The sequence below is a fragment of the Carya illinoinensis genome, chromosome 16, assembly GCF_018687715.1.
Source record: "Carya illinoinensis cultivar Pawnee chromosome 16, C.illinoinensisPawnee_v1, whole genome shotgun sequence".
Lineage (NCBI taxonomy): Eukaryota > Viridiplantae > Streptophyta > Magnoliopsida > Fagales > Juglandaceae > Carya > Carya illinoinensis.
Genome location: NC_056767.1, coordinates 3,729,209 through 3,790,156, shown reverse-complemented (window position 1 = coordinate 3,790,156; position 60,948 = coordinate 3,729,209). Strand labels below are relative to the sequence as shown.

The 60,948-nt window shown below is 35.9% G+C and overlaps 3 protein-coding genes across 3 annotated transcripts; all 3 read left to right on the top strand.

The window, feature by feature from the left end:
• The first annotated feature begins 2,134 nt into the window (after positions 1-2,134).
• On the top strand, positions 2,135-6,785 carry LOC122298597 (cyclin-A1-4-like). Its single transcript, XM_043108416.1, has 11 exons — positions 2,135-2,430; positions 3,294-3,723; positions 3,940-4,076; positions 4,215-4,307; positions 4,543-4,676; positions 4,797-4,872; positions 4,977-5,053; positions 5,134-5,167; positions 5,499-5,648; positions 5,763-5,897; positions 6,463-6,785. The coding sequence occupies exons 1-11, from the start codon at positions 2,239-2,241 to the stop codon at positions 6,532-6,534; spliced, it is 1,530 nt and encodes a 509-aa protein (XP_042964350.1). The 5' UTR covers positions 2,135-2,238; the 3' UTR covers positions 6,535-6,785.
• Positions 6,786-25,522: 18,737 nt separating this feature from the next.
• On the top strand, positions 25,523-29,806 carry LOC122299817 (amino acid permease 3-like). Its single transcript, XM_043110276.1, has 6 exons — positions 25,523-25,646; positions 26,781-27,020; positions 27,574-27,682; positions 27,799-28,040; positions 28,662-28,801; positions 28,904-29,806. The coding sequence occupies exons 1-6, from the start codon at positions 25,532-25,534 to the stop codon at positions 29,513-29,515; spliced, it is 1,458 nt and encodes a 485-aa protein (XP_042966210.1). The 5' UTR covers positions 25,523-25,531; the 3' UTR covers positions 29,516-29,806.
• A 20,937-nt stretch (positions 29,807-50,743) lies between these two features.
• Positions 50,744-51,178, top strand: LOC122298709 (amino acid permease 5-like). Its single transcript, XM_043108577.1, has one exon. The coding sequence runs from the start codon at positions 50,744-50,746 to the stop codon at positions 51,176-51,178; it is 435 nt and encodes a 144-aa protein (XP_042964511.1).
• Positions 51,179-60,948: the final 9,770 nt, after the last annotated feature.

Here is a 60,948-nt window from a genome sequence, read left to right as displayed (position 1 = left end):
ATAACCTCTTTCTCAGTCCAAATCTAGCAAAATAAACACAAATTTTGAAAATCAAAAATATATAAAAATAATGTTTATCTCTAAATATAAATGAATCTAAAACTAGTTTGGACCCTAATAGTTTATTTGGGATCGAATCAAAGTATTACAAATAGTTTGAAGAATTTAAGAATAATAAATCTACATCACAAAGAAGAAATAGGAAATAAAAGAAACAAATCCAACTTCCAACTTAGTCCCTCTTAGTCCAAGTGTTCAATAAAACTTGAAAAAAAAAAAAAAAGGATGAAAATGAGAATATGATGTTTGAAAAGAAAATAACTTAAAAAATAGTTTCTATTTTGTAGCCTTTCGGCTTACATGAATTTTTGGATTTTGGAAATTTAGGACTTCAACAAGATAAAACCTATCACATTGTATTTCAGTCTATTTAAAAATACGAAAATGATTAAGTTACATTTTTTTTTAAACTTTTTTATAATTTTATAAAATTAAAAGTTCATTTTTAATGACATGTCATATTTGAAATTGCTGATTATGAAATGAGCTGTAAAAGTATAGTATGTATTTCATGCAAATCTTTTGTAAAAAATAAATTCTATTGTGAAAAGGTTATTTTTGTACACTTCTTTTCAATGATGAGATAACTTTTTTAGAAAATACCTGTAAAATCTTGTATAATTGAAACTTGTAAAAAATATTACTCTCATCACCCTTAAATTTTACACTATAAATATATACAAATTGATACTTTACAATGTCTAGTAAGATTCGACTGATTGTATCAAATTACTTATTTTTTAATTATTATTAATGAGACAGAAATTTACTTTTTTTTTTAACTTTTTTTAATAATTTAAAATATATTTTAATCCATTTTATACATTAAAATAAATATTTCAATTTATTTATATTTTAATACATCACAATGACATTCATAAAAAATTAATATCCACGAACCAACTCAAGTAGTCTAAAGATTTTTCTTTTTTTTTCTCTAACCCTTTCTCTCTCTACACGAAACTCCCTGTGATACCCATTGTTAGAGTCTTGCTCTATTTGCCGGGGGAGGGGGGCCTAGAGCTCCAACTCCACAAACCTCTCTCCTCCACCAGCCACTTAGGGCACTTTTCTTTCCTTTTTTTTGGATTTTCTGTTAGTTTATTTCCGTTAGTTTCCAAATTGGGCGATCTATTGACTTTCAGTGCTCTTCGTTCGTCATGCACCCCGCCATTACCCATCCCGGGTGCTAATCTTCAAATCGACAGCAAGAATTTATCATTTCAAGTGGCGCGTTGGTCTCATACACAGCTTATGCCATGCGCAAGTTTCACGTGTCGCTGCGCTTGGGGATGTTTTCTACCGCCACACGCGACACTGTTGGGATTAATGGCATTGCTTTTTCATGGTCCAACTTTCCCGTCCTCTCCAGTTGCGGCGCGTGTGCTTCACTTGCCGTCACTAACAGTGGAGGTCCCTAACTGGCAATTTGTCTCAGTTTCTTGCTTCCTTATGTTACCGCTTTCCCTAATCAAAGATCGAGTGAAAAGTAGTAGTGGTAGTTCCTTCCGGTTAGTCTAGATTAACACGTTGCAGCACACCCCTTAGTTTTTAACTGCAGTTTTATAATCTAATTATCAGATTATTTCAAAATTGTCGCCAAAAAGTTTTATTTTATGGGATTTGGGTGAGAGCCAATTGTTTGGTTCCAATCACCTTTTTTTTTCTTTTTATTTTATATTATAATGTGTATTGGTTTTGGGAAGACTGTAGGAAATTTTTACTCCACCAAACTTGTATCTTATATCCAATAGTTTATCTATAAAATTTCCTATTAGCTGAGAAAAAAGAAAAAAAAAACTCAAATGGTCTAAAATCACCTAATGATTAATATGATTAGTTGGCACGAAGTTGGGCCCACGGGACGTATCTTCATGAGGATTTGGAGCGGAGCGGAGTTCCCAACTCCGCTTCAGAAATCAAGCCACAGATATTTCCGCACCCAACACAGACGGTCCAGATCCATCCTACTTAAACAAAGACGGTCAGGATCTCTCATCTTTCAAACCCACACGTTTTCGCGCTCGATTGTTCCTCGTGACTCATCAGTAAAAATACGAACCCAAAAAGAAAAAGAAAAAGAAAACAAAGAAACACAGTGACACACTCTGTATTCTGTAATCGCTGAAGTCAGGATTCGCACTGAAATCTCCACTACAGAGTAGGGTTTCGACCCAAATGTCAACCCGCAACCACGATCCCCCACGATCTTCGTCTTCGTCTTCGGCCAAGATGCCCCCCGTTTCGGACAATCCAACCGGGAAGTTAACCGCGGCGGCCAAGAAGCGACCCGCTCTCGCTGACGTCACCAACCAAAGAAATGGCTCTAAAAGTAATTCACGCACCTTGCTCCCTCAGTCCAGGCCTCTGGTGCGCTCAAAATTCTCTTAATTCGATTCTTTCTCTTTCCCTGTTCCTCTTATCTTGAAAGGGATGATTGGATGATTGATTAGTTTACAATATGTATCATATTATGGACTTTTATAATTTCTCATCTTTTCTTGGTAAATTTTGGACGCTGCTCCGTTGGGCTTCTTTGCTGCTGTGTAAGTTAAATGTTCTCGTTGATTTTTTATTTTCCCTAGCGCTAAAATAGAATGGTGTTGCCTTGATCCAATTTCAGACCAAAGAGCTGTTCTTCAAACCCGCGTTGGTTTAATTACTTTCATACACGACAACCTGGAAGATGTTCGAAAAATAAATAAAGAGATTAAGAACATGCTTAATGTATTGTCATCAATATTCATTAAATTAAAAGAAGAATATACATGGTTAGGGTAGCAAACAAAACACGCTATTGTAAACAATTAAGCACATATAATAAAAAAATAAACAGGGGCAATGGAGCCAATTAATTGATCTGATCCCATATTTCCTCGATTAGATTGAGGAAATGACCACCAGAGGCGGTTTATGAAACCAAACCATGAAGGTTTTGTAGAATTCATCTAAAAGCCATGGTGGGTAATGGTGCCCTGTAGTTGACTGCCTCAAGATATATTTTGGTGGTTATGTTTTTCTGAAATTATGATGTACAAAACTGATAGTCCTTCGGATTTTTTTTTGGAAAAACATGTTTGTTGTTGAGCAATTCCATTGCACCACTGTTATGATAAGCATATGATCTTTCGTATCACAATTACATGGGGCAGAAGTTTCAGCTTGTACTGCCACATGGTGGTGTAATTGTTTTAAAATTTCAGAGAAAGATTAACTGAGTTTAATATTTAAAGGTGCCATGTATTGCCAAAATTGCCAAGACCAAGAAGGAAGTTTCAGCTTGCACAGACAATACAGGCTTCCTTGAGAAAACTTTGCCTACATCCTTGGGCTTGAAATCAAGTGTCTATGTTCTATCCGAGGATAAATGTTTCCCCAGAAATGATCAATTGGTGCCTAGTGTTGCTGCCCATTCTGCTTCCCGCGGTGTGGAAGCTGGTCTTTGTGCTCTGAGTAGCACAATTCGTGCTCCCAGAGGCATGGATATTTCTCCAAGTACCTCAGCTAGTGGCTGCATCTCTTTGGATGAGAGCATGTCTACGTGTGAGTCTCTGAGGAGTCCAGAATTTGAATGTATTGACAATGAGGATGCTTCAGCAGTTAGATTGATCGAGAGGAAGACAAGCAACAGTCTCTTCATTTCAGACAATGAAGAAAAAGCAGGTTTGTATTCTACTATTTTTTTTTATTCACTGTGAAAACTTCATATATGTTTTGGCTCTTCCTCATTTAATTTGTAAATAGGGGTTTGATACGTGTCTTAAGTATCATGCCCAATTCGGGCTGACGTCTTGTTCTACTTTTATTAGCTGCAAAGTGTGTGCCTGGAATATTTACATCATGCCCTTTCTAATTTATTTTCTCTGATATTGATTCCAGGGAATGTCTGTGAGATAGGTATGCATGTGGAGATGGAAGCATTTGATCAAGTTGTAGATATTGATAACAATGTCATGGACCCTCAATGCTGTGCAACCATTGCTTGTGATATTTATAAGCACTTGCGTGTATCCGAGGTTTGCGTAATTCTCCCCCATATGTTGTATCCACTGTGTTTCTCTTATTTTTTCAAATTTCCGATTATTATTTGATGGAGTTCACATTTCTTTCCGAACTTCTGCACATTGTAATTGATTCATTTCTTCTGTTTTTAGGCAAATAAAAGCCCTTCCACGAACTTCATGGAAAGGATCCAAAAAGACATCAATGCCAGCATGCGTGCTGTACTCATTGACTGGCTTGTGGAGGTAATTTATGGTGGGTGATGATATTGCAAGGTGATTTATATAATCCAAGAAGTTCCTCCTCTTTCCATCCCACTTTTCTGGATCACGCTTATTCATTCACAAGCACCAAATATCTTGATAAGTGGGGTTGTAACTGGCATTATAAAGTTGCTTGTTGTCAATATCATCAAGCATTTCTTTTAGTGTGCAGTTATTTTGGCTTTTTGGTTATCTTACGTTCTAGTGTTAACTGTAGGTTGCTGAAGAGTACCGTCTCCTACCTGATACACTTTTTTTGACTGCTAACTACATTGATCGTTATCTTTCTGGCAATGTGGTGAATCGGCAAAGGTTGCAATTGCTTGGTGTTGCATGCATGATGATTGCTGCGTAAGATTCTATAGTGGATTTGCTTACAAGTTTGACCACATGTTTATATTTGTGCATCTGCCTTAGTTATCTATGATAAAGAATAACGATTAATAACATGTGGTGCAATTGTCTTGCCAGCAAGTATGAGGAGATCTGTGCACCCACTGTGGGTGAGTTCTGTTACATAACTGATAATACATACTTCAAGGAGGAGGTTTGGGTCCCATTTCTGTTGTCTGAAATTCTACAATTGTCTGCTTCTTTGAATTTGCTTTTTATCACATTGCCCAAAGACATGGACTGAAGGAATTTCTGCAGGTTTTGCAAATGGAATCTGCTGTGTTGAATTCATTAAAGTTTGAAATGACTGCCCCAACAGCTAAATGTTTTTTGAGGTGATAGCTACTTTTGTATTATTGAGTGGAATTTCATTCATGTTGCTTTGGGTTGACTTTTGTCATTCACAATTGTTCAGGCGATTTGTTTGTGTTGCTCAAGCCACCAGCAAGGTATCTCTTTCTTGGATTTCCAAGTGTATCAATTTTATGTCATAGCGTCAAGACTTGTTGGGTCTAAGAATATTTTTGGGTCATATCAGTGGATTTTGGCTGTTAATTAATGTAACATATTAACGATCTGTCATTTAAAGTTTTTTTTTAAGTACGTGCGAGATAGATGCTAATAGAAAAAAATGTGTAAAATAGATGCTTGTCAATGCTGTCATTTTTTATTTTTTATCAAGTCTTGTTAAAATTTGAGTGATAAAATTTGTTTTGTTTCACTGTGGTGTTGATCAAAATCTTGTTATGGTGTGGTGTTGGTGCCTGCTACTTTTTCTAGGTTCCATCAATGCAGCTGGAGTGCTTGGCCAACTACCTCACGGAGTTATCCCTTCTCGAATACAGCATGCTTCGTTATTCTCCATCATTAGTAGCTGCTTCTGCTACTTTCTTGGCCAAATTTATACTTCTCCCCTTAAAGAAACCCTGGGTATGTGTGGGTAATTATCATACAGATTTTACTTGTGGCCAAGATGTTTATTATTCCATCTCTTCTGATAAAGGAATGTAACGTATTTTAGTTTTGAATATATCACATTTACAGAATTCTGCATTGAAGCTTTACACACTTTACCAAGCTTCTGATTTGGTTGACTGTGTCAAGGCGCTGCATAGCCTGTGCTGTAATTGCAGTAATCGTAATCTACCCGCAATCAGGGAGAAGTACAGCCAACATAAGGTGTGTAAAACCTCTCTTCCTCTCTGGATGAGAGTAAAAGATGCATCAGCTCCACAGATTTTAAGTCACTTCTCCACTGCTCTTTTTGAGGACTTTATACATTCTATCCTCAGTTTAGATTTAATAGGGACTTACAGTCCATGCATTAAAGCACTGATTTTTGGTCTGAAAAATGTTTTAACACCGATTTGATAAGATTACCAAACAACTCTCTTTTCATCTTGTATGCTTCAAAACTGAAAGACCTCTTTATATGGCTTTCTGGGCTTCGTTAATTACTCAGTTATGTCAGATGGTTGCCTTAAAACTGAAGATAGAAAGTGTTGCATTGAATAATAATATTATTAGCACAGTTTCAGTGAGCAAAATATTGCAGAGAGGTTTGTTTTTACTTGTAGTGATGACTGTAGATTATGCTGTATGGAGGTGTTGAGGCTTACAAACTGAAAATATACTGTGATTTTACATAAAACTTCGTTTTTGTGGGGTTTTTTTTTTTTTTTAATTTTTATAAATTTCTGTTCATATGAACTGATTTGAACTGACATGTTTCTTTCGGCATCAGTACAAGTTCGTGGCAAAGAAGTACTGTCCTCCTTCAATACCTCACGAGTATTTCCAGGAACTAAGCAACTAGACATGACATCAGTGCTCCAAATTGGACGAACGTATCTTCTGTGAGTTGCCGTTTTTTGTTTTTTAACCTCAGATCCTATGTATAGAATTTTGTATCCAGTAGTAGTGGTTTGTCTATGGTTGGATATTCAGGCGATCCTCTCATCGTACTGTTTTTCTAAACATAAACTCGTATCTTGTATTGTGTACTTGAATTGAGTTTTCAATGTATAGTAATATAAGGTTCAAAGTGTGTATACATGAAGTGGTTTTCATCAGATATTGACAAGTAATGATTTTGTTTTTTAATAGGTAATGAAAGCTTTAATAAAGGATAAATGAATAAATATGTTGGGAGGGATGACTAGAAAAGTCGATCGGTTTTACTTTCATGAACCATAAATCCTTATGATCATTCTTAGTGAGAGTACTTGTCATGCACACGGAGAGGTGAAATTGGTTTGTGTTCAAAGTGACCACGTACTGCTTTTGGAAAACTATTAGATGCGTCTATGTTTGCAAGTATCATTTGAATCTTCGTAATAATCGCCTTAGACTCCGTTTGGTTTCATAAACCAGATCTTTCATTTTATCACATTTTAACATTCATACATCATTCAAAATTTTAAATACAAACATTTTCAATTTTAAATTTTTAAATATGAAAAAAAGTCTAAATATTTTTTTTATGAATTGAAATTCTAACTTTAATTCATCGTAAAATGTGTTATAATCTAATTGAGTAATGATATTATATATATATATATATATATATATATATAACACCCAAGTCCAACAACAAGCTTAGGCCAAGCTTGCATATTATAAATTTTTTTTTTTGGGAAGCTCAAATTAGATTAATCGGGTAATTTTTGAAAAGTTTTGGACCCATAAATTATTATGATAAATTATAAGAATTTTATTGGACATAATATTTGGATAAAGGCCCATTTAATACTCATTGACTAAGTGAGTCCTAAATAATTAGCAATTGACCAAGGAAATGTTTGTATTTGCAATGATTGTTATCAATTTCAAATAGATTAGGGTAACAACTCTACAGCCTCATTCTCGATAAAATTCTTAAACCCATGACTGATATAAGTGTGTGTATATATATATATCTTCTATATATAAAAAGTGCCTATGAAACGGAATTTGTTGTTTTAACGGAAGTTCTCAAACGGAAGTGATGGTTTTTAACGAGAATTGTTAACGCAGTTAAATTTAATTCACATTGAAATTTTCATTCAGTTATGGACGTCCGTCCGTATTCTGTGAAAGAAGAAGCTGTCGATTAATTATGCACGGTACTGAGAGAGAGAGAGAGAGAGAGAGAGAGAGAGAGAGAGAGAGAGAGAGAGAGAGAGAGAGAGAGAGAGAGAGAGAGAGAGAGATGATGATGAGAGGGAGAGAGTGTGAGAACGAGAGTGGAAGAGAGAGGCTTACCGTGCTCTGTTTTTGTTGTATAGAAACAGAGCTTGCCGTGTGGGTTGTGGAAGAATATGTCACCAGGGTTGACGAGCTGTACCCTATCAACCAAATTCCTTCGTTGTTTTGTAACCCGATAAAAGTCAAGAATATGCTCTGTTTATTGTATAAAAAACAGAGTAATGCAAGATGACCATGCTCTGTTTTTTTTTTTTTTTTCTTTCTCCGGAGCAGTTGCTAACAGATGGTGAAGGTGGAGTTGCGCTCGGCCAGCTTGAACTGCTTGCCCACCCAGCTGTTGGCCACGTACATGTTCATTCAGGTCAGTGGCTTGCGCTTTGATGGGGGGTTTGGACCTGCATAACCTGGGCTATTGGAGAAAACTCACCGTGGCTTGGATCGATAAGGGGAGGTCCTATTAGTAGGGTAAAATTAGTTTTTGTTTTTTACGCACTATATATAAATAATGTATTTAGCAGTTATATATATAATATAATATATAAAATAAGAGATTCCAACGAAGGAAAGGTTTCATTTGTTAATATGTAAGGGAAATTATCTCAACTGATCGAGGATTCTAATTAATTTTCTTAATTCTTATTTTGGATTATCTCATTTGTTAATATGTTTAAATTTCATGATACGAATATATATATATATATATATATATATATATATGACACGGTAATTTAATCTTATAGTAAAATATTATGTCATTAATTTTTTATATTGGCATTTATTTGTAATACTAATTTAAATCTCAATTCTATTTTTTATCATTCTCATATTTTTTTTAAAAAAAATGAATAAATACAAAGTTTACATTAAAAACTTTTATTTAACAGTAAACTCTATTATTTTAAAAAAATAGATATATAAGACTTGCACACTTTAATATTATATCTAATATTATTTTTTTAAATTAGTATAGGTGCTAATCACTTAAATAAATATTGCTTATGAACATAAACAGTAGGTCATATAAAAAAGCTGTCAATGCTAAGAACGTACTTCATTAACAAGAGAAGTAGATTAGTAATAAATTATATAACATGCAAATTATAATATAACATTATTTTATATAAATTATAATTTATATATAAATTTATATATGTGATTTAAAATTTCTATTCATTCTTTATATAAAAAAAGAAAAATGTAAAATAATGAAGTTTAAATATATTTGCCAACTACATTTACGAATACAATTATTCAAATAAAATATTATTTCTTTATCAATTTAAATTCATTATGAAACATTAAAATAAAATAATAATATCTTATAAAACTTTAGTGTTTTATTTCTTTATAAAAGTTACATCACTTTTTAAAAATAATCGCTTTATTAAATTAAAAAACGTACTTTGCACGTTGATGTGGGTAGGTTTGTTTCAAATGCTTTGCCAACTACATTAAAATTTCGAGTGCTAATAAAAGAACTTCGTTCTCCAAGAAAAATGGGCATTTACAAAGGGTGTTAAAAATGCACATCAGTAAAGGCTGGCCAAAAACACATTGATTTCTACATCTATTAAAGAGAATAATTATGGATCCCTTTAATAAGCGTGACAATTCCTATTTAAAAGTTTTCTTTTAATACTTTTCCTTAAGCCTAAAGATTTTTTGTTTTTTTGTACTTTGCGCTAATTACTATTTTTATTTGATAAATGATATATAAAATCTCAGTAGTAATGGTATTATTTGTTTAATTCACAAAAAATGTTACTCATCATTTCATATCATATATTTTATATATTTTAATATTATTATTTATTATTTATTATTTTTTTATTTTATTTTTATTAAACTATTAAGTTGTTCTACTTATCATCTATACACTACATATTTATTATAAAAAAAATAAATAAAATAAGTATGGTGTGTAGAAATGATAAGTAGAAATTATCATTGATTAATTGCTATTCAAAATTTATTTATAGGAGCATCGACCATATGTTAAAAGCGTTGCAGAGAAATTATCAAAAAAAATTTGGAGGATTCAAGTTTATATAGATCCACAAAAATTGAAGGAGAAAAAATATAGTCATTTTAATGTCCTCTCTATTGAAATAATGCAAGATAAGGAAATTGCTGGATCGTCATCTTAGAATTAAAATTATTTCAAATAGCTTTCATAAAACTATAGGCGATGCTTATTTATAGGATCATACTATAGATTTTATTAATACTATTCTTTTATAATATATCACAACGTGTAATTATTTATTAGTTATATAAACATTATATCGTTAGTTATTTAATTAACCAAAAACATTACGTTTTTATTAATAAAAAATTAGTTCTTAACAAATAAAATACATAAACTAAGCAAACGTGCATTGCACGTTGCTTTCACCTAGTATATATATATATTCATCCGCATGCATTGTGATGGATCTTATTGGTTTTCAAACCCTAGTCAGTTCCTGGTTACCCTTCACCATCATCGTTTCTTTTCTCCCACCCACAGGCACCGTGAGCCACCATTGCACCACACAACACCACTACACCATAGTGTTGTGCCTCCGGCCTGTCCAAAAATCACACAAGACAATATTTAAGTGGTTCAGCAAATTGCTTACGTTCACTGGATCATCTTTTATAGAATTTGTACGAGATTTACAAAAACTCTACAAATTTCTATTTCTCTCTCACGTACCCTCTTTCTCTTCACCCACTACCTTTCTTCTCCCCCACCGCCCCTGCCACTACCACCCCCAATTCTGCAACTGAGTAAATAGGAGAGAGCAGCTTACCATTTGCAACTGTTTCTGATTTTGCTGGAGGGTGGGTGGCCTAATAAACCAAAGCACCAAAAGGTGCATGTGCAGTAGGCCACTTGCATTCACACTTGGGTTGACTCAACAATCACCCCCTCCACCCAAGTGTGCCACACCAGGCTGCTTGCAAACTGATTCATTCTTCAAATGAATGCACCTCTTTCTTTGACATAAGAGATTTCTGCTATCAAATGCATCTGCAGGTACGTCTTCAAATGGATGTCCAGATGCCTTTCCAAATGCATCTTGAAATGCATTAGCATCGTCTACATCCACGGAGCTTGCAAGGGATTTTCTTCAGAGGAGATTTACAAGTGCTTTACTGCACGTTGAATCTACATCCACGGAGCTTGCAAGGGATTTTCTTCAGAGGAGATTTACAAGTGCTTTACTGCACAATTTCAACTCTCTAGGATTCTTCTTTCACTCGAGTCTATGAGTCCGCACTCATGTATACCTTGAGCAAACTGAGATTCGCTCGAGCCACAACCGAGCGAACAATCTACCTGGTGCCTTTACAGCTTTCAAACCAGACTCCATAATCCTACAATCACACTAATCTCCAACTTGGAGACTGGTTCTCAACATGCTAGCCTCTATCTCCAGCATGATCCCCTATCATCTATACAATTTTACAGCTCATGTCTTCAAATTAGAAGACTAACTAAAGTGATGCATAACTTTAGTTTATCACGTACAATGCCCTTAATCAACACATCTATATAGGGCAACACATCTCTCACTGTACTGAAAATCAATGGTCTCGCACGGACCTTGACACATATCAGAGAACTTGTTGCTGAGGTCTCCATCTCTGATTTGGGCGACTGACTCCTCATCCTGCTGCTAACATATCCTATCTTCAGTCGATGTGCCCATCTTGTGTGCAGTCTCTGCTAACTTCGATTTGCATAATCTCCACTCTTGCAAGATTTTTTTCATACCGTAGTTCACTACCTTCATTCAACAGGATATAGTTTAAGGTAGTAACCACCATGGAGGTCTGATTGTCTTGGTAGTTATGTGATCACCAACTTTAGGTGTAGATATCCCTGGAACATCTGACGTTTTGTTCCCATCTCTCACACCTGTACTTCATGTCGTGGTCTAGGGAGATTTCTTTAGGTTTAGATGAGGAAAAGTAAAACTGAGTTCCTTTTACTTCCTCATCTAATTCACACGACCATTACCATGAGCCAAGACCAATGAATCATTCGTGACCTTCCACGCCTGTTTGAGAAAACGCTACTGAATGACTGCTATCTTCAAGATGTCTTTAACAGCATCGTGCACTGCAAGAAATGCAACGCCATGTATTTCTTCAGTCACCATATTCACAACATCATTCTCAATTTTCTCCTAATTTTAGAAGTCCCTTGTGGCCTGTCTTGCCACAATTTCTAGCGAGTCGTCTGTTATCCAGATCTTGACTTGCCTCTGTCCTTACTATCAACATTCAGGACCAACAACTCGAGATCTTGCCAGAATCTCTCCTGCGCACCTCCTCATCTAGGATAAGATCTCTTACATTAAGAAACTTCAATTTCGACTTCTTTGCAGAATTACTCATATCCATTCTCATGACCTCCCAACTTTTTGACCACAATGTCAAATACTATTGAGCAACAATAGTATCTTCTGCCTTTTCTGAAATTGAACTGTTTCTTCATCTGCACTTTGTTATTTGCAACTGGCTTTTCAAAGAAAGCCACAATGAGATCCGTTGCAGTTCTCCTCTTAATAACATTATGCTCCATGAGTTGTATGACTGCCAAAACCTGCTGATATAACAAGTTAATCAGCATCGTCCAATGATCTGAAGTTTGCTCCTCAAACTTCACGATCCCAACTGGCTTAAATCAAGCCCAAACGAACTGAGTCCGGCAACATTGGACACCAACTGGTTGCGATCAAGCCAAAAAACAATTGAGTCCACCACGACTCCAACTTGCTACGATCAAGCCCAAAACAAATGAGTCCTTCACGACTCCAACTGGCTACGATCAAGCCCAAAACAAATGAGTTCATCACGACTCCAATTGGCTGCGATCAAGCCCAAAACAAATGAGTCTGTCACGACTCCGACTGGCTACGATCAAGCCCACAACTGATCTGCAACTATGAACGGTTCAGATCGAAAGTACCGATGGCGAATCTCAACATTCTCACTGTACCGATGAGTCCGAAATGATCCAAATAGTTTGTCAGCACTATTTGATCATAGCGATGAAACTCCAACTGGCGTAGATCTAGCCCAAAATGATCTGCAATACGTAGACGGTTCAGATCGAATGTACCGATGGCGAATCTCAACATTCCCACCATACGGATGAGTCCGGAATGATCCAAATAGTTTGTCACCACTATTTGATCATCGTAATTGAACTCCAACTGGCATAGATCTAACCCAAAAAGATCTGCAACTCGTGGAGGGTTCAGATCGAATGTACCGATGGCGAATCTCAATATTCCCACCGTACGGATGAGTCCGGAATGATCCAAATAATTTGTCATCACTATTTGATCATTGAAATCGGACTCCGAATGGCTTAGATCTAGCCCAACATGATCTGCAACTCATGGACGGTTTAGATCGAAAGTACCGATGGTGAATCTCAACATTCCCACCGTACGGATGAGTTCGGAATGATCCAAAGAGTTGGAAAGCACTATTTGATCGTTGAAATCGAACTCCAAATGGCTTAGATCAAGCCCAAAACGGATCTGAAAAAATGGACAGTCCAGATCATCTGGCGCGTGCGGTGCACACGCGGCACAGTGCGAGTGGGCGGCGAGTTGGGGCGTGTGGTACACGCACCGATTTACTCCTAGGGCGCGTGGGGGGCGCGTTGGCGCGTGTCTTCCACGCGTCTTCCTCCGCTGGCGCGTGTGTCTTCCAACCGTCTTCCTCCTCTGGCGCGCGTGGGGGCGCATGGCGCGTGTGGCTCTGTCGTCTTCAACCTCCGATGCGCGTGGGGGCGCGTGAGTTGCAGCAGATGCACGCGCCGATCTTCTCAGGGTGCGTGTGGGCTCTTCCGACCTCCGTTTTTGATTCCGTTTGTGGCAACGGATTCGTCTCGACGCGAGGAACACCCTGGAGTTGTCAAAAATTGATTTTGACCAACTTGAATTTTCAGACAGCTCGAACCAGAGCTCTGATACCAATTGTTGTGCCTCCGGCCTGTCCAAAAATCACACAAGACGATATTTAAGTGGTTCAGCAAATTGCTTACGTCCACTGGATCCTCTTTTATAGAATTTGTACGAGATTTACAAAAACTCTACAAATTTCTATTTCTCTCTCACGTACCCTCTTTCTCTCCACCCACTGCCTTTCTTCTCCCCCACCGCCCCTGCCACTGCCGCCCCCAATTTTGCATCTGAGCTCTCTCCTATTTATAGGAGAGAGCAGTCTACCATTTGCAGCTGTTTCTGACTTTGCTGGAGGGTGGGTGGCCTAACAAAACTGCTGGAGGGTGGGTGGCCTAATAAACCAAAGCACCAAACGATGCATGTGCAGCAGGTCACTTGCATTCAAACTTGGGTTGACTCAATACATAGACCCACGTCAATGGAGACCACGGCTCAAGCCCACATGGAAAGGAACACACTCGGCACAGCCTCCGTGGACAGCCCAATGCTCCACCTCCGTCCCTGTGCACTGCCAAACCATCGACTAGCCACTGTGCTGCTCCTTCCATCGATACAAGATACCCTTGTTTCATCACACAAAAACAGAGCAAGTTTCGTGCTTAGCCAACCACCGTGCACAGCTGCTGCCCCACCCTCAAAAGGTCCCCACGTTATCGAATGTTTCATGGAGATATGGATGAACCTTCGTGTCCAACACACTCTCTCTCCCTGTGTGTTAGGATACCACAGGATACACTATGTTGTTTTTTTCTCCAGTGTTACACACCAAAATGAAACGTTTAAAATTAAGTGGGCTTTCTCCTCTAGGTGGGCTGGTTTTTGATGGCATATGGGTGTATTTCTAAGATTAGCTGGTGGTTTTATGGGCTTGCGGTTATGTTTATGTGTTTAACGAGGAGTATCATTTTATGAAATGTTAGACTATTTTAGAAAAATTAACAAAACATCGGAAAATTATAATTGGACACATGAACACTAGATTTATGACTTTAATGTCATTATTATGGAGTTAATATGATTTTAGGAATTAATCACGATAATTATTTGGAGAAATCAAATGCCAATCAAAGTATTTTGGAGAGAGTCGATATTTTAGAGTTATGAGGATTTTTAGACATTAAAGAAATAAAGATTTTTATACCACAAGTTTTAATTACTAAGTATGTGCTCAATTAAAAATTTACGCAAATTATATGATTATTTTATAGGTGACAATTGACATTCATTTGGCATAGTTGTGAGAAAATTCAGAAAAGTTTAAAAATCCAGGTAAGCGAGATTCTTATACTAAACTTTGCATAAAATGAATAAATTTAGGTTGATTTTATGAAAATATACATGTTTTGTTATGAAAAGAAAACTTGAACATAATGTCGGTCATTTATGCATCTGCATGAAATTCCGTTTAAGAAGAGAAAAATATTTTCAGTCATGACTGATGTAGACATGAGCTTATTTTTGACATTCTGTTTTTGAACTATACAAAAAGAGTGAATGAGATCTGAAAATTTTTGTGCATGATTATGTGAAGATGATTTGAATCTATTTTTGATATTGTAAGATGATATGAATTCTTTCAGTATTTTGTTTTGATATGATGTGGCATATGAAAACCTTTATCAAAACTTTCTGATTTTGTATCTGATTTTGTTCTCATTTCGATTCTGTTTATATTCTGTTCAGTTAAGGCCATGCTACGAATATTAATAGTGGTATACGACCCTACCATGGGTAATAGTAGTTGTGGTATACGGCCTTGCCACAGGTAATAATAGTGGTGTATAGTCTTGTCACATGTAATCGTAGTAGTCTCTGTATGAGTGCACACCATTTTTAAAACAAAGTAATTTATGTTCTGTATGACTATCCGTAGATGTAGAACCCTACCACAAAGGTTAAACATGACCTCAATTCTGATATGATACTCTGATGTGATGATGATGATACTAAGTTGTGCTATGGAAAGGACTTTTGAAAAGAGTGTTTTTGAACGTTTGCTCTGACATTTTTGATCACATGTTATGGTTCTGCATTCTAAAACTAAAGATGTTTTGTTTTGTATTCTAAACTAGGTAAATGCACATGTTTACATACTAATATATGTTATCTGTTTATTGAATTATTGATAACTCATCTTGTATCTCCACAATACTTTTCAAATGAGTTGAATGTTTAAGCTAAAAATCAAGAGTATGAATTAGGGCGAGATTAGATGCTTGTATAGAAATAAGTGCCAAAAAGATTACAAGTAATTATTGGAGAATCCTACTTAGTAGATTTATTATTTTATGTAAATTTGATTATTTAGAGCTGTGGATAGTTTTGACTCTTTATGGAGATTTTAATTAGTTATGTTAAGATTTTTCTTTGGTGGCCTGGTGGAAGAAACTATATATTTGGTTTGAATAACTGAATTTATATTTTATGGAGAATTTGGTGTATATAATTGTGTTATGGGAGATGGTTTTAGGTTATAGGAGCTATAGCTACTTGTAACTTCGGAACCGGAGCATTACATATAATTATTTTTACAATTTTTTGTACATTCATTTTTTAAATTGAGGGTATTTTTATAGGTTATTCTACAAAAATGTCTCTCTTTATAAAAACAATTGTATTTATATTATTTCTCAATTAAAACAAAATTAGTTATGATGATTGTATTTGAGCATTGTCTGGCAAGGGTGAAAATATTGTTTAAATGTAAGGTTGAGCACCGACAATGTTAGAGTCGGAGTGCCCTACCTCCAACTTTGTCAGAGGTCAAATCCGACTTCTGATTCCAACTCAGTTTCGCATAGCCTTTGATCTGACTTTGACTCTAACTTGTCAGAGTAGAGTTGGAGCGGTGTCGGATTTGAGCTTTGTTTTATAGCCCATTTGAAATTTCAATTTGACAATTTTAGATTCTCACTAATTGGGTTGAGCTTCCACATTTTAGTTTTTCTGAAAAAAATATTTTTTCAAATTTCAATTTTATTAAAACATAACCAAAATTGAAAAAATAAATCATTGTACAAATTAATGTTATTATACATTAGTATTATATGTTATTATATATTAGTATTACATGTTATTATACATTGATTATTATACATTACTAGTACATGTTATTATACTTTAGTTTTTATACTTTTTTTTTTATAAGAATCATAACTTCCGTTAATAGAAGGAGATTACAGACATTTATCAAGCCAAATGGCTTGAGAAAGAAGCTTGGAATGCAATCCCACCGCATTGCGATATCATCTACATTTATTGCATAACAAGCTAAACAATGAGCTGCCCTATTACCTTCTCTATGTGCATAGACAAAATTACATTCAACAAAATGCATGGAAAGTAACTTAATCTCTCGATATAATAGCCCAAGCAGAGAATCTTCCATTGTATGACACTGCAAAGCCTCAACTACCAACAAGCAATCTGATTCAACTTTAATGTTTGTAATGCACATACTAGAACACAACTGTAACCCTCGAAAAACAGCAGTTAGTTCAATAACTTTTAGTTCTTCAACCTCTTGGTCCAGCTTACTAACTGCAATTAGAACTTTACCATGGTCATCACGTAAAATACAACCCATACCAGATTTGCCTACCTCCCTAAAAATAGCCCCATCAACATTTAACTTTAAAAACCCTACTGGTAGAGGTTTCCAACAAAAATTCTTTTTCAATTGGGCAATAGGTTGAATCTTACCTCTTTATAAGTTATGAGCAAACTTAGTGCATTGGCAGCAACATTTCTTGGACTTAGAGAGTGACTTGATCATGTACCATTTTGTTACACCTATACCAGAAACTCCATGCCAATACCAAGAACACAGGCAACTTCTCACTGAGTACCCCTTTAAAAAGGGATAAAACTACAACATATGTTCTCATATTAGCAGCAAAGCTCATTTCTGGCATGGTCTCCCTTCAAATTCTCTGTAAACTAGCACAACTTATCAAAGCATGATTGAGATCTTCACACTGGAAACCACAAAACCCACATTGAGAATCAGTTATCACTTTTCTCTTCAACAAAGTATCTTTGGTAGGAAGTCATTCTTTGCAAGCACACCAAGCAAAAACTTTAATTTTACTTGGCACTAGCATCTTCCAAATCTGTCTCCATACAACCTTGGTAGAACTAGCAGATGAAGTTCCTACACCATGTGTTCCTAACCTTGTTTTAAGAAACTTGTAGTAGCTTTTAACGCTAAATACTCCATTTCTCTTATGCATTTAGATTCACCTATCACTATTAGCTCATTGACAGATTACTATCTTAAGAATCTCTGCCACCACATTTGGATTGAAGAGAAATCTTAACTTGTGCATATCCTAACTTCTTGCATCACCTTCAAAGAGAGTACTGACACAATCTTCAGTACTAGTGTCTGGCCCAATCAAATACTCAGAAAGAAGAGCCCCATGTCCGATTCTACCATAGCAAGTAATGAATCATGAAAATTATAATGTCTTCTGTCTCTTAGACAGAGTAATACCGATGCATTTAATTCGCTTTTGGTGAGTGGTTTTATAGCTACTTATACTAATCTAATATGTATAAAGGAATATTTATGTGTTTAATGGCTCCTTTTGTTAATAATTGTAATAATTTATAATCATTATTTAGACTAATAGTTTTTTTATATAGTGTTAATAGTATAATTAGTAATAAATGAGAATTTAGAAGAGAAAGTTGATTGTTTGTAAATTTTATTTTTAGGTATATTAGAAATTGTCCAATCTTGTAAATTTCTTTCTATATCTATTATGCTATAATCTTCTTGATTTATGTTATCAGGTTCTATAGGGATACTAGTACTACTAGTACTGGGTGTATCAGATTTGAATAAAGAATTAATTGAGACATGATTTTTAAACAAATATTTCTTATAAAAGAAAAATAAGTAGATCAAGATCTTGAGAAAACACTATCGGGACCATCCTTAAAGCGTTTTTGGCACGAATGGGCTGACCAACGGATTTCCATGGCTTACCAATACAAGACTCTCAATATACTTCATTTTCTCTTATATGAGTTATAGTTATTAAAAATTTGTATCAGTGAATTTTTACTTTTTTTTAAATTTTTATAAAGTTAGAATACTTAGGTTACATCTTACACTTTTAGTTTCTTTTCTTAAGAAATCGCAATAATCTTCTAATCTTACAATAGTAGCTTGTCTACTTTGATATGTATGATATCTTTTCATCATTGAATAATAATCTAATCTCATTAATAATTGTTCTTCTTTGAGATGCTTAATTCTTTCCATTAAGTTACTTAATTCAAGTTTTAAATTATATTCTTCCCATCTTAATTCATAAAGATCACGAAAACCAACATTATGAGCATAGTATTCCATTATGAAATTCAACTTAAAACAATAAAACAACAATAAGATAGCAGTAATATTTAATAACAATATAATAGCCAATGACTCTGACGTATACCAGGATATATAAAATGGAAATATAATAAGAATAATTACTAATTAATAACGTATACTAGGATTATTTGTTTTATTGCCTCTGATCATACCGCCTCTAATTATTAATTATCTCTGAAATTTCATGCTCTCTTTAAATTCAACCATCTCCACATTCTTCTCCAATAATTATTGCCTTCTACAAAGTTACAATTAAACAAGTCCTCACATTAGAACAATGAAAAAAGAGCTCCTATTTAACCAGAAAACTTTCACATCCTTATGATCCACCATATTTTAATTATTATGATTATCAATAGGGATGGACAAAATTGTTCTTCAAACAAAATAAAAATTTGCGCCATTCCTAATTTCTTCATTTTGATAAATTATAGGAAATTAAGACAATCCCACGATGGTTCCTACTATGATGAGATCATTTTGGACCAGAATCTCTTATTCTCCTTGTTCCTTTCCAGGAAAGTTTTCAGATTTTTACACTGCAAAATGATTATCCACCTTCTTTATTACACTATTCTTCACTTCTTCTTTTCTTCCTAAAAACAAAATTAAATTGGATTATGAAGTGAGAATATGTCATTAAACCTCATCCCTCTCTAAAAAATATTATGTTCTTAGCTCGCTAAGTTTATGTCAAATGGTGAAAAAAATACAATTATGACCATGTTATTAAAATGTTTTCAATAATTACCAAAACTCCTGAACTATTAGTCCAATGGAGTAGACTTCAAGCTCAATTAGCTTCCATTACCAGTAAAAAAGATTTGAAGAAATTAGCTAAAGTAATGTCATAAGTCTCAGATAGTGATGATGAAGAAGACTGCCAACATAAATGATCTCCATTACAACAAGCAACAGTCTAGTAGGCCTCTCCTTTCTAGCAGGCCTCTCATTCCCAATAAGCCTCTCATTTTCAGGACAACTCGCTCTATTATTCTTCACATTTGATGGATTATCAAGATTCATTTGATTTGGAATTAACAAATTACGACCCTTAGATTATGTGATACCAGAAGATGACTGTTCTCACAATTATTAAATAGACAAGAACCTTCGTCCATTATCAAATTGCTTTCTAGAGGTCAAGATGCTCATCAGAATTATGTCAGAAGTATTATCCCTTTGGGAAAAAAGACAAGCAAAGCCGCCTGGTCGCCTATTTACTATTTAAGAATTATTTGAGTTACTATTCATCTGTTGACAAAAATGTCAAATATATTATTGTAAAATACTATTTATTACTGTTTTGGTATCTATAAATAGATAGTTTGTAAGTGAGGAAGGCATTCAAAATACTCTTTTCTTTTTTAAACCTTATTTCCTTCATGTCTTCTGCTCTTAACTCTTTTGAGAATTAGTCTCATTGTAAGTATTATATTTTCAATGAAGTCTATTTTATCATATTCTATCTTTTGTTTATGCAAATGGTAGGTTCTGCCACATTTTATTATTTGTTTTACTTCTTTATAATATTAGACTATATATATACTTATACTTATATAATATATATAGTTATCTTATATATTTATAGACTATATATATTATATATATAATAGTATACTATACTATTACTAGTACTATAGTATAAGTACTAGTGCATTATTATGATAGACTAGTACTAGTCTATACTATAATAGGATAGTATAATCTATTATATAATACTATACTATAAAATATTGGTATTAGTGTTTGAACGTTACGTGTATATAAACAGTACTCCCACGGGACATTTCTCATTTTTTTTCCTTCAAAAACTCACAAACGTCGCACTTTGGGTAAAAATCTGAAACCCATTGTGGCCGAATTTTCTCCTTGATTTTCTAATCACCACAGGTTGCCAATGGCCAAATAGCTACCATAGAAACCTTTCTTGAAGTGTATACTTTATTTCTACGGTGACTTTTGGCCCCAAATGAGGTTTCAGGAATGTTCAAACATTAAAATGTAATGTTCAAACGCTCATCTTTTGAAATTCTGTAACAATTTTAAATGATCGAACGTGCAAACTTAACGTTTGAACGTTAAATGTTATGGTTTGAATGTATACCACGTACGTTTGAAGCGTACGTGGAATGATACGTTCGAACCTAAATGCTTTAACTTCCAAAATTGTCATGGACGTTCGAACTTTAACTCGGGTTATGTTCAAATGTTCCATACGCATAGTCTAAATAAATCGTTCCATTCGAACGTACTTTCATGGTATGTTCGAATGTAACTAGTTTCTCATTGTTAAAATATAATCGTTCGAATGTAGGGTACTTGACATTTAAATGTATGTCTGTAACAGTTTCCATTACACTACATGATATGCATATATTTGTAATTCCAAATTTTTGTTTATTCATTTATTTATTTTTTGGTAGGATATGGTTCACTTTATGACAACTAGGAAATGAGGGAGAGAAAGAGCTGGTCCGGACACTGCTTGGCTTGGGGCATGAATAGTTATGGGTGAACGAGAAATACTAATAAATAAGTTTGACGAGCTCAGCTGGGAGCAGAAGACTCTGAGAGACGTCTTCGTCACGAGAGACTGGAGCCCGATATGCACATTGAGGGGAAATGTTTACCCCTTAATGGATCGTGAGTTTTACATGGGAATGACCACCATGGCTCAGGATGCATCCTCCCACACTATCATTGTATATGGTGTACAATTTGAGTTTTTGGAGGATGTCATCACTGATTTACTCCAGATCCTGCGTCACCTACCTGAGGCGACAGTTGCTCAACCAGGGACATATAAGCTGCATTTGCTTCGGGCACATCTGAGGTGGATGTAGGCATGTCTGCTTCATCTACAGGGCCCTATTGAATTTATGACCAGTCATGATGTTAATTGGTCTAAGGATACTGCTCTTGAGACCTGTGATGACGAGCGGGATAAGGATTTCTACATCCTCACTGGCAAAGACAGCACGAAACTCAAGAGACCGAACTCCTTCAACTAGAGTCAGCTGCTGCCTTTCTTCTGCATGTTGCAACTTTTTGTTGTAGTAAATGTAGACCTTGTAGCACATAGGACTACATTTAGTCTGGCTCACGCATACTTTCTAATTGGCTTGGCATGTGGAGAGACCATTGACTTGCCACTCGTCATATTTGAGAGGATCCATTACAAGACGAGTATCATCTCAACAGATAATCTTTCGTATGGAGTTATCATCAGCCAGCTATTACTAGCCCAGAGAGTGCCACCCCAAGCGAAGGAGATTGTGATAGACTATATGAGCCCCATCGACATGACCACACACCGTTGGAGCATTGGATAGGGGAGGGGGTATGCTCGCGTCAGCCTGGTCATGTAATAAATCTTGTTCCTCTGACCCAGTTTGGGCCCGATGTTGCTCCCCTTATTGAGAGTAGTAGTTAGCAGCCAACAGGTACATCTACGAGGGATGCGCAACTTGCTTGGGTTGATATAGTAATTGTAAATATGAAGGCGCATATAGACCAATAGATCGATAGACAAATTGTGCATATAGATTAGACTATCGCACAGCTTGCCCATCATGTAGATGTCCTAAACAATAAGGTTGAGATATTGACTGAGGAGTTTCGATCATTTGTAAACTAGTAATTTTGAGTGTTGTTTGCAAAACTCAATCATATTTTGTATTTTATTTTCAATATATGTAATAGACAATATTATTTAATGTGTCTATTGTTCTTTAATTTCTATTGTCGATTTTTTTTAATGTTAGCTTATTCAACTTTAATATTAAAAAGCGCAGCCCCCGCCATGCATCTAGCCTCTCAGACGAGGATGGAGACCCCACTTATATATATTTATATATATATATATATATCTAAATAAATATATATTATATTCAATTTTAAAAATATAAATTAACAAGTAACGTTCGAACGTTAATGCCAAAATTTTCATGTTTGAATGTAAGTAGCCCCAACGTTTGAATGTGAAGGTGATGTTCGAGCAAAAAATTTGACATGTTCGAATGTAAAAAATTCCTCACATGTTTTTAGTGACGGTTTCCACAAATCATCACAGAACATGCATTTTTGTGACGGTTTGGAGATTGTTACAATTGTCAAACCGTCACTAAAACACATTTTTGTTATAGTGAGTTAAGTATTGGCCGAATTAGTATGTGACCAATTACATAGAAGAATTATCTCTCATTGAGTATAATTAATATACTTAATTTGTTATGCTCCGTCATCACTTGTAGCTGCTTCAGCGACTTTCTTGGCCAAATATATGCTTTTCCCTTCTGATCAGAGACCATGTAGGGTACGTGTGCATGCATGTGATGATAGATTATGTGGTCTATTTCTTGTTGTTTAAGGTTATTATTGTTTTGATCTTAAGATGGCTTAGTTTTCAATTTGTTACATAATCCCACCTTTCAGCATTACACACTTTGTCACCCTTCTCATATGAAACTTTGTGAAAGATCTCCGCCGCTCGTGCTGTGATAGCCACAGTTCTAATTACCTGCTGTCAGGGAGAAATATAGTCAACAAGATAAGGTAAGCAAATCTCTCTCTCTCTCTCTCTCTCTCTCTTCCAGCCAAACCTTCAAAAGCTTGTTTATTTTCACTTATGGATCGGATGTGTTAGAAAAAAAGAAGATGCTAATGTTTTCCTGAAATTTGTATGTATTTCGGTTAATTGGTCGGCAAATGTGTTGACTTTTTAACTGAGGTGTATTTTCTTGCTCAGTACAAATGTGTGCCCAAGAAGTATTGCCCTCCTACATTACCTATAGAATTTTTCCACATTTAGGGATGAAGAGTTCGGCTGCATTTAGATGTTGAGATGAGTTGAAATGTGTTGAGTTGAGTTGTAAATAGTAATATTTTATAGATCCCATTGAGATAGCTTTAACTTGAGATGGGTTTAAGTTTGTAGGTTGAAATATATGAAGTTGAAATAGGTTTAACTTTTTTATAAAAAATTAAAAAAGTAGTGAGTCTCATTAATGCATCATTGATTTGAGATAAATTAAGTTAAGATGAATTGAGTTTGGTTTAACAACCAAACACAGCCTTTAGGTCATTGATTTTAGTAGTTGGTAATTGGTTTCAAGCAATGGAATTCTTTTCTTGCTTTTTCCCTTTTTTCTTAACCCCACATTGCCTAATGCTTTTTTTTCCTTGATTAATTAGTACGTTGTGAATTTTGGGGTTTGAAATGATTTCTCATTTGCATGTAGCCAGAATGTTTACTTTTTTCATCCTGATTTTTCTTTAAGGAGTCATGTTGTTTTGCCTAAAACAATTAATAGCAAATCATGAAAACCAATATATAAAAGTAGCATGGAATCGTCGGGACATCGATCACAAAGCACCACATGCAGAACATGAAGAATGATTAAATTAAGATTTCATCACTCAAAAGCTTAATTAAAACTTTGTGGGTATTATTTTTTAAGCAGACATACCAAATTTGGAACATCTAAAGCTAGTTGGATGGAGGGAGTTGTCCATTTTAGGGACTTTATTGAGTAAAGCTAGTTGGATTTTTTCTTATTATAAAGCTTAGACATTAATTCATGGAAGCTTCACCCAAACGGCACGTAGGTCATGTCGGACTAGCTCACATTAACCAGTCGATCTGTCTAAAAGTGTTTCTTTATATTTAAGTTACGAATATTGTCGGATTTATGCCGCCATCATGCATGCATTTTGCACTTTTTTTTATTCAGCGACTTTTACACGGTTGATCCTTCGACGTTACTTAATTCATAGCGTACATTATTATATAGAGATCAATGTGATAGTAGTACTGCAACCTCAAACAAACAAAAATGGGTAAATTGTATTGATTTATGGTTAACTGCCCTATACGTTAGAAACAAAAATTATGGAAAAGTACTCGTGTAGGTTTATGATTACTCGTGAACATCTATATATTAATTAGGTGGTGCATGCTGATCAAGAAATCACGTTGAAAATAAAGGCAGATTTTACATGCAGTACTTCGTTTGTACGCTTTCTCTACACGTGATCAGTGATCTAGAGGGATCGGAATGTCTGATCTTTCAAGTAATCCCATTCAGTACCTGATGTCTTGAGTAGGCACATTAACTAATTATATGCTTGAGTGGGCAGATGATCCAATGTATATTTTATATTATCCAATGTATATTATACTACAAGTAATTCCTAACTACTTAATTATAAATAAGTTTTCGATGCCACAAGTACTTCTTGCACTCTGACCTTTCAGATCAACAAACATGGTTGACAACAGTACTACCAACAATAACCAGCAGCTACCCGGCCAAGATTTGCTCCTGCGAGGTGGCTCACAGATGGTCCACCATGATGAACGCGGCTCCAAGCTGCCAACTGGTATGTATAGAAAACTTTATCATTCCTACACCACACACACACACACACACACACACACACACACACACACACCACACATGATTTTTTATTTTTTATTTTTTATTTTTTTCCTTAACAAGTATGTGGAGTAGATATGATGAATAGAAAAACTCAATTAGTTTAGTAGGAATAAAATAAAATAAAATAAAAAATTAAAGAATATTATATGTCTCATGTGTGATCATGTAGAGATGGTGAGTAGCAAAGTCAATATATATATATATATATATGGTACTCTACTTAACATGATAATTATTGTTTTTGTCAAGGATGAATTAAAAAGAATATACTAATATTCACTTCTTTAACTATTAAGTAGAAAACAATTAAAAAAATGCATGAGCGGTTAAAATGAGCCGACAAAACCATGGGGAATACTACCATTTTCCATTTTTTAATCTCAAATATATTTTATTCTCTATAACTCATATATGCTCATTGATTCATTATGTAAACTCATATTTTTTTTAATTTGATTTATTATATCGTACGTACGTTTAAATTAGTTTTGAATATCATAATATGATTTTCCATGGGTCATTTTCTTTAGCTTTTGTGTTGAAAACTTAAGTTGAACAATATGGACAAGCCAAAAACTCTAAACCATAAAAGTTGTTAAGAATAGATTTTGAAATAAAATAATTTGAACGAATTTTGTTGAATTTTAATATTGTTGAGATAAGGTTTGGTGATAAAATAAGTGATGATTTTCTTATAAATTATTTGCTAGTCTATATTGAGAAGGAATCATGTGATAATTAATAATTTATATTTATTGAAAAAAATATTAAAATCAATTGGCATGTTAGATGCTTTTATTTTTTTTATTTTTTATTCAAACTTAAAACTTTTTATATATTCATGCACACTTTTAAGTAATCTTTTAATTTTTATAATGCATGTACAAGTTTTTATATATACCAAGGCCCTTTTACATAAATCCTGCCTTTGCCCCGATTTCTGACATGCATGGCTGCATAGCTAGTTGATTTATTTGGGACGAAATCATTAAAATTTTAATGATGTATGTTCTTTTCAAAATATACAAAAACTTAACTGATTTGGTGTTTGGTGTTCAAATTTAATTTAAACCAGGGGCGTGGCGGCCGGTTTTGACTGCAACTGCTTACGTACTACTAGCTGTGGCTGGGCCTGGCGTCTTGTACTTGGCTTGGACCATGGCTCAGCTTGGATGGATTGCTGGTCCTGCTGCGATAATTTTGTTCTCCTTCCTTACTTACATTGCCTCCATAATCCTATGCGACTTCTATTTTTCACCTCATGACCCTGCCAAGAGAAACCCCACTTACATGCACGTCATTCGATCCTACCTTGGTATGTAAATCCTACGATTTTTTTTTTTTTAGTGATCAAATTGAACACAAAGTGATCAAGTACTCATGTTGTTGATGATGATGATGATCAAGGAATTAACTAATTTATTTTTTGGCGGTGAACTTATATTATTATAAAAGTAACTAATTTTTTTTTATACATATTCCATAATATATCCTTTCATATCGTATTAATATATATATATATATTATAATACAAAAAGTAGTATTAAAAATATAATTTCTAGATACAAATTAAAAATTTATTCATAAAAAACACTAAAATCCAAAGAGTTTTTAACAAGAAAAAATATAGTTGCAAGTACAATTGTGCACTAATCTGTGCACCAATATGATGTGATTGATCAAAAAGTAAATTTTATTGAAAACAATGTTAATTTAAATTTTAAATATGAATAAATCAGTATTGATACACAGATTAGTGCGCAACTGTGCTTGTATGTAGCAAAACTCTTTTAACAAACAAGTAATGAGAAACCCATGCAAAGAATAATCTTAGATTTAACCCTTTATTTATTTGGTTGTTTTTCAAGGTGCCCGCGGCCATAGCACTGCAAATGTCAAGATATGCTGGGTAATTCAGTACTTGAATCTTTTTGTCATGGCCAGTTTGTTCACAGGCTGGGCATCCGAATTGATGGCGTAAGTTTGTTTGATAGATCTGATCTTGATTAATATACATTTGCCCTCTTACATTTGGAGTTAAACTCGATTACCATGGGGCTGATTTTGATTTGATTAGACGTACGTACGTACAGGTATATCCAACGGGTCTCTAAATGCTCCCCAAACAACAACAACGACGACGTTAATGTTGATGACAGCAATTTATCATGTTGGGTTTATCATAAACCGTATTTCATTGTATTTGGTGTCACTCAAATACTTCTCTCCCAAATTTCCGAATTTCGTCACTTAAGTTGGCTCACCATTCTCTGTTTCGGGGCTTTCCTAATTTATTCATCAATTGGTGTTGGCATTTCTCTCACCAAAATAGCAGGTCAGTATACATAACTTTTCTTTGTTTATTTCATTTACCTTTATTAGTACGTACTGTTAAATGTTTAAAGTAGCTATTGATCTCATGATCTTATTGTTTAATTTTTTATCTCTCAGTTTTAATTTCACTGCTCATGTCACATCAGCATAAACGTTATGTCATGACCATTGGGATCATTCTGACACGTCCAAAAAAGATAAAATAGTTACAATATATCTTAAAATTTTTTTAAAAATTCTTTAAACATAAATAACACATAGATAAAAATATACAATTCAAAAAAAAAAGAAAAGAAAAGCCGGAGATGGATATTTTTTTCTTTTCTTATATTTTTTTTTATTTTAATTTTGATGGAAGTATTACAACTCTCTTAATATATGATAATGTTAGATATAAGTTTCATACATACATAGAGATAAGTTATGCATAAATTATCTTTTGTAAGAAAGTAAATCTAACTAAAAAAATAGATTATTATATTTTTTCGATGGAGACTACTTTTTATAAAGACTACGTACAAGAACTTATACAAATCATTACTCTTAATATATATATATATATAAATATAATTTTTAGAGACGTAAGCGAGTTTTATATTTCACCATGCATAAATATTACAAGGTAATAATTGGAGCATCAAGGGAGGTCTGGGGCATCAAGGTAATATTATGACTCGAGCCAAAAGGACGAGGCTGATCGTTAAGGCGATTGCTTATATAGCTGACGCATTCGATTTCTCTAGCATCCTTCTTGAAATTGAGGTATATATATTCTCATCTAAAATGTTAATTCGACTTACAATATGATCCTTTTTTTAGAAGAAAGAAAATATTTATATGTGAGATAACCAAATTGTAAAACAGGACACAATTGGCCGTGGAGTAGCAGCACAAGAGGCCCAGAAAATCATGAGGAAGGCCATTCAATATGGCCTTCCAGCCATAGCCTGTGTATGCCTGTTTTTTGGCAGCCTGGGTTACGCTGCTTTTGGAGAGGAATCCCCTGAATACATATTCCTTTATGGCTTCTATGAACCTCATTGGCTTCTAAACATAGCAAGTGCTGCAGTGGTACTCAACTATGCAGGTGCATACCAAATTTTTGTCCAACCCATTTTCGCTATGTTTGAGAAAGCTGCTGTGAAAAGATTTGGTCCGGATAATGATTTTATCAAGAAGAAAATTAAAATCTGGATCTACGAATTCAAGCTCTTCCAGTTGGTTTTGAGGACATTTTTCGTGATCGTGACCACTTTGTTATCAATGTTTCTAGGGAATTACTTGGACATTCTTGAACTCATTAAGATTCTAGCATATTGGCCCATCGTATTTTATTTCCCAGTGAAGATTTATATAATGGAAAAGAAAATACCAATGTGGAGCGCAAGAGGTCTGGGGCTTCAGATAATGAGTTTCGGGGTCCTCATCGTTACCATAGCTATAGCTGCTGCCAATATTGTCGATGTATTTCTCTAGGATTCTTACAATCCAATCATGCCCAATCGCTACTAACAAGATTCTGTTCAATTTCTAGCTAGAGTTTCGTTGCACTAGGGAAATCTAGAAAATGTTGATCTGCTGAGTTACTTTGTAATGATCATATCGATTGTTGCAGCCAACCTGGCCTGGAATAATATTTCAGTATGTAGCTAGGTACGTACAGACGGTACCGTAAGATAATTGAATGTCATGGGAAAATTCTCTCATACAATGTGTAGGAAAAACATGCTAAATTTATTTATATTGTGTACACTTGAGATAAGATTACAGAGGATATATAAGAATTCGAAATTCAAAAGACTATCTATCCAAGTATTTACAAATTTTAAAACTACTCATGCTATCTGTTGGATGTTTGATAACAGCTGAACGTTTTCTGTTATCATAGTAATTGCTATTTTCTTGCGCTGAATCACATTTACTATATTTGAATTCTTGTTGAGAGTCATCTGCTTCTGCACACCCCATCAAGTGAAACGGCGTGTCTTGGGCGTTGAGCTTGTAAGTGAGAAATTGGAACCTTGCGGCGACAATAGGTTTGGTAAATATGTCTGCTAGTTGATCATTGGTTGAAATGAATTAAACATCCAGCATTCTAGAGGAGACTATCACTTACAAATTGAAAATCTGGCTTGATATGTTTTGTTCGAGCATGAAAAACAGGATTGGAAGGCAAATAAGTAGCTCCAATGTTATCACACCCGATCAAGGATGAGTGGAGAGGGAAGAAAAAGGCCAAGCTCATGAAGGTGTTGTAGCCATTGAAGTTCAGCCGTGGTGTTAGCATGGGATTTGTACTTAGATTCTGTGCTGCTTCTTGCCACACAGTATGTTGCTTACGGCTGGGCTTGCCAGGAAATGAGGTTTGGACCAAGAAAAATACAATGACCACCATTGGAATGCCCATCATCAAGCAACCAACCCATTCATTGTCAGAGTAAGCCATGATGAGCTATGTAGAGAAAGACTTGCGCAAGAGTAAACCATGGTTGTATAACAAAAGATTCCTTAAATCAAGCAAAAGATAATGCAAGTAGATTGTTAGCGACAAATCAAGGATGTAATAGCCATAAAATTTCTAGTCAACATTCCTATAATAGTCAATCATAATTCTAGGATTCTTACTTAGAATAGACTTTGTGAATTTGTATATATTCCCATACAAACTATTGTAAAGGTGTGTGAAAATATTTTCCATATTGTGCCGCAACAAAACTTCTCTGTTAATATTCACAATTCATCATGGTATTAGGAGAGCCATCCTCCCACGAGAACTTGATCCCAAACTCTGAAAACACCCCCATAATCCAATTACAAACCCACCATCTCCAACAGATATCCCTCTAACTGCCCTCAATATTAGTGCTCAAATCAATGAAAAACTCACACCCTCAACCTTCCCTCAATGGCGTGCCTAGTTTGAAGCCCTCCTCATTGGATATAATCTACTTAATTATGTCACTGGTGATAACCCATGTCCCTCCCCGAATGACCCCTCCATCACCATCCTTCAAAAAACCCATTGGATAGGGCAAGATAAGCTTATCCTAAGTACCATTTTGGCTTCCAGTACCACCACCACCACTCCATTTATTTCTACTGCTAAAACATCCCACTAGCACAAATTGCATACTATGTATGTAAGCAAATCCCGCACTCAAGCAACGCAACTCAAGGAGGAGCTTACAATGATAAAGAGAGGAAATTAGATGGTTTAAGAATACCTGCACACTGTCAAGGCCCTTGCCAATGAAATCTCTCTCATTGATCATCCTATTTATGATGATGATCTAACCCTTGACATCCTAAATGGGCTAGGAACTGATTTTTGCAAAATCGTAGCACCCATTCGCTCATGGGAACGACCATTAACGTTCGAGGAACTTCATGACCTCCTTGTCGGACATGATGCTTATCTGCATCGTCTCAATGCCATCACCCAGCAGTGGTCGCTTCGGCCAACTACTCCCATCACTGATCTGGCTCTTCACAAGGAGGACAAAGCTCCAAGGGTTTCTCTAAACAAAATGGGTTTGGCCGAAATGGTGCTCCCTCAAAAACTGATTCAAATTCAACCCATTACCGATAGTTTGGTGGCTTGAAGGGCAACAAGAAAAAAATTAAGCACAATGGTCAGCGTAGATACACACCTTAATGTCAAATTTGTGATGAATTGGGTCACATTGCAAAATATTGCCTCCGCTTGCATTTTTCTGAAGCAACTGCAAACTATGTATCAACATCACTAGCCAAGGATAATAAATGGCTTATTGACTCAGGAGCTACCCACAATATCATTGGTGATTTGGAGAACTTATCAGTTCATTCTGAATACGACTGCACCAATGAAGTTGTCATAGGTGACGGCTCAGGTTTGCATGTCTCACATATTGGTTCATTGGTTCTTCAATCACCCACATGCACTTTTCATTTAAATGAGACACTTTGTGTTCCTAACATTCGTAAAAATCTCATTTCAGTTCATCATTTCACCACCCAAAACCATATTTTTGTTGAATTTCATCCATTTTTTTTTCTTGTTAAGGATTAGACCACGGTGGTGGTTCTACTCAAAGGTGCATGTGAAAATGGTGTATACACTCTCCCAGAATCACTATGGTTAATTTCCCTTCATATTTGGTGTGATGATTCTGCATCAGATTTGATGATCTATTATTTCCCTTTTCTCAATCAATTTATTTGTTGAACTTATACAATCTTCTCTAGCAGCCACTTACAAAAGATGCATAAATACTAGATGCAGTTACATAATTTCATAAATAACATTCCTCCATATTCCTAAAAAACCTTTCAATATTATTCTCACATTCCAAAAAACAAATCAGATGCCAAGTACAAGTAGTAAGATAAGGTTTCATGATGTTTGTGATATTTAAACATATACTTGAGAGAATATAGCTTAATAGGTAAAAATAAAATTCTGTCTAGGTTGGACTGTAATGGAGTTTTGGTGAACGATTTTTGTTCAACAATTCAGGTTGAATGGTATGGAGTAGGCTGTAGAGTGTGTTTTGACTATAATTGTTTTCATCTTTGTAATATGCAGGTACATATGACAGGTTGATATGAGGGAAGCTTGTAATTTTTTGATGCACTAATGAACCTGCCTACAGGATGCTATATATAGACTTCACTCCCAGGTTTAAATGTATAGCCATGTTGAGGACTGATCCCATGAGTGGCACATGATATAATTTCTAGCACACCAGTGGTAGATAGTATTTAAGGATGTAAGCTTGATTTTGCATGACATTTCCTCTTTCTATCATGTATAATGTATAATGTTGTGAATGTAAATGAGATGTTAATTCAAGCTTGTATGAAAACTCAATGGCAATATTCTACATGAAAATAGAGTAATATATATATGCTGTTTTAGTTTGCTGAACATGTGAAAAAAGCTACATTAAATCTAAAACAAAAAGTCCTAGAAACAAGGATTGGCAGAGTGCTATGTATTACAAGAGATTGATACGAGTCCTCAGGTTGTTCAAAAATGCAATTCAAAGAATATGTTGGAGATTTATTTACAAGGTTGTTAAATTGACACATATTGTAAAAATGGGTTCAGGGGTAAATTTCTCAATATTATACATATGTATAGAAGTAGACTATTGTACGTATGAAATGCAAATGGGTTTATGACCAGTTGAGATTGAGAAACAATTACCTATGGGTTGGTTTTTGAGATTCAGTTCCAGCCGTAATAACATACGTAGCTGATCATGAATTCGGAAAAAAGTATAAAAAAAACAGTAGACTTCTGCCCAACAAATTCATCGTGAATCCGGAAGAAATGCCTCTATTTATTCATCGCAATAACCATCCAAGGGCAATTGGCATTTCCTACGGTTTCACCACTTCCCCTGAAATATGCGAACTCGACGAATCGAGTGCTAGATCCAATTCACTGCAATCTCATCCCCATTGTTTTATATATTTTTCGATTTTCCAGCAAAAAGCTGAAGTAGCTTTTGCGGTGACCCAAACAATTCGTAGTAAGCACTAACAGCGGCATCCCAATATTTGGCAGTAATTACCCTTCAATCCAAGATGGGATCGAATCATTGCTGCGGGAGTAGTCGGCGGCAACATACTCGAGGAATTTCGGTGTGCCCAAATTCGCCGAATCCTAACGATTGCCGTGCTAGAGAATAGCTGTAACTATCACCGAAATTGGCCTTCAAAGCTGACGAATTTCCACCGAAATTGCCCTTCAAACCCTTGGTGTCCATCGTCTTCTACTGCGGGAACCATCGGCAGCCTTATCTATAGCAACTGCGACCACCTTCAAGTATTCACCAGAATTAGTCTGACTAGACGTATTATTCCCGACTGATTAGCGGTGAAATGAGCTCGCAGTAGTTCATCTGACTCTGCGATAAAACTGGGTAATTCCGATGAGGTCGCACCCCGCAAAACTTGGTTTTTCTTGTAGTGTTGGCTGCCAATTCCATGTATAGGATAACTCAAACTTGTTGCTAAAGAGACAAGGCGAAAATGCCCAGATGGGTGACAAATTATTTGAAACAGTAGCTGTCATGATCTCTTATATACTAGGTGCTAGCCTCACTAACATGCAACGTTTTATATCCATGAAGTGTTTGAGTAGCGCCATTGAAGAGAGGGAAGACAGTGTGAGACATGTAGTTGACATTCTTGGTAAAGCACAAAAGATTCTGAAACTTCAAGAAAAATTTTCATTTCCCGATTTAGATCCCTGTCAAATGGCAAGCATTGAAGAATGGCGTTTATTTTACATGCAAAAGCCCTTGCCTTTCAATCCTTCTCCGTCAGAAAGTGAGACAGCTTCTTCAAGTTCAAGTGACTTGCACCTAATCATTGACCCAATCTAATCAGCAGGCGTGGAGCTGAAAAACAGAGATAGCTTATGATTTTCATGCCTGTGCAAAGTTTGTGTACTCTCATAAAAAATGGTTTATGCTTCTTTTACAACTACTCTCCGTGTATGGAAAGTTTTGTTACAATCTTTCTACTAAATAAAATATTGCATGCATTTTGCTCTTTTCTATTCAGCGACTTTTTTTATTTTTAATTTATTGAAAGAGACAAGGTCACCTATTTTAGAGCATCCTCATCCGGTTTTTTATCCTCATCCGTATAATTTAACTCAAAATCACATTTTTTTAAATTTATCCCTAAATTTTATTCATCTTCTAAAAACCTCCTACATCCCATTCCCCATCCCTATCTCTATTCTATTAAATAATATTTCTCTATTATTTTTTTATTACTTTTTTCTCTTTCTTCCATTTACAATCCTAACTGCTAACTCTTTTATCTTATTATCTTTTTTTCAAATATCACTTTCTACTAAATATTTATATGATTTTAACTACCCAATACAGTATTTTTTCAAATCATTAATCGTATTATAAAAATAGTAAATTTTATTAATAAATTAATGCATTTTCTAACGTGATGGAAAATTTATTTAGAAGAGATGATTTATCAATTAAAGATTAATGAGGATCCATAGTCACGTATTGATGATATAATTTTTTAAATTGGTTGTAATGGTAATATTACTTGTCTTTTCTCCAACGGTCATATTTTATGTCATTTTTTCAACGGTAATATTTTTTGTCTTTTTTCTAACAGTAACTTTTTTTGTCTTCTCTCAAATGGTAACATTTTTTGTTTGTAGTGTAACGGTAACTTTTTCCTCTATAAATTAGCATATTGCTAACATTCACATTCTCACAAACTCAAGTCTCATTTCATTTACAGAACAGAGATTCTATTCTATCTTTTGATCTCCCACTCCCTTCATCAAATGGCTCGTACCTTCTTTCACAAATTATTGACGTACGTATCCTCTGAACATGATAGCGATGTTCATACTGAGGAGGTAGATGGACAGTCATCGAGGCAGTGTGACAATAGGCACCCACGTAGGTTTATTCGGCGTGATCATGCCCAGGGGCACGAGCGCCTATTTCGTGATTATTTCGCAGAGAATCCAGTATATCCCTCGAATCTATTTCGAATGAGATTTCGGATGAGCCGTCCCCTATTTCTTCGTATTCTAAATGAGGTAGAGTCTTACGAGCCGTATTTCGTCCAAGGAAGAGATAATGCCAGACGACTCGGTTTATCTTCTATACAAAAAATAACCGCAGCACTTAGAATGCTAGCATATGGGGTTACTGAAGATTTTATGGATGAATACATACGTATTGGTGAAAGCACCACAATGGAGAGCCTAAAAAAATTTTCTGAGATAATAGTAAGTATTTTTTCAGATGAATATTTACGGTCTCCAAATGCTAATGATATAGCTCGATTGCTGCTGGTTGGTGAACAGCGACGATTCCCAGGAATGCTCGGAAGCATTGATTGCATGCATTGGAAATGGAAAAATTGTCCCGCAGCCTGGAAAGGTATGTACTCTGGCCACATCCATGAACCAACTATTATTTTAGAAGCAGTTGCTTCATATGATCTTTGGATATGGCATGCATTTTTCGGTATGCCCGGTTCACATAACGACATTAATGTGCTAGAGAGATTTTTTATTTTTACGGAACTTGCCTAAGGGCGTGCTCCTGCAGTCAATTACACTATCAATGGCAACTACACTATGGGGTATTACCTTGTGGACGGTATTTATCCCAAGTGGCAAACTTTTGTGAAAACGATTCCATCACCACGAGGGAACAAGAAGAAAAATTTTGTGAAAGCACAAGAATCCGCAAGAAAAGATGTCGAGTGTGCATTCGGGGTATTTCAACAACGATTTGCTATCATTCGTGGACCTTCCCGAATGTTCAAAGTGAAGGACCTAACAAATATTATGAAAGCATGTGCTATTTTACATAATATGATCATTGAAGATGAACGTGATGATAGTGAGAGTCTGAACATTGAGTATGATCAACTTGATGATGATCTCCCAGAATTGTCACGCAATCATACAATTGAGCTTACGAACTTCATCCAGCGTCATCATCATATTAGAGATAGCTCGGCACATCATCAGCTCCAAGAATATCTAATTGAACATCAATGGTTATTATATTTCCAACGTTAGCCCTGTCGCATTCAAACTATGACCGAGTTTCCATAGTGTTATTTTAATTTATGTTTGAGTTAGTTTGCTTTGCATTTGTATTTCCTTCATGTTATTTAAGATTTATGTTTGACTTAATTTGCTTTACATCTATATTTCCTTGGTGTTATTTACTTTTATATTTGAATTGATTTACTTTGCATTTGTATTTCCTTCGTGTCATTAGTGACTATGTTAATGGTAAAAGTCGATCTTGGATTGTCTTTTCTTGAGTATAAGCTTTGCAATCTATATGATGATGAAAATTTTATTTTTAATCAAATTTAAAATTATAATAACATATTACTTGCATTATCAACTTGAGGGACAATAAATTAGCATATTGAAAAATACATAGCAGTGTTCTTTTATACATCTATCATTTTCCCAAAAAATAAGAAATACAAATGAAAATGTCACTATTATCAAAAAAATGTTTAATCTTTAGAAGTATTGCGTCTGCATATGATTTCCCTATGGAGTTGCTGGAAATATAACCGCTGCATTTCTGGCATGACACTCACATCCATCATCATAATGCGCTGCTCTGATTCCTTCTTCGCAAGCTCTACTTTCTCAGCCTCCAACTTCAGTCTTTTGTCCTCTTGACAGATTCTATTTTGCTCTTTTTTAGCTTCAATCCTCATCTTCTCGGCCTCCAACCTCAGTCGTTCATATTCAAGGCGTAATTTTTTTTCCTATTTTTCCTTGTCATACTCCATCTTCTCGGCTTTCATTCGATAAAACTCTTTCTCCTGAGTGCGTGACTCCTCTAAAAAAGTATACTTCATCTTCCTGAGTTGGAAATTTTCCTCTACTTGCCTGCCTTGGGCCTTTCGTTTTCCTTTCTCTGCTTTCCTTCCAATTGGTCGGTCCAATTCGATCACTTCATTCTCCATGACATTATCCGCCTCCATATCAAAAACAGAATCAACTGTAGCGCCAGAACATCGAGTTGGGGTCGGGGATGGCGACATCGTCTTCCTTTGCTTTGGATCATCCTTTGTGGCTTGCCAAATCCACTTAGGTTGGTCCTTCAACAGGTGCCAACAATGCTCGAATTGGAATGAGCATTTTTTTAGCGCTTGATACATAACCTTGGCCTTGTCAAACTTGCATGGAAAAAAAAATTAATGTTAAACCAATATAGGAGACAAGAATTTTTAGAGTAAAAGAGACAAGGATTTGGAAATTCTACCTTGTCTTGGTCGGTCATGCCACTTTGATTTAACCCTTCAACTTGGGCTAGTTTCGCACAAAACTTGTTTGTCGCTTTTTGGATAAGCGACCACCGATGAATTAAAGATTTTATTGTCCGCTCATGGCTGGTTTCTTTAAATTGTTAGAAGTATTCAGAAAATTTTTCCCAAAGTTGAGCATGTTTTTGATATGTTCCCTAGACGACATCAAGGCTACAATTTAGCCATGCGGAGACAAGTAACTTGTCTTCTTCGGGAGTGAAATTCACACCTCGCACTGATTTTCTATTGCTGATAGGCTCGTTAGGGGGTAGGGGTGGAGAGTCATCAAGGGTTAATGGAGATGTTCCACTTTGCCCATCGTAAGTGGGGTCGAGTTGAGGATCTTGACTAAGGAGATTGGTGAAGTATATGTGTCCAGGGTCTTGGGAATCCATCTCTAAAAAAATAGGGAAAAAGTCGATCAAATTCTCATCACTTTGAAGTTTGGGTTTCAGTGGGGGCTCAGGAACCGAATGGTGACATTATGGAAATTTGGCCACCCACTCATGGTGGCAACGACCGGTTGCCAAGACTTGTTGGCCGTCCGGGTTACCTAACCATTGAGGAGATGGCCATAAATATCCCTAATCCTCACATGCGGTTGTCATCATCACAGTCGAGGGGGTTTAATTTACACATTACTACACTATCGCAACAGAATACAAACAACAACAAATAGCATGCAAATCACAAAACACAAAATAAGAGCATTCCCATCCTATTCTCCATATTAAATAAGACAATAAATGTGGCTCAGAATGGTGTAAATATTGACAACATGGGTAATCAAGGAGTCCAGCATCGATCGGCTGCAAAACATCACCAAAACCCCGATTGCAGTTTATGGAGAGTACCACAAACTGCAACTTGGCCTATTTGAGTAACGATTATCCCGCCATATCGATGGAGCCCTAATTACACTTCTGAATTAACCCCATCATCACAGCCTAATTATATTCCCCCCTCCCACGAATGACATGAAACACTGCAAATGACCAAACAACAACGAATAAATTACTCAATATTCAGAAATGGTAATATTATAGTTAAGGAATAGCAAAGTGACAAAAGGTTAGACCAATGAATATGTGATTAGACCAACTCATAAAGTTCCATTTTAATAAAATAATCTATTCTTGAAAACCTTGTTATGAGGCAGTGCACACAAGCTTAAATACTAACAACCAATGTGTTATACTAGTTTCAAAACATATTGAAGTATTTTATAAAATGTTAAATGGCTGATCGGCAAAATAATACCAACCAAGAAGTACAAAAAACAGGCTCCCTACACAATAGTATATGGGCCTATCATTAAATCATAGATATGGAAGATCCTTCAAAAGAATTTTTTGCCTCTTTCAATGTCTATACATCACAGTACATAACAGATTTTTTTTAATAACCAAACAAGTTACAGTTTTGGGAATGAGACCTGTAACAGAAATCAGTCTCATGGCCATCAATGGCGGCAATCCACCAAAACAATACCAATGAAAAGGGAAAAAATGAGAACAACAAAAATGAAAACATTTATACTAGTAATAAAAAATAACCAAGAAACAATTTTGGGCCCACGTGAGAGCCTCAAAGAAGATCTGTCCTAGCAATAGCTGATGATCTATCTTTGTACATTTACAATAAAATGAGAAATATGCAAAATAGAAATCAGGCAAGACTCCCGTGGTAATAGTTGAGAATTGTGGCATTTTCTCAACCAAAAAAGCATTGACAGTTAATGGAAAAGTAAGTAATAATTCTACATAGCAGTGTTCTAAAAATTCTTGCGTATTGGAAATAATCGAAACAACAATCACAAAAGTCTCAAACAGATTTCTTTTATAATTTCTCACAATCTCACAATTACAGTGAACCTAAATCCAAACAATTGGTATGCATAGAGATACCAAAACAACAACCGAGAAAATGCACAGAGATACCAAAACAACAACCGAGAAAACAACTGAGAAAATGCACAGAGATACCAAAACAACAACCGAGAAAATGCACAGAGACAAGAATTTAACAACAACCCAATAGATTTCGCAAGGTATTCAAATGCAATAAGTGAACAATAATACGATTCAAATAGAGAGCATAAACGATTCCATCAAATAAATCTCCAAAACATTAGAAATCATGCAAGGATTTGAACCAAGGATAAAGGAATTCGGCCATTGCAGCAAAAAACCCCAAATCTTGAACTATCGATCGAGATTCATACCTGTGAACAATATTCAGACCAATATCTACCTCAGCCCTTAAATTTTCAATTTGAAAAAGATCCCTCACAGACATGAGGAGAAGAGAAATCGGTCATGGCGTCGTGGCCAATCTCAATGGAAAACCCCAAATAGAGAACCAGATAAACAATCAACGGAAACCACAAAGAAATTAAACTGAAACTTACAAGCCTGGAGAGCTATCGTACCGATGGAGATCCGAACGGAAAAAGGGGGGCCAACCGATGGAGAAGAACACGCAGGGGGAAGGGGAAACCGATTGGGGTTTGTTGGGGATGGAGACGTACAGTAAAATCGTAAATATGAAGAAACTTTGTACAGATCTTAAACAGCAACCGGATAATGGGGAACCGGATGGAGTGGGGTTTTTGGGTTAAACCCTAAAATTTTTCCCAAATTTTGAGGATAGGGGAGATATGGGGAACCGGATGGGGGTGCTCTTAGGTGTTGGATGGTAACTATGGTTTTCTCCGCTATAAACCAAGATTATCAATAAAATTAATATGCTCGATTATACATTTTATTTTTTAAAATTAATTTTTATTTACTAATTAAATAAGTAACTACTAATATATTAATATTTTTTTATTTTTTAAAAATATTTAAACATATTTAAAAACATTAAAAAAAGTATAACACTTGAGCATACCAAGTATACAAATTGAGAAGGCATCTAAGCACTCTCATTAATTATACAGTTATTTTATATTATTTTACAATCCATGATCAATGTGATAGTACGTACCAGTACTGCAATTTCGAAAAAACAATCTTTCACCTAGCTAAATTTTGGTGGGTTTAAATGCAGAAGCTTCTAACTAATTAGATGAAGCGATCCTCAAATTTTTTTATTTTTTATTTTTTAAAGAAAGAGTTAGGCCATCTGTCTAAAAGTAGTCCCTCCTCAATTTTATTAATAAGCTCTCACTCATGACGGAGGAAAACCATAATTACAATCAAACATTTGGTATTAACAAAACAAAAAAACCCAACATGCAAAGAAAAACCAAAACAAAACCAAATACAAGATCAAAAGGAAAAAACCTGCAAAGACATCACAAAACAACCAAAACGAGACTAGCTAAGACGTAACGAGGAGATCCCAGAGTAGTCCGTGCAAATTAATCAACGCAGCCCTCTGGGAGTCTCCGTTAACTGAGAAAAGACCAGATCTTCACCAGAAGCCTCATGCTTGGCCAACCAATCAGAAGCCTTATTACCTTCACGATAAACATGATGAACATAGCAGACCATGAATCCTATAATCTCGAGCATTTCCTCCCAGAAATCCTCCAAGCACACCCCACATATTTTGCTCTTCCACCAAGAAATCACAATCATAGAATTAAGTTCAATTTCAAAATAATTAATAACTAAAGATTTACATACCTTGAGCCCATGAAAGAGAGCTAAGAGCTCGGCCTTATTATTTGAACATGTACCAATGAAAGAAGAAAAAGCATGTATTAGTTTACCTTGATCATTCCTAATAACTCCACCCACACTTGAGGTGCTCGGATTACCCATACTACTCCCATTGGTGTTCAACTTAAACTATCCAGTAGCAGGACGTTGCCAAGCAATAGCTTTGCAACGCCACTCTATAGGGAATTCAGGCTGAACATGTAAGCACTCCACAACATGCATATCAAAACTAGAAAGGTGAGTTATCTTCTGCAAATCACGACAAATGAGACTAATCCATCGTCCAATGGAATGGATAATGTCAATAACAGATTCAAAACATCCTTCCATACGTGCCAAACAGCGTCTCTGCCAGATTCTCCATGTAATGACGATTGGCAAGATCCCTACTATTATACCAACTTGAGACGAGGACTTTGCACAGCGAAACCAAGTCTGCACATTGTCTTTCCAATTACAACCAATCGAGATACCCAAAAGAGTTCCAAAATAATGCTAAACCTTACTAGCAAAGTCTCCTGCAAAAAGAGCATGATTCTGATCTTCATAGTTACCATTATCACATCAGGTACATCTAGAAGTTATAGGATTGCCAATACGACGAAGTTGGTCATCCACACTCAAAGCCAGATTCCAAGCCTTCCACATATTTATGGACATTTTAAGAGGGAGTTGTTTGTGCCACATCCATTCGTGCCAGTCTAGAATGCAACTCTGAATCCAAACACAATCCCAAGCCGATTTAGTGGAAAACAGACCATTATCATTATTTGTCAAAATCAACACATCCAAACCCTCTTTGGTGTTACAAAGAGCCTCTAATATACTATCCACATTATTCTAAACAACTAGACTCAATAGGCAATTCACATCCCAAGTATTGGATAATTTACAATCCTTAACCTTGAGTAACGAATTTCCAACAATAGGAAAATCGTCAACTAAAGGGGTACTATCATGCCATTTATCATACCAAAAGAAAACATTACCCTTATTAAGCCGCCACTTTGAGTTATTAAGAACCACTGGAAGGCTTTCAGTTATCATTTTGCAAAACCTAGTGCCCCTTGTTGCTTCAGACAGGGTCCAAGGCTTAGCACCCACATATTTACCTTTAAATAAATTAGCCCATAAAGACTTACCTTGGATAAGATTCCAAGCAAAGCGAATGTGAAGACCATGTTGCATGTCATGAAGATGCCTAAGCCCTAAGCCACCTTCCTCAACTGGTCGGCAAATAGAATTCCAGGCCACCCATTTTTTCTTACCTTTACCATTCGCCTCCCCCCAGAAGAATGTGCTCATAATACGGTGAAGGACTTTAATAAATGATTGAGGAACCTGAAAATAGCAAATAGATGAAGGGCCATACTTGAAAGGACATGTTGTAATAGGATAAGTCTGCCTCTCGCCAAAAGGAGTTTCATCTTCCAACCAGATATTTTCTTTTGGATTTTAGAAACCATATCTTCCAAGTGCATATGTTTGAGACGACCCAAAATGATCGGCACCACCAAATACTTAAAAGGGAAAAGGCCTACCTAGAAACCGGCCTGTCTTACGTAATAAAGATCTTTTTCGAGCCATGAAAGTTTTACGAGAACAAAAAATGACAGATTTAAAATAATTAATGCATTGACCATACCAACTTTCATACTTGTTAAGAGCCGCTAGGAGATCCCGAATAGCTTGTGAACTGCCATTACTAAAAATAACCACATCATCAACGTACATAAGATAAGAAATAATAGGCGTACCTCGAGCTTGAGAAAATTGACCAAATTTTTTTGCCTCCACGCTTTGCTTGATCAATCTAGAGAGGATTTCTTGAAAAATAATAAAAAGGTAGGGAGAGAGGGGATCGCCTTGAGTCAAACCACGTCCTCCTTGAAAGAAACCTTTAATAGTGTCATTCATCATAATAGAGTATCAAGGAGTTGAGATACAAGCCTTGATGATATCATAAAACTATGTAGAGAATCCAAAACAATGGACCTCCAGAAGGAAATTCCAATCCATTCTATCATAAGCCATAGCTATATCCACTTTAAGCATAATATTTGCCCCATGGGCCTTCTTATTAATAGAGTGGACCATTTCCTGAGTAAGGCTAATGTTTTCAAAAATACTTCTGCCCGGAATAAAGGTGCCTTATTCCCACGAAATCATACTAGAAAGAAAACCTGTCAGTCGATTAACAATAATTTTGGAGCAGATTTTATATAACACTGAACACAGGCTGATAGGATGAAACTTATCAAAGCCCAAAGGCGTATCAACCTTCGGAATTAAGACCAGAAAAGAAGCCGTAAAAAATCTGGGAAGCTGCTTAGAGCTAAAGAACTCTGATAAGGCTTCAAAGACGTCCGCTTTCACTACCTCCCAACTGCTTTTGAAAAAACCCGACCCAAACCCATTAGGCCCTGGAGAGCTATTGGACGGAATAGAAGATAACGCCAAAAAAATTTCATCCATAGTAGGAACTGAGCATAGTTTAATATTATCAATATCCGATATGACTGGATCAATGAGATTAGACAAATCTGGTAATGCTCTAGTCGAATCACCCTGCAGAAAGTTAGAAAAAAATTCCACAGCCCCTTGATGAATGCTCTCTGGTGAATAAAAAATAACCCCATTTGAAAAGCACATTTCCATTACACGTTTACTCCTTCTATTAGCAAGACAAGCATGAAAAAATTTCGTATTATGATCACCTTCCACTTGCCATTTTAATTTAGACATTTGAGCCAATCTAGTGTTTTCCCATCGTCACCAAGAGTCCAATTTTGTCTCTTTGTCCCAGCCTTGTTACAGTCTGTGTTCTAGCCCCTCAATTTGTTTCTCAAGGAAATTGATGTTTGTAATGGTCTACCAAACACTCGCTTATTCCATTCACGCAATGTGACCTTCATTTTTTTTTTTTAATTTTGCCGCCAGCTTCATGAGATCCGTACCTGTAACCTCATCAGACCACACATTCTGGACACACTCTAAGAAATTCAGGTGATCCACCCACATTTGTTGAAAGCGAAACAACGAAGGTCCATAAGAGAAAGGGTTTATCTTGAATTCAATAAACAAAGGAGAATGATCCGATGTGGTGCACGAAAGGTAAGAGAAATAGTATTCGGAAGCAAGGAGAGTAAAGAAACATCCATGAAAACCCGATCTAATTTGGCCCAAGAGCGGGCAAGCCTCGACTGACCATTACACCAAGAGAAAGTGTTTCCCTTTGCTTTCATCTCAACCAAACCACCTTGTTGAATCCAATTATTGAAGTTTTCCATTGCAGCTCTGGGACGTGGGCGTCCACCCCTTATCTCCAAATTACTGTGAACAATATTATAATCACTAGCAAAAAACAAGGCTCCGAACCCATGAGATGAGAGCTAAGATCCTCCCACAAACTTTTCCAATCATACATCTTACACTTAGCATAAATAAAGTTGCATAAAAATTGATAATTCCCTGTGTCCACTCGAAGGGAAATAAATTGCAAGCTCATCCGCACCACTTGAACATTGATAGAATTATCCAAAAAAAATCCAAACTTTACCACCAACTTCTTCATTCGAAATCATCGAGTCAAACCGTAAGCTTCTCATCAATCCATTAGCGCTGTCTAAACTTTGAAAAGGTTCCAGAACTACCACTGTCTTAGGATTATACTTTCTGACTAAATTCTTTAAACGACACATGGATGTTCCAATGCCCCTAACAATCCATACAATCAAAGGAAACATAAAGACTATTTTAAAGTGCCAGCAAGGACCCGAGTGGAGCTCCTCATTTTCACAAATTAATTATTTTTATATTTTTTCTTAGAGACTATTCCTTCAAATTCCATGTGATACTCTTTGCCTTGAGGAAAAACCTCCAGAGGGAAATCTGGCTCCGACTCCGACGCGACATCATCAACAAAAAAATCAGTGTTTTCATTCGATAGGGCTTCATCTGATCTAAGATCATTTTCCAGATTAGTGTTTTCCAGATCCTCCAATAACAAGGGCACAGGTGTTGCAAAAGTTAATGAATCATAATAAGGGGGCAAAGTATTACCCTCGTTGTCCAGGGCGCACTCACCACCCCAGCAACCACCTCTGTGTCATCACCCTTTGGGTTTTCCCACTAATAGTGGACGAAGGTACATCAACCACCGTTGTGGTGTCACCCTTTGTTTGTGGTTCAACATGCTGCTTCTCAGAGTTCGTGTTATTTCATTCCACATTCTGCATGACACTAGAATTAATTCCACCTGAGCCTGACTCACCTTTCCTATGGAACTTAGATTTCTCATCTTTCATGTTTTTCCCCCCACGACAGGTCTTGGCATTATGCCCTTACATTTTGCATTTGCCACAATACGTAGGCAGTGTCTCATATATGACCTCCTATTTCTGACTAGATATTAAACCAGGAGCACCAATCCAGAAATAAGAGATTGGATCTTTTGCTGCATCAATCTCCAAACAGACTCTCACGCCATCTGTTCTAGTGGCACAGCAAGTAGGATTATCCCGTTGAATAAATTGACCAATAGGAGCTGTAAAAATACGTAAAAAATATTCTTGACAGTAGTTGGGAGGCAAACCTGGTAGTGAGATCCATACAGGAATGCATGAGGGTTCGTGATCCTCATCGAAGTCTGGAGTCCAGTGGAATGCATGATAGATTACACCGTTAACTTCACAAGATTCTCTAGACAGGGCTTTCACAAAATCCATTTCAGAAGACATCCTAACAAAAACATTACGATGGCGTTTCAAGGAGGATACCACCGAAGTGGCGGACAAACCCCATGGACTGTGAATGAAGGCACGTATGGCATCCAATGAAGGATGTTGTCTAAGGAACTTCATTACGATAGAGTAACGAAAAGGATCTGCAGATCAGTGAATTTTTGCTTTCAAAAATTGGAAGTATATCTCTCCATCCAAGACCTTTGGCGCATGATGGGCAACTGAGATTTCAGGTATGGGTTGCGGAATCGCAGCCACTAGATCGGCAAAAGACTACTGGCCATGTGAGACGAAACAACCAAGTAATGAACTCTGCAGACAAACGTATGAAGCCCTAGCAGAGTGCAAAAGGAAACTTTTCTTAGGACTTGAATTTTCCCATGCTCCAGTTAATTAGTGCAAATAAAAAATCAATAATTATATAGAAGAACTTTTGTGTACTTCCTTTCTATTTTGTTGATGTGGTGGAATTTAATAATTATTTTATATTAAAAAGTGATGCAGTCAATTACAGCGGTTTGTGCACAAATGAGTACACAAAAGAGATTGCGTATAAAATTTTTGATAAAAATTTAAAATTGGTCGTCTAACCAAAGTTTGTTATCATATGTTGATTCCAGCTTGAAGCATATAAAAAGGTAGCATGTCATCATGTAAAGAAGATATAAAGCTAGCTACTAAGCCATATATAGTAAAGATATTATATATATGCTTAATTAAGAAACCTGACTTTTATAAACACAAAGTTCTATACTCCGTAATTAACCTAATTTATTCCACCATTAAAATAGCATATATATGCATAGCACGAATGACTTTTAATCATCCGTGTACGCATGTTCTTTTCTATTTTGTAAAGTGCATCATATCCCTTAAAAGTTAAAACATTAAAGTGTTTGTTCCAATTTTAGGGTCAAAGTTTTTTTCAAGACTTTAAGCTCTAATTCAAAAATAAATTTTAATTAGGAAGTACTCGATCCAATTTCTATATGGATTAGTAGCCAGAAATTACTTTCTCCTCACAAAGTGATGTAAAAAGAACAAATGCCTTTGATATTATACTACGTACCACTCGTAGCAGCAAGCTCCAGCCTCCTACTCCCATTCCCTAAAATTCAGTTCACTCCTTAGCTGCAAGAGATCATGAGTCTAAGACACGACAGGGCGCATGATCAAGTCTCTCATCTCTCTCGATCGTCTCCAACTCTGAAATCTGAAAATCTTTGGATTTCTATGACTATTGGGGGGTGTGTCAATCTCAACCTGCTTCATGCATTCTTGTCTGTTTTGGCTCCCTTTCCTTAAAAAAATTAATGATGGCTGGGAACACTGCTACAAAGAACCAACTGGATCCTCACAATTACCAAGTTGTTTCAACTTCTCCGATCCGTCGACATAAATCCAAGTGTATCACTTAGATGTCTGATTTCACTTTATACATGAGATATTAGAAGAATGAGACATTATACTTCATAAAATTGGCACTAAATACAATCCAGCACATAATATATATATAGTACTTTAATTAACATATACAATTATCATTTCTGTCATGCATGGCTAGATATATAGCTAGTTTATTTGGTATGTAATTATCATTAAAATGATGTATGTTCTTTTCAAAACATACAAAATTAGGCTGAACTAAGTTTGTGTTCAATTAATTTAAACCTGCAAGGGCGGTTTTGATTGCAACTGCTTACATAGTAATAACTATGGATACTGTGCCTGAGGTCTTTCCCTTTGCTTGGAACATGGCTCGGCTTGGATGGATTGCTGGTTCTACTGCGGTAATTTTGTTCTCCTTCCTTACTTACCTTGCCTCCACAATCCTCTGCAACTTCTATATTTCACCTGACAATCCTATCAAGAAAAACCCCACTTACATGCACATCATTCGATCCAATTTTGGTATGTAAATCCTACATTATTTTTGTATTTAATTAATCAAATATTTGACAAAGTGATCAAGTGTTGATGATCATCCATGAACTAATTTATTTTTTGGAAAATGCTAACTTACCCTGTGGTTTTGTTCATTCATTTTGACAGATCATATATATTTTTTATTTAATGATTAAGGAAGTAATTATTAATGAATTTTTATATTTTTGGAAAGATATTTAGAAAATGTTTGAAAGGGAAAAAAAAAACAAAAGAAATTTTGCACTAATGGCACTCCCAGTAGTAGACATTGGGAGGCCGAATAGCACTATCCTTATTTTTTTGGAGGCAAACTATTAATATTATAAAAGTAATTAAATGTTTTTTATACAATTTCCATATTATATATATATGCTTGTATATCGTATATTATACAAGATGCAACAAAAAATCAAAATCCACTAGGCGTTCAGATGGAGTTGGGCAGGGGCCGACTCGGTGGTGTAAGACTTCATGGACTGGGCGAGGGAAGGGCAGTCTCTGCCCGTAGGAGAACATGCAAGGGAAGAGAGCAATAGGCGATGCCAAGCCATCAGCACTGATAGCCCCCTCTCGAGGTGTTGGGGCCTTCAAGGCCATCATGCGGGGAATGCGATAGGTCAAAACCAGTGATTGGAGGAATTCAAGGGAGGCCTACGAATGCCAAAGAAGACCAGCGTAACCCAGCTCCTAGGCGCCTCCCTCAGGATGACCTTTGAAACTCACGGGTTTGGTAGATCTTCAGGTGGCCATCTGGAGGGTAGCAGCGCGGCTAGAAGTGGAGAGCAAGGAGAGGCAAGGGAGGAGCACACTAAATAGGGTGAGAGCATCAAGAGTATGGCAGAAGTTATGTGAGAGACGATCAGTATTCAGATCACACGAAGTACAAGAGGAAAGAACTATTTGAAGCCCTACCCACTCAACACAGTCACAGAAGAAAGAAAACGTTTGACAAACTATTATTGTGGAAAAGATGGAATGATCATCATCGAGTATCGAGATCATGTCCCCAGAAACCTCATCAAGAATGACGAAGGGAGGACCTGGGATCTGACATGTGGAATAATCAAATAGTAAGTATTTTTTGCTCAGCCAGCTGGATAGAAACAAGTGGCAAACATTAGGCAAAAAACAGGAAAATTCCCATCGGCCTAGTCCAATGAGAATTGACAGGGTAACTGTTAGGGGGATTTCCCCCCTATGTCCCAGGCCTATGAAGACCAGCCAAAACTAGACGTCAAGGGGATCCCCCACCCACCAGGGGCTCAAAAAGTCAGGTCCAAGCCAATAGATACCCTCAACGACCCTACTAAGACCTACAACCTGTGTAAAATGAGCATACGGGTCTAGGTCAAGATGGGACGTTACATAGAAAGCTCGAAAGGCCAAACTAGCGAAAAGGGAGGAAAGCACGCCAGAGGAAGGGGACTAAACCACAAAGCAACACCAAGAGATCACGTCGTATTAAATGAACTCACCAAGAAATCATGCCACATTGATTGCTTCGTCCAGAGGTCCATGCCGCATTAAAAGTAGTATGGTAGATGGGACTCCGAGAGGACATCCCCCCACCCAGGTCACAAGGTATGGTCGACTGACCCTTGGGGCTGAGTATAAAAGGACCCCTGGCCATCAGGTAAAGGGATCAAATTCTAAAGAAAATAAGTTCACTTGTTAAATTCCCGCTTTTTCACATTACCAGAGAGTTATTGCTGACTTAGGCATCGGAGGCTCCTTGGGCTCCCTAGGGTTGCCCGTTGCCAACGTCCCACTCTCTCTCTTTGATCGCATGCCCACCAAATTGAAGACCCAGACCATTGAGAGCCCAACCTTTAGGCGTATGAAACACGTCGTCAACACATATATTTGTTATTAATATAATATATATATATATATTAATTACATTTTATGGCCTAATAAATTCTCAACATATTCCTTTTGATAATATATTAGTATATTAATTACATTTTGTTTTAATTATTAGTATACATTAAAAATTTATATTTTTTTATGACATTGGCACTTGATTAAAATCAGAAAGCCGAACTGGAAACGGCAAAACTGGAAATACCTGTTTATGAGGGTAACCGGTCTGAGATCAGTTATTGAAAATGTAAAACTAGTGTATACCGGTTCGGTCCCAAAATTTGTATAAAATCGGACCGAACCGGACTGGTTACACTTCTAAATTAAATATTAAAAGGGAATAATTGGAGCATCAAGGGAAGTGTCGGATTAATGAATCTGGACATGACCAATGCGACTCGAGCTGAAAAGACATGGATGATCTTTAAAGAGCTTAATTGGGAATATAGTTGCCGCATTCGATTTTGAATCTTTGATCTCTAGCAGCATCCTTCTTGAAATTGAGGTATATACTCTTTCATCCAAAATGTTAATTCCAGTACGTACTTACATTGTTTTTTAGAAGAAAAAAAAATATTTATATCATGTTAGATAAATAACCAAATTCATGTACATGTAAAACAGGACACAATTGGTCGTGGATTACCAGCACATAAGACCCCCACAAAATCATGAGGAAGGCCATTCACTGTGGCCTTCCGACCACAGCCTGTGTGTACTTGTTTTTTGGCTGCCTGGGGTACGCTTCTTTGGGAGAGGAATTCCCTGAATACATATCCCTTTATGGCTGTTATAATCCTCATTGGCTTCTAGGCATAGCAAGTGCTGCAGTGGTACTCCAATACGCAGGTGGATGCCAAATTTTTGTCCAACCCATTGTCGCAATGTCTGAGAAAGCTGCTGTGAAAAGATTTGGTCCGGATAATGAATTCATCAAGAAGAAAATTAAAATCTGGATCTACGAATTCAAGCTCTTCCAGTTGGTTTTGAGGACATTTTTCGTGATCGTGACCACTTTGTTATCAATGTTTTTAGCGGTTTATGTGCAGATTCTTGAACTCATTGGGATTCTAGCATTTTGGCCCATCCTATTTACTTCCCAATGAAGATTTATACCATGGATCGAAAAGAAAATGCCAATGTGGAGCGCAAGAGGTCTGGGGCTTCAGATAATTAATGAGTTTCGGGCTCCTCTTTGTTACCATAACTGCAGCTTCTGCCAATATTGTCGAAGTTTTTCTCCAGGATGGTTATAATCCAATCATGCCCGAATATCGCTCTTATAGATACTTAGGTTGAACGTACGCTAGCTGATGATCTTGCATGGATGTTGCCATTTAATTAAGATTCTGTTCAATTTCTAGATCAGTAATTTCGTTGCACTAGGAAGTCTGGAAAATGTTGATTTGCTTCCTTAGTCTGTAATGATATCGATTGTTGCAGCCAACCCTCGAATAATATTTACGTACGTACGTAGTACTCATGCATGCAATGCTTGCATGGGGGAAATATATATAATTTTATGGATTAAGATATATATAATTATTTGATCAATCATATATGAATTAGCTGCAGCTTGTCCAAATGCACCGTTGATATGTGTGTGTGTGTGTGTGTGTGTCTGTCTGTCTGTCTGTGTGTGTGAAATAAATATCTCATCCTAGCTTGATCATTACTTACAACATGATCCCAAGATTATTAAAAAAGAAATTAAATCGCTTGTTGGGAGCTTATATATATATATATATATATATAGTCTTGCGACTTTTATAACTCAAAGGAGTAAGAATTGAAGAATAACCAAACAACAATTTTATTGAATTTGAAAAAGTACACAAAAATTGAGTTTCTAGTTCTCTATAAATCTCTCTCTAAATTCTAGACCTTCACTACTTGAGATCTCTATCTCGATACATACAATCCTAGTCTATTTATAGGTAAATCTTAAAAGTGTGAATGCCAGCTAGAGTTGGCCATATCAAACTTGAATTCTAATTTGACCTTTGACTATAGCAGTTCCTAGCATCTTTTTTTTTTTTTTTCTACACATTTATCGAGTTGCTTCATAGCTAAATAAGAAGCTCTTGAAAATATGTGAGGGAATTCTGAAGATATATGGGAAATCAAAGTTTAATTTCCACCAAGTGTCATAGGTTGTATGAGACCACATATATCTCTGTGGATCAATTGGAGAGGTTGGGTTGCCCTTTTTGTTCCTTGATTTTTAATGTTCTTCTGGTGTTGTTTACCTAGGAGACGTCCTTCACATTTTTTCAGTGGAAGCTTGATCCATGGAATTTCTATCACCATATTTCTTTTTGACATAATATTCAATCCTTGGAAGTTGAAGTGACCAAATCTAAGATGCCACGAAGTAGTATTATCTTCGATTTTGGCTTTGTAACATTTGGATTGAGTATTATGATAAGCTTGCAAATATAAGGGAAACATGCGATTTTTCTTCATACCTATGTGTGTGATCAACCTATTTTGTTGATCTCTAATACATAAACCCAACTCTTTTGTGTGAATATTGTAGCCTTTTTCAAGTAACTGACCCAAACTGAGAATGTTACTCATCATTTCTAACACATAATAGACATTATTGGAGATATATTATTGTTCTCCATTCTTCAACTTGATGCTAATTGTTCCTTTGCCTTTCATGGGCCTCTTTGTTAAATCTCCAAAAGTGACATTTCCCTGGTGGCTTTCGTCAAGTGTTACGAACAACTCTTTGCCACACATATGGTTGTTGGCACCAGAATCAAAAAACCATATGCTGTTTTGATTAGCTTCACCACTATTATTATATGTTAGGAGAATTGTAGAGTTTTGCTTTACTTCTCCATAATTTACTTCCTTTTCTTCATTTCTGGTTTTCCTATCTCAATACTCAGTAGCATAATGTCTATATTTTTTTACAAATATGACATTGAATCTGAGATTTGTCATACCTTGTGTTTCATCCTTTTCCTCTACCTCTTTGATTATTCTACATTGGCGGTCGATGACTTCTCTCATATTGCTATTGTTGAGAACAACTTGAGCAATTATTCTAGAAATATTTTCCTCTTCCTCTTCCTCATTGGTATTGATTGCGATTTGATATATCTCCTCTTCATTTTATTGAAAGCTTTGTCTAGAGCGCATGCTCAAGTGAACTTGCAGTTGTAGACTTTTTATTAATTCTTTGCTCATGAATTTCTAATGTTGCCTACAACTCAACAATTTTCAAGTCATTGAAGTCTTTTGATTCTTCTATTATGATGCCCACATGCTCGAACTTCAAAGTGAGAGACCAAAGTATCTTTTGCATGACTCGGATGTCTTCAATCTTGTCACCCAAACTTTTGATTTGGTTAACAATAGTCAAAGTCCTTGTAAAGTACTTAGAAATTGACTCGTTGCCCTCCATATGTAATAACTCAAATTCACCTCATAAGACTTGGAGCCAAATACTGCGATTTTCTCAATTCCTTGATTAGATTTTCGAAGAATTTCCCATGCTTCTTTTGAGTTGCTGGCAGTGGAGATCTTCTCGAATGATGCCTTCATCTATGCCTTGATATATCAGATACAAGGTTCCTTGAATCTTTTAATGCACTCTTATGAGCTTTTGCCAGCTTTTCTTCATCTTCTTTAGATTCTAGTTCATCATATCCAAGTTCCACCAGATCCCAGAAATCTTGTGATGATATCAGTACTTTCATCTATATGCCCCAATTCTCATAATTAACTTTATTTAATTTTGGAAACTGAGGTTGAAAGAAATTTCCCATAGATGCAATCAAAAACCTCCAAAGTAGTCCGATTTAGCTTTAGACAACTTTAGAATTTGAATCTCTAAAATCAAAATGTACAGATGTGTCTGTAATATTCAATTGAGCTGGATAAGTGTATTGAAGCATCAAAATCGGCTAAGGAATGGTAAATAATCAAAAGCCAACTTTCGTTTTGGGGCAAAATTCAGAAAATGCCTCTGTTTCTAAATTTTTTTGCCAACTCATGGCTTTTGATACCACTGTCGGGAGCTTTTATATATATATATATATATATATATATGCAGTCTACCACTTTTATAACTCATAGAAGTAAGATTTGAAGAACAACCAAATAACAATTTTATTGAATTTGAAAAAGTACACAAAAACATAGTTTCTAGTTCTCTGTAAATGGCTCTCTAAATTCTATATCTTCACTACCTGAGATCCCTATCTCGTTGCATACAATCCTATTCTATTTATAGGCAAATCTCAAAGGTGTGAATGCTAGCTGGAGTTAGCCATATCAAACTTGAATTCCAATTTGACCTTTGACCATGGCAGTTCCTAGCATCTTTTTTTCTTCTACACATGTCTCGAGTTGCTTCATAGCTAAGTAAGAAGCCCTAGGAAATATGTGGGGGAACTCTGAAGATATATAAGAAATCAAAGTTTAATTTCCAACATCACTGGCTAGAAATATATATTGTTAGAAATACTAGATTAAAGTATATAGCGAAAGCGATATTACCTTGTTGGAAATATATTAGATCTAGTGCGATTGTTCCACAGATTCTCTGATGTCGTTGATTGTTCAAAATCATCCTATCGATGGTAGAATGTGCTATGTAGTAATATACTAGAGTAACACCCACATATTCCACATCCTAGATGCTAGGATTAGAGAGAATCATTTGAGAGAGAAAGAGCTTGTTGATCCAAGTGTCTCATCCAAATGAGGGAGGGGATATGTAAATAGCCCAGCTATTGTAACCCCCTGGCTGGCCATTAAGGGCCAATCATCAAGTCTCATGAAGTAGATCTTAAGTCACTTCATAACCCCCAAGAGAAAGTGAATGGGTGCATACTATAGGTGTCCCTTTCTTTCATCTCCTACTCGCACATAGTGGACAAGACCCTAGGTCCACATATTTCAATATGTTCTCAATCTTGTTCATACTGACAAATAGGCAGTGCAACCATTGAGTACAGCTGTAAAAGAAAAATGGGAGCACTATATCAAATCTCTCCGAGAGAAGACCGGCATAGCAACATCCCAAAAAGTGTCTCGTTATGCCCTGACTCATTTGGTCACATCAGACTAAGCATCCCAAATCTCTCTCGAGTCCAAATGACTCAGAACAATATTCAATCTTTATAAAACATAATGTAGTCACAGCTACATCGCAACTCCTAAGAAGTTACATAACTTGCCAGCAATGAGCACACACCATTATCGATGTGTTACCAAATAGTCTTCCCTTCACCCTCATGTCATTCAGTTTCAGCTCAGACTCTTTTCCAGCAATGTCTCTTTAGACCGCACCATTCTTGGCCATAGATAACATGTCAAAATGGTAAACACTAAAACATCAACCTCATGACATAGTCAAAAGTCTCATAAGGGCATTAATTAAGTTCATCAATTATGACCTAAAGAACTCACTTTATTGTTGGTTGTAAAATACATATAGTATGAAATACATGTTATGGTGGAATTCTCTTTTCAAAAGAAGAGCGTATATGTTATCTCAATACACCATACGGATTTTAGTCTAGTCGCTATCTCAACGCCTAACCTGAGTCCCTCCATTTGCTCACTATCCAGAGCGCCAAAGAGGGTCTCGCATTTGGCTAAACCACAGGCTACATGGATTGTGGGTAAATACACTCTTCTTTTTAAATATAATGGACTTCATCTTTGCTCCTGCTAAGGCGACAAATGTTATGTGTTTTACAACTTATCCTTTTATGGATAAGTATCAAGTGACACATTGTCTCATCTTTGCTCGTTATCCCTTTGAAGTGCCAAAGGTGATCGCTCGTGTAAGTGAGCAGATCTAAACCTGTCGACATATATCACCCAAAAATGACTGTTCATCTTCTTCCCAACAGTTACAATTCATCCTTAAAAAAAAAAATTCAGCCGCCATTGACCCTTATGCGTAAAGGAAGAAAAAATATTTCGTGTAATCGTCGCCACCCTTTCAACGCCAATGCTGCAGCACCAAGAGGAACCAAAAAAAACATGGAGACGCTGCCTCTCTCCGCTGCTCATTGGTGCGTACAGCACCTTGTGCGCAGCCGCACCAGGTGCGCTGCTGCACCACCATGGTGCGCGACTCTCTGCACGTAGCAGAGAACAGCCTCAGTAGAGGCGTGCAGCTCTGCTTGACGCTGTTCTCTGCTTGTAGCCGAGCTTCTCCTCGCATAGAAATCGCCGCCACACCGCACCGAGATTTTCGCACCGCCAGGCACATTTCAGCAGTTGACGCAGCACTGGGGCAAGCACATCACCACTGGAGTGCTTATATGCACAACTGGTGGACACATCATCGCCCAGCAACCAGTACAGCACTAGGTTGGGCTGGTGCTCATAGGGCCATGGTCAGGTGCACATCGCACCATGAACTACATTGAATAAGCCACCTTGTTCGCGCAGCAGCCTCAGCCATGAGCAGCTCCGTGGTGCACGGTGCCTAGGGTGTGATGGTCGGTGCTATTTCACGTAGAAAAACAGGGACCTTGGGCCTCACCGAGGTGCTCAGTGCACTGGGGTGAACCCATCCGTGTGAAGCTAAAGGCCCAACAACTAGGTGCACAACCATCTCGTCAAGCAGCCATGCTTATAGAGAGGATAAAAAAAAATTATCATTGAGCAGTCAAAATTCAGTAAATAAAACTACAATAGCACGTTAAAAAAACACAAATCGGGAACAACCATTGGCTCTTTTAGAAATACTAGATCAAAATATACAGTAAAAACGATATTATCTCATTGAAAATATCTTAGATCTAATGCAATTATTCTACAGATTCTTTAATGTCGTTGATTGTTCTAAATCATCTTGTCAATAGTGAAATGTACTGCCTTATAATATTCTAGAGCAACACTCATATATGTAAATAGCCCCTCTAATGTAACCCCCTAACTGGCTATTAAGGGCAAGTCAACAAATCTCATGAAGTAAGTCACTTGATAACCCTCAAGAGAAGGTGAAGGGGTGTCCACTATGGGTCCCACTTTCTTAGATATATTAATTTGATCATGGACAAAGTTTGAAATATATATATATATATATATATTGTTCGGTAAAAAATCAAAACCAATTTCTAGATTTTATTATAAAAGCTAACTTTTCAATTTCTCGTTAATTATATATATGTTCTTGAAAACAATTCACGACATGCATGTATACATGTAGTCTATGTCTCCTTCGAAAGCATGATCGGTTTTTGGTACCATCTTCTACTTCTATAAATGTATGTCGCTATTATATTGCTAATAATATACATACATACATATATATATTTGCATCTTGAACTTTATTTAATATATTTTTTGTGCTATATATTACATGAAATAAAATAATTACGTTATATGCAAACCGAAAAATGGAAACGAATCATGAACAGAGCTAGCTGCCTGCTATCACCTAATTCTTTGATCATCAGATTTTCCAACCTGTTGGTTTAATTTCAAATTAATCTCCACCATCCAGAAAGAAATAAAACGAAAAACAGAAAGTGCAATATGATTCGATCGCATGGTTTTAATTCAGATCTATATATTAAACTTAAAAACTTACTTATCTACGTGTCAATCATTGATACGTTGGAACCATAAAATTTGAATTTCAAAATGTAAGTAATATTATAAAAAAGAATCTTATAAATAAAATTGTAAGTACATGTAGTACTACTCTTTTTTATAACCTTACACTTTGTATGTTTTATTAGAGAATATTATCTCTTGATTATAAAATAATGATAATTTCAGAAATATTTGACACACCAAAAAATCTTATAAATCAATATAATTTTGATCATATGTTAGAGCATTGTTAATGGATTATACATATGTAAATGACAATTTTGATGAATGTAAGATGAATTTAGATTTTGATTATTTAATTTACATAAGTCTCTATATTGAATTAACTATTTTTTTATTATAAAACAATAAAATAATATAATATGAATTTAACTTTAGTTATTTTATATCAAATCTCCACATTATATTATCCATTTATTTATTATATGGTAATGAGTAATTAATAATTTAAAAAATTTTAATTTTTTTAATTATCTATTATTATTATATTTTATTTTATCATATTTTATTATCTAATATAAAGAAATTGATTAAAGTTTATAGATGTAGATGGAGAGAATAGAGAGAGTGTTATAAAAAATAATAAAATAATATTTACTTTTTGTACAGTATAGATCAAATTTGATATTTTTCTTATCAATATTGTAGCTAAAAGTTACAAATTTTGTTAATAGCTAATCCGTTACAAGTGAGTTTTGTATCTAATAGTTAAAAAATGCAATATATTTTAGACATGGATAAGTCGGTAAGGATGCTCTTATGTTATTTGTGAATTTTTAAGTTTCTGCTTTGTACTGGAAGCTCGGATGGAGGATCCATTGCAAATGAATAATACTACTTTGATGCTCTATTTTGTCTTCTCATTTTAACCATTTATGTAGTTAATTTTTTTTACATACTGATTAAGATTTTTTTAAAAAAAATTTAAAAAAAAAAAAAAAAAAGCCTAGGTGTACGCCTCACTGTTGGGGGGCTCCTCATTGCTAGGGGTGTAAGAACAAATTGATAAACTGGAAAACTGGCCCGGACCGGTTGGTTTGGTCCAATTTTTGACTGGTTCGGTTTGGAATCGGTTCTTTTATTTTAAAAACCGGTCAAATCTGGTCTGGAATCGGTTTTATGTTTTCCAACATCGAACTGGACTGGTTCACATATTATATATATATATAATTATTATTAATTTTTAATATTATATATAATATATATAATTACGTATGAAATAATATATTATAATTTATAACATAATATTTTAATTTTAACCATGAATATTTATTTGATCATATGTTTTAAATATAAAATATATATTAAATATATTTTATTGCTTAATAAATTTTTAATATATTTTTTTAGATAAATATATTAATAATACTAATATATTTAATATATTAAAATCAGATCAGATCGGATGGGAATCGATAAAATCGGACATATCGATTTAGAAAATAACCGGTAAATAATCAATTTTTAAAAATACCAAATCAGTACGTATTGATTTAATCTTAAATTTTATTCAAAATTGGACCCAGACTAGGGGTGTGCAAATTTCTGAAAATTTTGACTCTGACCGAATTCCGTTCCGACTCCTACTCCATCGGAGTCGGAAGTTTCAGAACACGAAGTCAGAATCGGAGGCACTCTGAAAATGGGGTCGGAGGTCGGAGTCGGAGTCGGAGCCAGAATTGGCTCCGAATTCTGACTCCGAACCCCGACTTTTAAAAAAAATAAAAACAAAGATTCAAAACGACGTCGTTTTGAATCTTTGTCAATTGTTCCCCCCCCTTTGCTTAAACGACGACGTTCCTTACCACAAGAACGACGTCGTTTGCTTTGTTCTTTTATACCTAATCGGCTAATCCCGGACCCCCTTTCTTCTTCGATTCTTCATTTCGTCTGTCCCGACTCCCGAATCCGATCCCTTGCTCACCGACTCAGCCACCGGCCGACCCCATTCTTCTTCTCCATTCTTCTTCATTTCGTCGTCTGTTGCTCACCGACTTAGCCGCTGCCAGTGCCCACGCCGCTGTGTTCACAGAATTACTGTGCCGCTGCCCACGTCCCACGGCGCCACACCTCACCCAGTCACCCGATTCACTCCTCAGTGCAGCGGCGGCAACTGGATAGCCTTGCCCCAGATTCCAGAAGATAGGTACGTAGTTATAAGAGGGTGTTTTAGACTTTTAGTCCAATGACTCAATGAGTATCCCATGCTTTTTTTATCACCATGCTTATGCTACATGAGGTCGGAGGTCGGAGTTGTTGTTTATTGATTAAGCACTTATTGTCAAGTGTATCTCTCTTATGTTTTCTGATTCTATTATGCGGAACTGGAACGCAGAGACATCAAGCATATGGAATTGTTAATACTAGAAATGAATTGTGTGCATTTGAGTCTTACCTTTGCAGTATTGAAAACTGTGGTCTTGCAATGTGGTAGGATACTGATTGAATTTGGAGGTAAATCATATGTAAAATTATTAAAGAGAGCATTGACACTTCTCTTGCCATTGTTCACCAGAAAGAATACTAGGAAAGAATACACAGGAGTCTAAATATCCAGAATCCCATTAGCTAGAATTGACTGCATGATCTGTATATGAATAGCTTGGAAATTAACACTTACTTCCAATTCAATTCCTTTTCTGCTTTATCTGTTGATCCATAAACAATTTCAACATCGCCAAGCCTCCGCCCAGCCATTACTAGTGGAATTTTCTGGTAACAGTAAAATATTTAATACATCAAAGGACTAAACTGAAAACAAATGTCAAGCAGAAGAAAAATAAAATGTAATCCTAGATTCTTCCGGCACATTTCAGAGAATTGACAAGTCCTACATGAAGGACCGCCCTCGCAGCAAGGCCTTCTCCAATTCAATAAGAGTAATGTATCGAAATTTTAAAACTTTCATAATCAAAACTTTAATGCTTAGATGGGCAAATTGCATTCATTCGGATGGGGGTTATGTTGGTAGCATTCCACACTTTATATATAGGATTATTGGTATATGCGGGCAACACTCCCCCTCTCCAAATTCAGAGGCCATACATAAGGCCACACTTAGAATTAGTAAGGATGGGAATTCCACTATTAGTTGAAAACTATGAATCAGGCACCCAAATACAGTGGACACCTAACTTGATAACTCAGAAATCTCAAAGTAATAGGTGCCTCAGTTGAGCTATTGATTTCAACAAAATGAACCCCCAAGCAATTATTCTAAGAAATAATTAAATAAAAAAATCTGTAAAATGTATGGGAACAATTGGGGAACCAAATG

Coding starts and splice junctions, on each gene's coding strand:
- LOC122298709 (XM_043108577.1), top strand. CDS start 50,744: ATGAGGAAGGCCATTCACTGTGGCCTTCCGACCACAGCCTGTGTGTAC.
- LOC122299817 (XM_043110276.1), top strand. CDS start 25,532: ATGGTTGACAACAGTACTACCAACAATAACCAGCAGCTACCCGGCCAA. Junction 27,683..27,798: donor TGGGCATCCGAATTGATGGC/GTAAGTTTGTTT, acceptor ACGTACGTACAG/GTATATCCAACGGGTCTCTA. Junction 28,802..28,903: donor GCATCCTTCTTGAAATTGAG/GTATATATATTC, acceptor ATTGTAAAACAG/GACACAATTGGCCGTGGAGT.
- LOC122298597 (XM_043108416.1), top strand. CDS start 2,239: ATGTCAACCCGCAACCACGATCCCCCACGATCTTCGTCTTCGTCTTCG. Junction 4,077..4,214: donor AGCACTTGCGTGTATCCGAG/GTTTGCGTAATT, acceptor TTCTGTTTTTAG/GCAAATAAAAGCCCTTCCAC. Junction 5,649..5,762: donor TCCCCTTAAAGAAACCCTGG/GTATGTGTGGGT, acceptor TCACATTTACAG/AATTCTGCATTGAAGCTTTA.